The sequence below is a fragment of the Hippocampus zosterae genome, chromosome 2 (assembly GCF_025434085.1).
Source record: "Hippocampus zosterae strain Florida chromosome 2, ASM2543408v3, whole genome shotgun sequence".
Lineage (NCBI taxonomy): Eukaryota > Metazoa > Chordata > Actinopteri > Syngnathiformes > Syngnathidae > Hippocampus > Hippocampus zosterae.
In genome coordinates, this window is record NC_067452.1 from 25,039,459 (window position 1) to 25,097,932 (window position 58,474).

General features: G+C 41.6%; 4 protein-coding genes and 1 long non-coding RNA gene across 6 annotated transcripts in view; 3 read left to right on the forward strand and 2 right to left on the reverse strand.

Moving 5' to 3' along the window:
* Positions 1-21,888, forward strand: part of LOC127595520 (cadherin-4-like) — a 244,865-nt gene extending 222,977 nt beyond the window's left edge. For both annotated transcript variants that reach the window (XM_052057102.1, XM_052057103.1), the window contains 5 exons: positions 412-651; positions 1,515-1,751; positions 2,399-2,538; positions 2,630-2,794; positions 18,355-21,888. In XM_052057102.1, coding sequence (XP_051913062.1) covers positions 412-651; positions 1,515-1,751; positions 2,399-2,538; positions 2,630-2,794; positions 18,355-18,561 — 989 coding nt within the window. In that variant the 3' untranslated portion in view covers positions 18,562-21,888. The remainder of the gene's footprint in view (positions 1-411; positions 652-1,514; positions 1,752-2,398; positions 2,539-2,629; positions 2,795-18,354) is intronic.
* LOC127595573 (uncharacterized) lies at positions 9,817-16,553 on the reverse strand. Its single transcript, XR_007961287.1, has 5 exons — positions 16,364-16,553; positions 16,008-16,085; positions 15,566-15,637; positions 15,082-15,187; positions 9,817-10,132 (listed from the first exon to the last, which is right to left on the reverse strand). It is a non-coding gene; the product is annotated as an uncharacterized LOC127595573 (long non-coding RNA).
* Positions 21,889-32,589: 10,701 nt separating the features above from the next.
* On the reverse strand, positions 32,590-35,365 carry LOC127596329 (transcription initiation factor TFIID subunit 4-like). Its single transcript, XM_052058654.1, is given in 7 exon segments — positions 32,590-32,724; positions 32,808-32,825; positions 32,827-32,865; positions 33,662-33,787; positions 33,868-34,026; positions 34,080-34,168; positions 35,320-35,365. Coding segments are annotated over 7 exon segments (612 nt in total).
* A 12,072-nt stretch (positions 35,366-47,437) lies between these two features.
* On the forward strand, positions 47,438-50,725 carry LOC127595549 (protein LSM14 homolog B-like). Its single transcript, XM_052057153.1, has 8 exons — positions 47,438-47,658; positions 47,742-47,902; positions 48,090-48,201; positions 48,270-48,458; positions 49,531-49,614; positions 49,681-49,842; positions 49,932-50,067; positions 50,150-50,725. The coding sequence occupies exons 1-8, from the start codon at positions 47,538-47,540 to the stop codon at positions 50,295-50,297; spliced, it is 1,113 nt and encodes a 370-aa protein (XP_051913113.1). The 5' UTR covers positions 47,438-47,537; the 3' UTR covers positions 50,298-50,725.
* A 1,573-nt stretch (positions 50,726-52,298) lies between these two features.
* On the forward strand, positions 52,299-56,786 carry mtg2 (mitochondrial ribosome-associated GTPase 2). Its single transcript, XM_052057149.1, has 6 exons — positions 52,299-52,636; positions 54,065-54,212; positions 54,299-54,414; positions 54,484-54,702; positions 54,802-54,940; positions 55,953-56,786. The coding sequence occupies exons 1-6, from the start codon at positions 52,409-52,411 to the stop codon at positions 56,348-56,350; spliced, it is 1,248 nt and encodes a 415-aa protein (XP_051913109.1). The 5' UTR covers positions 52,299-52,408; the 3' UTR covers positions 56,351-56,786.
* Positions 56,787-58,474: the final 1,688 nt, after the last annotated feature.

A 58,474-nucleotide genomic window follows, 5' to 3' on the forward strand; every position in this document is an offset into this window, starting at 1 on the left:
GCTATCCAGCCGCTATAAATATATATATATATATATATATATAGAGAGAGAGAGAGAGAGAGAGAGAGAGAGAGAGAGAGAGAGAGAGAGAGAGAGAGAGAGAGAGAGAGAGAGAGAGAGAGAGAGAGAGAGAGAGAGAGAGAGAGAGAGAGAGAGAGAGAGAGAGAGAGAGAGAGAGAGAGGGGGGGAGAGAGGGAGAGGGAGAGAGAGAGAGAGAATTAATTATATTATATATATAATTTTTTTGTTTGTTTTGCTATTTGGCTCCAATCCGTCATCTTTAAACTGCTGGGCTAAATAACACCTCCCACCCCTTCCCCTTTCACAGCACATGTTTTCTACTGGTATATTTTCCTTCTGATTTAATCGGATTTTCTACATACTCACTCCTCCCTCCTTTCTTGCTCTCAGGCTCTCCTGCAGCCAGTGGCACCGGCACACTGCAGATCTATCTGATAGACATTAACGACAACCCTCCAGTGCTCATACCCAGAGAATCACAGATCTGTGAGCAGATGAACAAGAACATCAACGGCGTCAACATCACCGCCGCTGATGCTGACACCGACTCCAACGCTGGGCCTTTTGTCTTTGAGCTGCCGACTTATCCTTCAAGCATCAGACGCAACTGGACAATTACACGTATCAGTGGTGAGAGGAAAACCAAACGTATCCAAATAGATGCCAAAAAATATGACATTCATGCCTCACGATGACCCGAGATGATGAACACTCACTGGCCTCTTAATGAGGTTGTCTTATTATCACTAATTCAAGAGCTGAAGCAAAATCTTGTTGCTTTGCAAATACTTCAATGCTCAGTTTTGACTGACACTGTCAGAGCAGGAATATTGTAACATCATAGATATAATTGTGAGAATAACTAGAACCTTCGTCGGAAGCTGGAGTTCATTCCATCTGACTTGAGGCGAAAGATAGACTGCATTGTGGATTGTTGCCAGTCAATCACAAGGCGCACGCAACCTTTCCCACTCACAATCACACCGCACCTGTGTAAGAATTGAACTTGCACTACATGTACAGAAGTCAGGTGAACAAAAATTATCACTGACTTCTACTAAAAAGATATATTCAGTTAAAATATAGAGATTCATTAACTGTAAAGGCAGAATTTCTAATTAATGAGGCAGCACATTGACCAAGTGATGAGCACATCTGCCTCATAGTCAAGCGGTTCGGAGTCTGCTCTCTCTTCAGGTATTAAGGTGCTCGCTCCCCACTCCAAGAAACATGTTTATTGTATTAATTGGTCGAGAAGATTGTCTCTAAGTGTAAATGTAACCGTTAGTGTGAACGGTTGTGTGGCGATATGTGCTCAGGAGTACAGTATACCGCCTTCTGCCCAAAGTCAGCTGATTTAATTTCCAGCTTGACCCAAATGAAGACGAGCAATATATCAAACGGACGGTTGTACCTAACGAAGTTTGTGGTGTTGGTCGCTATGTTATGAAAATGTTTGACGTCTTTGGTCTTGTTCTCCTTCCTCTGCGCAGGCAATTATGCCCGCCTTGGTCTGCGATACCAGGTCTATTTGGAGCCAGGCATGTATGAGGTCCCGATAACCGTGTCCGACTCGGGAAACCCTACGTTGTCCAACAGGTCTGTCATCAAAGTAAAAGTGTGTCCCTGCGATCCGAACGGAGACTGCACTACCGTGGGCGCTGTGGCAGCCGCCGGCCTGGGAACCGGCGCAATCATCTCCATCCTGATATGCATCATCATTCTGCTCAGTGAGTATCACCTGTGCATATCACACAACACCTTGCGGCTCTCTGACATGTCGTACACACCGTCACACATGTTTAATGTGAAAGAGTGTGATTGGTTCATCTTTGTCCTCTCCAGCTCTTGCAGCCTTGCCAGAAACGACTGACTCTGGATAGACTTAAATCACTGTATTTAATTTGATCGTGTTGCCAACAACAGCTACCTTCCATCCTACTTCAGGAAAGAAAACGATGCATATTGTCACAGTCCATTGACAATCGTGCATGTGTTTTACTGTAGCATCTTTTTTTACTATAATACCAGAGCCAAACTCCTTGGCCACGCTCATGAAAAAAACAGCAAAGTACTTTATGAAAATGAAACTCAAAGAACTTTTATTGGATGGCTTTAATAACCATCCTTTCCGAAATGCGCTATGAATCAGTGATTCAATGTTTTTTTACAACCCCAAAGTACTGCCAAGGAACTGGCAAACATTGAAATAATGTGAAAAAAATTGAGTGTTATTCAGAGGATTTTGCTGAAGCAGTCCAGGATTTTGTGTATTCCCATGGTGGCTGGCATTCTCGATACTAATACTAATCTCTAGTTGATTGTTTTATACACATTTGACATTGTATCCAATGTGTGCGTTTGTGTGTCTTTGCAGGCATGGTCTTGCTGTTTGTGGTGTGGATCAAACGCAGAGAGAAGGAGAGGCACACCAAACAGCTGCTCATTGACCCTGAGGATGATGTCAGGGACAACATACTGAAATACGATGAAGAGGGAGGGGGAGAAGAGGACCAGGTGAGATCCCATGAGAAGACATTCTCACCTCCGCACTCTCAACTAACCTCCTGTACCCTGATTACCTCTGTGTCATTCCGCGGTTGTGTAGGACTATGACCTCAGCCAGTTGCAGCAGCCAGACTCTCTGGAGCACATCATCAACAAACCACCCGGTGTGCGCAGGGTGGACGAACGACCCGTTATCGCAGAGTCCCAGTACCCGATCAGGCCTGTTGTGCCTCACCCCGGCGACATCGGGGACTTTATCCATGAGGTGAACACACACGCACGCACATACATGCAACCTGAATGAGAGTGACCTGTATGCACAAGAGCTCTGCTGAGTGTTCGATTGTTTCCCCTCGGCAGAGTGGTCTTTCATTAACCATCGATCTCAACCCGACTTGCTCATATTCATTCATTCATTCATTCATTCATTCATTCATTCATTCATTCATTCATTCATTCATTCATTCATTCAATATGTTGTTTTTAATATGGCCACAGCAAGGACAAATTTTGCTCGTTTACAACTTTCTGCATCATGCCAGCTTTGCATTTTAACCCACACAAACACAAATACGCATGTGCAAACGCAACGTGAACGTCAGCATTCTGATGTGAGAAAATGCTGATTGACAGACTTGTGACAGCATGTTCACACTTGAGAAGTGTTGGCAGCTGTTCAGCTTTGATCCATCCAACCTTGTCTCTCATACGCACACGCACAAACACGAAACGTACACACGCCTGATCTTGCTCCAGCCTCCTGGTAAAACACAAACGCAACAAACGCGCAGCTTTTCTGCCACCCACTGGGTCCCAAGGGATAGAAGCAGTTTTCGATTTCTATCCACTGCCTCTCTGTGAAGGGGATGGAGTCTGCGTCACCTGCCCAGCCTTCCCTTTGCTGGCCCTCATTTGTCATTCTTCGAAGCAGGTGCCGTTTAAGCACTGCCTGAAAGCACACACTTCTATAGATAATTCATGAAACCGCTGGGACATCGAAAACAACGTCAACTTAATCAAGATTTATGTTATTTGTGCTATTCACGAACAGCTCCCTTTCTGAATCCAAAACTGTTGGTTTAAGAACATCAATAAATACAACAACTGGTTCATGAATCATCTTGAAGCTTCACTTTCCCACCATTACTGTTAACACACAACTCAAAAGTGAATTCTGAAGCAAACATAAAAAAGGTAACTGCGGACAAAAGGAAAAACAAGCAAAACAATGAAAAGAACTAGATTTTAAGAACACCGCAGCTGCTTTCAAACACGTACAGTTATATGTTTAAAACTTTACACGTTTGTCGGAAACTTTGCAGAATTATTTTTATGACGCCATTATCTTGTGAATTTCTGAGCCCTGGTAAATTCTGTGTGACTTACGAGTTGTGTGAGAGACTGGACTGTTCAGGAATTCTTGTGGTCATATTATTTAAAATGCACACACACACACACACACCCACACACACACACACACACACACACACACATACGTGTTTTGGTGCATTTTCAGGACGTCCGTTTGTTCACCCGACATATGGGTACATGCCTTTCCCGTGGTCCTACAGGCTCCAAAAAAATATGGTAACCATGAAAAAAAATCAGGAAGACAGCCATCTACTCAGATTTTGGCTAGGACGTAATTTTTTTTTGATTTATGACAAAACTACTACATATGAGGACATTGACAGGTTTTTGTGTATTATGGAGACAGTCACCTCAAACACACTACCATTTCATGTTTTTGTGAATTTTGAGCCCCCTAGATACACATCATTTTCAAGTATATATGACTTATGAAGACCAGCTAAGAGTAAAGTGTGTATTTTTAAATTGACTCATGTTACATACCAGTAACATATACAAACAGTATACAAACAGTATATGTTAGGCACATGTGTCCAATTGTCATGCTCGGGCATGGGAAGAACTCTACAAAGGAAGGAAGCCCAGATTCAAACATTCAAATACCAATTGCTGAACTGTGAGGCGAATGTGCCAAACAGTCGTTACACCCGTCATCCCTCAAATATTCACATTAATAATACAAGATAGTAAAATAAGCTGTGAAGAAGAAGAGACGGTTAAATATGTGGTCAGTCCACTTTCTTATTTTTTAATTGCTGACAAATATGAAATTATGAACACAGAAAACATGCCACCTCCTCTCCATGACACAAAGCACTGCAATAGATGAGGGTTGTTTGAACTGAAGAAGATTATGTCAAAATGTGAATACTGCGATGAAGAATTTTTAATGAATCTGGCGATATATTGTGCCATGTGTGTAGCAACTTCTTTAGTTACCGTTAGACAAAAGCAACTTTTCAAAAAGTATTGAAATTCTTGAAATAGGATGCATTCAAATGTTTTAGGGTTTTTCCGAAATATCACCTCAAACCTAATAAGCCTATCTTTTGTGAGAAGTTTGTATATCGTACGTACGTTTATATACAGCAGGGGTGTCCAAGGTCGGTCCTCAAGGGCCGCTGTCTTTTTGTTTTCCAGCTCTCCCAGGATGTTCTAGTGCTGCATCAGAGCTGACTGATGAACTGATCATCTGAAACAGGTGTGATGCAGCCGGGAGAGCTGGAAAACAGGCACGACAGTGGCCCTCCAGGCCCAGATCGGGACATGCCTGATATACAGTATAATTTACATGTTCATACATCTTCAAGGATTTTCCAAATTGCTCTTGAAGATCATGAAACAACAAACGTGAAACACAGTATTAAACAACAAATATGAAATCCATAATTGACCATCCCACCCTAAATGCACCATTGCTATTGCTTTAGTTAACTTGAACTGAAATGTACCCAGACGTGCTCGCATTTAAATGGACTAGCCATTCATTTCCCTTTTTAATGCAGTTATATAGCCTCTGTCTTTCAGAGCTGCTGGCTCTGCGTGGAGACAGGACTCCCAGCTCGTTTTACCTGAAACTTTATGGCTTGTTATGAAATCAAACATATGTCGCTCAACAGCCTTCACTTCATCATCTGTCCACGTGCGTCTCTTATTCCCACCTGTAAAAGAAGGCATTATTTATTAAAAATGGAAAAATAAAATAATCAAAATAAGATATTCCAGGAAATGAGAATTTTGAAAATTTGAGAATTTTGAGAATTTATCTCTCATTCCATTCATGGTCTCCAGAGGGTTCAGTCAGGTCACTTGGTGTCTGGAACATAACATTACGGTGTCAAAATATTCAGCATTCTTCATTCTGACCAGTTAAGAAATGAATAAACATTAATTATCATTGAACATTGCTCACGGGAGAGTTTGGGATGAATATACCACACTATAGAAAGTTAACACTGTTCAGTTCTGTGGAACAGCAATATGAGGACATTCGAACACAGACTCTCCAGAGTTAGGTTAAGACAAAAGTCATGTCACCTGAAACACACTCAGGTTTTTCAGGTCTAAAGAAATATGAGGACATGACGACTGAAATCATGGAGAGTCCATGTTTCTGATTTATAACTTCTCCTGTGTTTGTCAAAGAAAGCTGAAAACTCAAACCTAGTATATCATGATAAGAAGTAGTAACCTGTTGTAAGGATGAAGTGGATCTCTCACTCCATTCATGGTCTCCAGAGGGTTCAGTCAGGTCACTTGGTGTCTGCAACATAACATTACGGTGTCAAAATATTCAGCATTCTTCATTCTGACCAGTTAAGAAATGAATAAACATTAATTATCATTGAACATTGCTCACGGGATAGTTTGGGATGAATATACCACACTATAGAAAGTTAACACTGTTCAGTTCTGTGGAACAGCAATATGGGGACATTCGAACACAGGCTCTCCAGAGTTAGGTTAAGGCAAAAGTCATGTCACCTGAAACACACTCAGGTTTTTCAGGTCTAAAGAAATATGAGGACATGACGACTGAAATCATGGAGAGTCTATGTTTGTGATTTATAACTTCTCCTGTGTTTGTCAAAGAACATTGAAAATTCAAACCTAGTATATCATGATAAGAAGTAGTAACCTGTTGTAAGGATGAAGTGGATCTCTCACTCCATTCTTGGTTTCCAGAGGGTTCAGTCAGGTACCTGTCACTTGATGTCTGCAACATAACAACATTAGGGTGTCAAAAGTTTCAGCATTCTTCATTCTGACCAGTTAAGAAATGAATAAACATTATTTCTCATTGAACATTGCTCACAGGAGAGTTTGGGAGTAATGTACCACACTATAGAAAGTTAACACTGTTCTGCTCTGTGGAACAGCAATATGGGGACATTCGAACACAGGCTCTCCAGAGTTAGGTTAAGACAAAAGTCATGTCACCTGAAACACACTCAGGTTTTTCAGGTCTAAAGAAATATGAGGACATGACGACTGAAATCATGGAGAGTCCATGTTTCTGATTTATAACTTCTCCTGTGTTTGTCAAAGAAAGCTGAAAACTCAAACCTAGTATATCATGATAAGAAGTAGTAACCTGTTGTAAGAATGAAGTGGATCTCTCACTCCATTCATGGTCTCCAGAGGGTTCAGTCAGGTCACTTGGTGTCTGCAACATAACATTACGGTGTCAAAATATTCAGCATTCTTCATTCTGACCAGTTGAGAAATGAATAAACATTAATTATCATTGAACATTGCTCACGGGAGAGTTTGGGATGAATATACCACACTATAGAAAGTTAACACTGTTCAGTTCTGTGGAACAGCAATATGGGGACATTCGAACACAGGCTCTCCAGAGTTAGGTTAAGGCAAAAGTCATGTCACCTGAAACACACTCAGGTTTTTCAGGTCTAAAGAAATATGAGGACATGACGACTGAAATCATGGAGAGTCCATGTTTCTGATTTATAACTTCTTCTGTGTTTGTCAAAGAACATTGAAAATTCAAACCTAGTATATCATGATAAGAAGTAGTAACCTGTTGTAAGGATGAAGTGGATCTCTCACTCCATTCTTGGTTTCCAGAGGGTTCAGTCAGGTACCTGTCACTTGATGTCTGCAACATAACAACATTAGGGTGTCAAAAGTTTCAGCATTCTTCATTCTGACCAGTTAAGAAATGAATAAACATTATTTCTCATTGAACATTGCAAACAGGAGAGTTTGGGAGTAATGTACCACACTATAGAAAGTTAACACTGTTCTGCTCTGTGGAACAGCAATATGGGGACATTCGAACACAGGCTCTCCAGAGTTAGGTTAAGACAAAAGTCATGTCACCTGAAACACACTCAGGTTTTTCAGGTCTAAAGAAATATGAGGACATGACGACTGAAATCATGGAGAGTCCATGTTTCTGATTTATAACTTCTCCTGTGTTTGTCAAAGAAAGCTGAAAACTCAAACCTAGTATATCATGATAAGAAGTAGTAACCTGTTGTAAGAATGAAGTGGATCTCTCACTCCATTCATGGTCTCCAGAGGGTTCAGTCAGGTCACTTGGTGTCTGCAACATAACATTACGGTGTCAAAATATTCAGCATTCTTCATTCTGACCAGTTAAGAAATGAATAAACATTAATTATCATTGAACATTGCTCACGGGAGAGTTTGGGATGAATATACCACACTATAGAAAGTTAACACTGTTCAGTTCTGTGGAACAGCAATATGGGGACATTCGAACACAGGCTCTCCAGAGTTAGGTTAAGGCAAAAGTCATGTCACCTGAAACACACTCAGGTTTTTCAGGTCTAAAGAAATATGAGGACATGACGGCTGAAATCATGGAGAGTCCATGTTTCTGATTTATAACTTCTCCTGTGTTTGTCAAAGAACACTGAAAATTCAAACCTAGTATATCATGATAATAAGTAGTAACCTGTTGTAAGGATGAAGTGGATCTCTCACTCCATTCTTGGTTTCCAGAGGGTTCAGTCAGGTACCTGTCACTTGATGTCTGCAACATAACAACATTACGGTGTCAAAAGTTTCAGCATTCTTCATTCAGACCAGTTAAGAAATGAATAAACATTATTTCTCATTGAACATTGCTCACCGGAGAGTTTGGGAGTAATGTACCACACTATAGAAAGTTAACACTGTTCTGCTCTGTGGAACAGCAATATGGGGACATTCGAACACAGGCTCTCCAGAGTTAGGTTAAGGCAAAAGTCATGTCACCTGAAACACACTCAGGTTTTTCAGGTCTAAAGAAATATGAGGACATGACGACTGAAATCATGGAGAGTCCATGTTTCTGATTTATAACTTCTTCTGTGTTTGTCAAAGAACATTGAAAATTCAAACCTAGTATATCATGATAAGAAGTAGTAACCTGTTGTAAGGATGAAGTGGATCTCTCACTCCATTCTTGGTTTCCAGAGGGTTCAGTCAGGTACCTGTCACTTGATGTCTGCAACATAACAACATTACGGTGTCAAAAGTTTCAGCATTCTTCATTCTGACCAGTTAAGAAATGAATAAATATTAATTATTATTGAACATTGCTCACGGGAGGGTTTGGGATGAATATACCACACAATAGAAAGTTAACACTGTTCAGTTCTGTGGAACAGCAATATGGGGACATTCGAACACAGGCTCTCCAGAGTTAGGTTAAGACAAAAGTCATGTCACCTGAAACACACTCAGGTTTTTCAGGTCTAAAGAAATATGAGGACATGACGACTGAAATCATGGAGAGTCCATGTTTCTGATTTAGAACTTCTCATGTGTTTGTCAAAGAAAGCTGAAAACTCAAACCTAGTATATCATGATAAGAAGTAGTAACCTGTTGTAAGAATGAAGTGGATCTCTCACTCCATTCATGGTCTCCAGAGGGTTCAGTCAGGTCACTTGGTGTCTGCAACATAACATTACGGTGTCAAAATATTCAGCATTCTTCATTCTGACCAGTTAAGAAATGAATAAACATTAATTATCATTGAACATTGCTCACGGGAGAGTTTGGGATGAATATACCACACTATAGAAAGTTAACACTGTTCAGTTCTGTGGAACAGCAATATGGGGACATTCGAACACAGGCTCTCCAGAGTTAGGTTAAGGCAAAAGTCATGTCACCTGAAACACACTCAGGTTTTTCAGGTCTAAAGAAATATGAGGACATGACGACTGAAATCATGGAGAGTCCATGTTTCTGATTTATAACTTCTCCTGTGTTTGTCAAAGAACATTGAAAATTCAAACCTAGTATATCATGATAAGAAGTAGTAAACTGTTGTAAGGATGAAGTGGATCTCTCACTCCATTCTTGGTCTCCAGAGGGTTCAGTCAGGTACCTTTCACTTGGTGTCTGCAACATAACAACATTATGGTGTCAAAATATTCAGCATTCTTCATTCTGACCAGTTAAGAAATGAAAAAAACATTATTTCTCATTGAACATTGCTCACAGGAGAATTTGGGAATAATGTACCACACTATAGAAAGTTAACACTGTTCAGCTCTGAGTAACAGCAATATGGGGACATTCGAACACAGGCTCTCCAGAGTTAAGTTAAGACAAAAGTCATGTCACCTGAAACACACTCAGGTTTTTCAGGTCTAAAGAAATATGAGGACATGACGACTGAAATCATGGAGAGTCCATGTTTCTGATTTATAACTTCTCCTTGGTTTGTCAAAGAAAGCTGAAAACTCAAACCTAGTATATCATGATAAGAAGTAGTAACCTGTTGTAAGGATGAAGTGGATCTCTCACTCCTTTCTTGGTTTCCAGAGGGTTCAGTCAGGTACCTGTCACTTGATGTCTGCAACATAACAACATTACGGTGTCAAAAGTTTCAGCATTCTTCATTCTGACCAGTTAAGAAATGAATAAATATTAATTATTATTGAACATTGCTCACGGGAGGGTTTGGGATGAATATACCACACAATAGAAAGTTAACACTGTTCAGTTCTGTGGAACAGCAATATGGGGACATTCGAACACAGGCTCTCCAGAGTTAGGTTAAGACAAAAGTCATGTCACCTGAAACACACTCAGGTTTTTCAGGTCTAAAGAAATATGAGGACATGACGACTGAAATCATGGAGAGTCTATGTTTCTGATTTAGAACTTCTCCTGTGTTTGTCAAAGAAAGCTGAAAACTCAAACCTAGTATATCATGATAAGAAGTAGTAACCTGTTGTAAGAATGAAGTGGATCTCTCACTCCATTCATGGTCTCCAGAGGGTTCAGTCAGGTCACTTGGTGTCTGCAACATAACATTACGGTGTCAAAATATTCAGCATTCTTCATTCTGACCAGTTAAGAAATGAATAAACATTATTTCTCATTGAACATTGCTCACAGGAGAATTTGGGAATAATGTACCACACTATAGAAAGTTAACACTGTTCAGCTCTGAGTAACAGCAATATGGGGACATTCGAACACAGGCTCTCCAGAGTTAAGACAAAAGTCATGTCACCTGAAACACACTCAGGTTTTTCAGGTCTAAAGAAATATGAGGACATGACGACTGAAATCATGGAGAGTCCATGTTTCTGATTTATAACTTCTCCTGTGTTTGTCAAAGAAAGCTGAAAACTCAAACCTAGTATATCATGATAAGAAGTAGTAACCTGTTGTAAGAATGAAGTGGATCTCTCACTCCATTCATGGTCTCCAGAGGGTTCAGTCAGGTCACTTGGTGTCTGCAACATAACATTACGGTGTCAAAATATTCAGCATTCTTCATTCTGACCAGTTAAGAAATGAATAAACATTAATTATCATTGAACATTGCTCACGGGAGAGTTTGGGATGAATATACCACACTATAGAAAGTTAACACTGTTCAGTTCTGTGGAACAGCAATATGGGGACATTCGAACACAGGCTCTCCAGAGTTAGGTTAAGGCAAAAGTCATGTCACCTGAAACACACTCAGGTTTTTCAGGTCTAAAGAAATATGAGGACATGACGACTGAAATCATGGAGAGTCCATGTTTCTGATTTATAACTTCTCCTGTGTTTGTCAAAGAACATTGAAAATTCAAACCTAGTATATCATGATAAGAAGTAGTAAACTGTTGTAAGGATGAAGTGGATCTCTCACTCCATTCTTGGTCTCCAGAGGGTTCAGTCAGGTACCTTTCACTTGGTGTCTGCAACATAACAACATTATGGTGTCAAAATATTCAGCATTCTTCATTCTGACCAGTTAAGAAATGAAAAAAACATTATTTCTCATTGAACATTGCTCACAGGAGAATTTGGGAATAATGTACCACACTATAGAAAGTTAACACTGTTCAGCTCTGAGTAACAGCAATATGGGGACATTCGAACACAGGCTCTCCAGAGTTAAGTTAAGACAAAAGTCATGTCACCTGAAACACACTCAGGTTTTTCAGGTCTAAAGAAATATGAGGACATGACGACTGAAATCATGGAGAGTCCATGTTTCTGATTTATAACTTCTCCTTGGTTTGTCAAAGAAAGCTGAAAACTCAAACCTAGTATATCATGATAAGAAGTAGTAACCTGTTGTAAGGATGAAGTGGATCTCTCACTCCTTTCTTGGTTTCCAGAGGGTTCAGTCAGGTACCTGTCACTTGATGTCTGCAACATAACAACATTACGGTGTCAAAAGTTTCAGCATTCTTCATTCTGACCAGTTAAGAAATGAATAAATATTAATTATTATTGAACATTGCTCACGGGAGGGTTTGGGATGAATATACCACACAATAGAAAGTTAACACTGTTCAGTTCTGTGGAACAGCAATATGGGGACATTCGAACACAGGCTCTCCAGAGTTAGGTTAAGACAAAAGTCATGTCACCTGAAACACACTCAGGTTTTTCAGGTCTAAAGAAATATGAGGACATGACGACTGAAATCATGGAGAGTCTATGTTTCTGATTTAGAACTTCTCCTGTGTTTGTCAAAGAAAGCTGAAAACTCAAACCTAGTATATCATGATAAGAAGTAGTAACCTGTTGTAAGAATGAAGTGGATCTCTCACTCCATTCATGGTCTCCAGAGGGTTCAGTCAGGTCACTTGGTGTCTGCAACATAACATTACGGTGTCAAAATATTCAGCATTCTTCATTCTGACCAGTTAAGAAATGAATAAACATTATTTCTCATTGAACATTGCTCACAGGAGAATTTGGGAATAATGTACCACACTATAGAAAGTTAACACTGTTCAGCTCTGAGTAACAGCAATATGGGGACATTCGAACACAGGCTCTCCAGAGTTAAGACAAAAGTCATGTCACCTGAAACACACTCAGGTTTTTCAGGTCTAAAGAAATATGAGGACATGACGACTGAAATCATGGAGAGTCCATGTTTCTGATTTATAACTTCTCCTGTGTTTGTCAAAGAAAGCTGAAAACTCAAACCTAGTATATCATGATAAGAAGTAGTAACCTGTTGTAAGGATGAAGTGGATCTCTCACTCCATTCATGGTCTCCAGAGGGTTCAGTCAGGTCACTTGGTGTCTGCAACATAACATTACGGTGTCAAAATATTCAGCATTCTTCATTCTGACCAGTTAAGAAATGAATAAACATTAATTATCATTGAACATTGCTCACGGGAGAGTTTGGGATGAATATACCACACTATAGAAAGTTAACACTGTTCAGTTCTGTGGAACAGCAATATGGGGACATTCGAACACAGGCTCTCCAGAGTTAGGTTAAGGCAAAAGTCATGTCACCTGAAACACACTCAGGTTTTTCAGGTCTAAAGAAATATGAGGACATGACGACTGAAATCATGGAGAGTCCATGTTTCTGATTTATAACTTCTCCTGTGTTTGTCAAAGAACATTGAAAATTCAAACCTAGTATATCATGATAAGAAGTAGTAAACTGTTGTAAGGATGAAGTGGATCTCTCACTCCATTCTTGGTCTCCAGAGGGTTCAGTCAGGTACCTTTCACTTGGTGTCTGCAACATAACAACATTATGGTGTCAAAATATTCAGCATTCTTCATTCTGACCAGTTAAGAAATGAAAAAAACATTATTTCTCATTGAACATTGCTCACAGGAGAATTTGGGAATAATGTACCACACTATAGAAAGTTAACACTGTTCAGCTCTGAGTAACAGCAATATGGGGACATTCGAACACAGGCTCTCCAGAGTTAAGTTAAGACAAAAGTCATGTCACCTGAAACACACTCAGGTTTTTCAGGTCTAAAGAAATATGAGGACATGACGACTGAAATCATGGAGAGTCCATGTTTCTGATTTATAACTTCTCCTTGGTTTGTCAAAGAAAGCTGAAAACTCAAACCTAGTATATCATGATAAGAAGTAGTAACCTGTTGTAAGGATGAAGTGGATCTCTCACTCCTTTCTTGGTTTCCAGAGGGTTCAGTCAGGTACCTGTCACTTGATGTCTGCAACATAACAACATTACGGTGTCAAAAGTTTCAGCATTCTTCATTCTGACCAGTTAAGAAATGAATAAATATTAATTATTATTGAACATTGCTCACGGGAGGGTTTGGGATGAATATACCACACAATAGAAAGTTAACACTGTTCAGTTCTGTGGAACAGCAATATGGGGACATTCGAACACAGGCTCTCCAGAGTTAGGTTAAGACAAAAGTCATGTCACCTGAAACACACTCAGGTTTTTCAGGTCTAAAGAAATATGAGGACATGACGACTGAAATCATGGAGAGTCTATGTTTCTGATTTAGAACTTCTCCTGTGTTTGTCAAAGAAAGCTGAAAACTCAAACCTAGTATATCATGATAAGAAGTAGTAACCTGTTGTAAGAATGAAGTGGATCTCTCACTCCATTCATGGTCTCCAGAGGGTTCAGTCAGGTCACTTGGTGTCTGCAACATAACATTACGGTGTCAAAATATTCAGCATTCTTCATTCTGACCAGTTAAGAAATGAATAAACATTATTTCTCATTGAACATTGCTCACAGGAGAATTTGGGAATAATGTACCACACTATAGAAAGTTAACACTGTTCAGCTCTGAGTAACAGCAATATGGGGACATTCGAACACAGGCTCTCCAGAGTTAAGACAAAAGTCATGTCACCTGAAACACACTCAGGTTTTTCAGGTCTAAAGAAATATGAGGACATGACGACTGAAATCATGGAGAGTCCATGTTTCTGATTTATAACTTCTCCTGTGTTTGTCAAAGAAAGCTGAAAACTCAAACCTAGTATATCATGATAAGAAGTAGTAACCTGTTGTAAGAATGAAGTGGATCTCTCACTCCATTCATGGTCTCCAGAGGGTTCAGTCAGGTCACTTGGTGTCTGCAACATAACATTACGGTGTCAAAATATTCAGCATTCTTCATTCTGACCAGTTAAGAAATGAATAAACATTAATTATCATTGAACATTGCTCACGGGAGAGTTTGGGATGAATATACCACACTATAGAAAGTTAACACTGTTCAGTTCTGTGGAACAGCAATATGGGGACATTCGAACACAGGCTCTCCAGAGTTAGGTTAAGGCAAAAGTCATGTCACCTGAAACACACTCAGGTTTTTCAGGTCTAAAGAAATATGAGGACATGACGACTGAAATCATGGAGAGTCCATGTTTCTGATTTATAACTTCTCCTGTGTTTGTCAAAGAACATTGAAAATTCAAACCTAGTATATCATGATAAGAAGTAGTAACCTGTTGTAAGGATGAAGTGGATCTCTCACTCCATTCTTGGTTTCCAGAGGGTTCAGTCAGGTACCTGTCACTTGATGTCTGCAACATAACAACATTACGGTGTCAAAAGTTTCAGCATTCTTCATTCTGACCAGTTAAGAAATGAATAAATATTAATTATTATTGAACATTGCTCACGGGAGGGTTTGGGATGAATATACCACACAATAGAAAGTTAACACTGTTCAGTTCTGTGGAACAGCAATATGGGGACATTCGAACACAGGCTCTCCAGAGTTAGGTTAAGACAAAAGTCATGTCACCTGAAACACACTCAGGTTTTTCAGGTCTAAAGAAATATGAGGACATGACGACTGAAATCATGGAGAGTCTATGTTTCTGATTTAGAACTTCTCCTGTGTTTGTCAAAGAAAGCTGAAAACTCAAACCTAGTATATCATGATAAGAAGTAGTAACCTGTTGTAAGAATGAAGTGGATCTATCACTCCATTCATGGTCTCCAGAGGGTTCAGTCAGGTCACTTGGTGTCTGCAACATAACATTACGGTGTCAAAATATTCAGCATTCTTCATTCTGACCAGTTAAGAAATGAATAAACATTATTTCTCATTGAACATTGCTCACAGGAGAATTTGGGAATAATGTACCACACTATAGAAAGTTAACACTGTTCAGCTCTGAGTAACAGCAATATGGGGACATTCGAACACAGGCTCTCCAGAGTTAAGACAAAAGTCATGTCACCTGAAACACACTCAGGTTTTTCAGGTGTAAAGAAATATGAGGACATGACGACTGAAATCATGGAGAGTCTATGTTTGTGATTTATAACTTCTCCTGTGTTTGTCAAAGAAAGCTGAAAACTCAAACCTAGTATATCATGATAAGAAGTAGTAACCTGTTGTAAGGATGAAGTGGATCTCTCACTCCATTCTTGGTCTCCAGAGGGTTCAATCAGGTACCTTTCACTTGGTGTCTGCAACATGAATAAGATATTCCTAGTTCTACATGGCAATACAATATTCTCAATAATTGAATGATAATGGCTGCTAAACATTTTCTTCAAAAGTACTTCAATTATTTTTGCTCCAATATGATCAATGGCATAAAAAAAACATGCTGTTTATTGTGACATTTTTGGGGTAAATACAATGTACGAATAAAATCTGTCACTGTGACAGGCTTTGGTTGCAGCTCTTGTCATGTGCTTGCGGTAGCCATAAGAATTAGATAGCAGGTAGATTGATAGCATACCTTTATAATCATTGATCCACTGGGCTTTCAAACAAGGCTTATTGACTCCAGATAAAAGGAGCAGCCTCAGATTCAGGGCTCAGTCTGGTTCTTCTTTGTGAGATTATCACCACCAGTAAACATCTACAATGGAAAGTGAGAAGAAGTCAGCCAGACAAGCAAGCACAATATTATGGCAGCACTTATTTTGGCTCAGAAAGTACTGAGTAAAGGAATATTATCTTCTTCCTCAAAAATACAAAAATTCAATTCATCAAACATTTGCTGGTCAGACTAATAGATTCGGGCAAACCATTTGTCAGGCAGATAACAATGTAAAATTAAAATAGAGTAACACAATATTGTCTTGACCAAATGTACCAACAAAGCTGAATTCTGCTATAATTTTATTGCAAACATTTGTTCGTTTTTTCATTGAAACGGTGTACAATTGAATCAGCACAAGAATAAACAGTGTAAATACACCGGGCTTAGCGTAAATGCTAGAAGTGCCTGGCCCACTTTCATTAGGCTACCTGTACTAACTAATTTAAATTAACTGCAATCGAATAAAATACTGCACTGAAATAAACATATGGCACCAAAACCAAGTTCCACAGACTGTGTTGTTAAATATTTAGAAAAGTTTTCCAGAACCTTGCCTGCAGGACATGTCCACATTACTTTTACTGGAAGCTTATTAGCATGCTAACGATCGAGCTAGCTAGCTAGCTAGCTAGCTGTCTTATTGAATGATATTACCTTTGGTGGGCACTGTTAAACGCGGTTATATTAAACAACTTCTATGTTACGGTAAGATAAACGAAAAGGAATTGCTTACCCGATGGTCATCCATGCGTGGTCGTGTTTGAGAGTAGGATTGTCTGGCTGCTTCACATGTTGGATTTTGTGTCACTGCTAATTGATGTGACTTATCAGGACGAGGGCGGGGAAAATGTGTGAGTCAGTCCGAAAAAGATGACATTTGAGGTCCTGCACAATGACGTCACTGAAAGTGTGTTAAAAGTGTGTTAAGTACCGAAGTTGGCCACTAGTTTTCCAAATGAAAAGTGAGTCGAAAGTTAAACACACTTAAACACACAATTTCTGAAAATTGTGCTCTTTCAGGACATCACTTATTTTTGGTGTGGGAGTATCCTCGTGAGCTCTAGAGTAGTGTAGACTGCGTGGAAATATGAGGACGCGAAAAATGTCCTCATTTTTCCACAGGTCCTCATTGTGAAGGTGTGTTATCATAAAATTGTCCTGAGATGTCATGAATACAAACGCACACACACACACACACGCACACACACACACACACACACACACACACACACACACACACACACACACACACACACATACTGCATTTTTACTTTTTCTTTTTTGTTTTTACTAGTTTTGTTCTATTGTCTTACATTAATGTTTCTGAACTGGAAGTAAAGTCATCATAAATGCGCTGTTTTCTTGTGCGTGGGTCTTACTTCACTGAGGTCAAACTATCGCGGACAAAGCATGGTGAAAAAAGAGCCATTAAGCCATACATAAATGTTTTGGCTTTAAAAAAGAAAGCTGTCATAAGAAGAAAAAGCATTTCTGCCTGCAACAGTTAAGTTGCGTATGTCGTGTAAAAAAATCAACCCATCAAGTGACATGCTTTTGTTAAAGTACAGAATGGCAGACAGTTTACACTTATTTTTTTGTCCTGTTGAAATTGCCCTGACTTTGCAAGTGAGTGTCGCACCCTCATACTGTTATGGCAACAGCAATTATGAATTTGATTTCCATGACCACTCAGGCTGCCGGAAGTTGTGACTGCAAAGCAGCATTGATTAGTTTTCCTTGTGGGTGCAATACTTTATCACCAAGCCATGAACACAAATAGTGAGGAGGCAGGCGCTCCAGAATCTGAACTTTTTGTATACAAGCTATTAAAAGGTTGGGTTTCTTTCCATAAAATGCGCCATGAAATATGAAAATTGTCCATTTTTAATCTTGCTTGTGTTCAGGGGCTACGAGCAGCTGACAATGACCCCACTGCGCCCCCTTATGACTCTCTGCTTGTGTTCGACTATGAGGGCAGCGGCTCCACCACAGGATCGGTCAGTTCTCTCAACTCCTCCAGTACGGGGGAGCAGGACTACGACTACCTCAACGAATGGGGGCCCCGCTTCAAGAAGCTGGCCGACATGTATGGAGGGGCGGAAGAGGATTAAATCTCACAGGAACACACACACACACTCACAACACCCTCGTCCTGTCCGCTGGCCTGCCGTTTTCTGTCCCGTCAACACCGATCAATCAAATCAGACTCGAAACTCCAGAAGTCTGGCGCTGTTCCACGTTTGGCTGACTCAGAAGCTTTGAATTGATGGGTTATCGTCATTTTTCATGTGAACACTCAAGCCCAATTTTGGCTTCAGTCGTTTCTGTTCGAGTTTTTTGTGTGTGCCTTTTTTCCCTGTGGCTTTTTTAGTTTTACTTTGTTTTTTTTTCACTCCACAACAAGAGTCATTCCTTGTTCCTGACGGTTTTCACTTTCCACTCACTGTCAGCCCCTGCCTGCCTCCCTGCAGAAGCTGTAAGTTTGAGCATCTTTGTCTTGGGGGTAGCAGACAAAAAAGAACAAGAACCCTGATATGACAGTCCCTCCTGTGTGGTGGTGGCGGGGTGCTGGTTTATTCTCTCTTGAACTTGAATTACTTAGAATAGAAGCACTGTCGTTTCCAAAAAAAAAGTGCCTTCATTGGTGCATATTTTAACAGACTCCCTCTAACTCAGGATTAGTTTCCATTTTCCTGACCCTTTAACTCCGACCTTCCCATTGTCTTATGGGCTGTGGTAGCTGCGCAAGGTGTGGGTGTTGCTTTCAGCTGAGCTTTCCGACCGGCAAACGAAGGTGCGTTATGTCGGCACGCAGTACTCTGGCCAGAATGGACCAATTCCGCTAATGTTTCCATCATATAGGTGTGTCCCTGAAATGGCAGCCGACTTGAATGTGATTACAGAAATCACAGCAATCCAAGGCGGCACTGTCGTGGAGAAGTGTCTTTGTTTCTTCGTGGCTTCGCTAGCAGCTGTGTTTGTTTTGAGCTCGCTTTGTTCGCACTGAACACGTGACTCGGCCTGTGCCAGAGTCACACGTCCAGTTTTATGAGGGTCAATGAAAAATACTTGGCCTTTTAAGATTGCAAGGTTTGCAAGTTTATCAACACACCAAAAATGATTACATTCCGTTTCCTTCTGGTAAATAATAAGTATAATATCTATCTATATAGGAATTCAATTGCAATGCCTTTTCAATACCTTGATCATTTCCTTGCTATTATTGTTCGTATTTTGATTGCGTCGCTGTTGCTTCTTAACAATGTCTGAATATAAAAATGCTGCTGCTCTCTGAGTTTGAGGGATTTGAGCCTCAGCCAGGGATTTTTCAGCTCCTCAATCTGTCTCTCTTCAGACGCACTTCAACATTCATCTGAAATGTTCCCCTGATTTTTTTTAGCTGTGAGTTCAAGAGTTTTCATCAAGAAGTTAGAATCAGCAAAAGTTTGTTACGAAGCTATGAAAGACTATATCCAAGTTGACTCATTAAAACGGGCTCTTTCAACAAACATTTTCAAACAGAACACGTTTCCGTGAGACGAAATGAAAAAGCAGCTCCACTTATGGGCTTATGTCATCATATTTTACACGACTCCAAGGGTAAACTGAAATAAAGAGCTCTAATTGTTGTGCTTAAATTATTCAAACATACAACAGGATCTAGAAGTGAGTGGGTGGAAAACTCTCCTCCGCTTGTGGCTACCTTGGAGCGAGTTCACTGGATTTACTGTGAATTGATGAATTCCTGGAGGAAAACTTTAATGATCCTTCTCCTCCAACAATTCTCCTTTTGCAAGAAAAGAGAAACTAAATGGAGCCAGTTTTATCCACTTGTGATGAGCGCCATAACGGAAACAATCGACCTGCCAATACAAATGTCTATTCAAAGGCAAAAGAAGGTCATGACATAATCACCGAGGTGAACAGGGTCCGAATCTCCTGTTTCGGAGGCAAACAGGTACAGATTGCACTTTGCTGTGCAGAACTTGTCAGCGATGATTTTCCCGACCGCTGTCGGCTTAAAGTGCAATCAGACTAGAGGCAAGGAGAGGGACACGTGCTATCGGATTAGCTCATATCTTTCCGGTTGCTCCTCCACCTCCCCAATATCCTCACAAAATAAACACAGCTGTTACTCTCCACTATCTGTGATTTGTGTCTGACACATAAATATTGTATATACAGAAGATTTGGGTTTTTTTTAATATACATTTGTCAACATGAATCACGTGTGACCTCATGGTGTTCTCTCTCTCTCTTCTCTCTCTCTCTCTCTCTCTCTCTCTCTCTCTCTCTCTCTCTCTCTCTCTCTCTCTCTCGCTCTCCCTCTCCTCGGTGAGGTAGATTTCACCGCCAAAAAGCCATGGTGAAGAGAACCTGATCGGTTTTGCGAGCGCTCACACAGCCATACTTGTCGCCGCTCCACCAAGAGTGAAGCCACCCATTGTTCTGAACTGACTTGTACAGTCCAAAAGACACACACACACGCGCGCGCACACACACACAAACACACACTCCTCTAGGCCTTAGTGTATTTATGAGAGTGCTGTTCCACTGCAAAGCGCGACCAGTCCTGTTGCTGGTTGTGTCGGTCTCAGAGGACAAAGGGACATTCTTTGACATGTTTATTCTCCCTTTGCTGACATCCAGATCTAATTAAGTGACTAACCCAACAGCAAGACATGTCACGTACACATATGTTGACCTTTCAGGTCAAGGCGCTGTTTATGTTGCATGTTGAAAAACTGCAATTATTCATGAGTGCCGTCAGGAAATATTCCGTTTAAAGGCTTGAATTGAGTGGAAAACTGGCAAAAGATGGAATAACTCCTCTGTGGACAATTTGTGACGATAGACACATCTGATTCGAGAGCAAGGTTTTGGTTGCCACCACAACCAAGGTGGTTGTTTCCTTGCTCAAGCCCAAATGTAAATAATATAGTATTTGCTCGCCAAACAGACCAAGTTTAGCGTAGGACTGGAGCTTTTTGCATGTATTTTTTCTGATGGCCAGATATGAGTTCTATAACAGTAACAACCCAACGTGAACACGTGTCGCAACCCGCATGACCGAGGGTGCACCTAAATGGAGTTCTGGCGTACCATATCCACATAGTTTGAGATGAAACGTTACCATGAAAATTGCAAACCTGTCTAATGTCTAAAAAAAGGAAGAAAAAAAATGTTTTTGTAAATTGTCAACAGCACAAGCATTTTGTATTGGTGTTTGTACCCATTTTGTAAAAAAAAAAAAAGAGAGAGGAAAAAGAAAAAAAAACTTTATGTTGTTTCAAGCGTGTGTTTGTAGTGGCACTGCAATCTTGGTTTCCAAATAGAGTACAGTATACATGTGCTGCCTTGCAGATCAACATTGTAAAATAGATGCTGAGCAGCACCTTGTGTTGTAAATAAACAAATTCCCCTCCTTATAAGAACAACTGCTATGTCTCTGGTCTTTGCACCTCAATTTCCACATTCCGCCAGAAAATGTTTTGTTTTGTTTTTTTCAAATGTTTGTGGCTGTAACCATCCATCCATCCATTTTCCGATCCGCTTATCCTCACAAGGATCGCCAATTGCAGGACACACACAGACGAACAACCATCCACACACACACTCACACCTAGGGACAATTTAGAGCAGGGGTCTCCAACGTGGTGCCCGCGAGCACCAGGTAGCCCGTGAGGACCACACCAGTAGCCCGCCAGTGCTAGGATTGTGATTTGCTCGTAGAAATTATGATTTAAAAATGCAAACATGGGCAGTATTATAGATTCTATAGCTACCCATTTAGCTATCTAACTAGCTAGCTACAGTATACATCTAGCTAGCTAATGTTCTAATATTATTAAATGTCATTTGTACAAATGTTATTTCAGACGTGTATCAATTTGGTAGCCCTTCACACAATCAGGACACATGAAGTAGCTCTCACTCTCAAAAAGTTTGGTGACCCCTGATTTAGAGTGTTAAATCTGCCTGCCATGCATGTTTGTGAAATGTGGGAGGAACCCGTAGTACCCAGAGAAAACCCACGCAGGCCCGGGGAGAACATGCAAACTCCACACAGGGAGGCCGGAGCTGGAATTGAACCCGGTCCCTCAGCACTGCAAGGCTGACGTGCTAACCACTGGATCACCGGGAAGCCCTGGCTGTAACCATTCAGCTGAAAATGTTTGTCTTTGTTATGGGTGATGTTGTGGGTCAGCTATGACAAATATCTGGCTTCATGATAAACTAACCATTCCCATTGTACTTAAAGTCATAACCAGTTCAATTCAAAGAAACATATGTACATATACAAAGAGAAATAACTGTTAAGTGTACCTTCGGCAGGCCATTTCAGGATAATTTTGAGTCATCAAACTAACATTCAAGTTTTGGGGATGTGACTGAAAGCCAAAGTACCCAGGGAAAACCCACACAACATAGCGAGACTTCTTAACTGCACAAAGGAAGCCCTGCATTTTTCTGCATCGCTGTTGAATTTGTTGCTGTTCCGCACAATATTCTGAGCAGCCCTTACTGCCTTTTGAAGAGCCTTCTTTGTGCTGCTGTGCCACACCTTGATGCTGATGCTGAAGATGCTCTCCACCACACACCTGAAGAAGCTACCCAAGACACTGCTCCCAATCCTGCACGTTGGCGAAAGTATAAAAGTTGGTGAGCCTTCTTGAACTGACAGCAAGCGTTCCCGTTCTCGGTGAAATCTCCTGAGAGGTGGACCGCAAGGTACTTGTCGCTGAAGACCACTTCTCCTGCTGCAGCTCAAATATAAAGGAGGGTGAGGGGGCATCTGTCCTTCCTGAAGTCCACCACTATTGGTCTCCTTCACACACAGTCGATGCCACACTCCATCTCACATCTGGACTCAGACTCATTGTTTGTGAGCCGTCCCAATACTGGTGTGTCAGCTGAAAACTTCACTCTATGACAGCTTGGTGAATTTTTCAGAGCAGTTACAGATCAGTCGTGTAAACGGGAGGGGGCTCAGCACACATCCCTGGAGCTAGCCAGTGCTGACGGCAAAGAGACGATGTTGTGGATCCTGACAGTCTCTGGTCTGTTGGTCAGGAAGACCATTTTTTTTATCTGTACCTTGATTAGCTTCTGAAAGCACTTCAGGACGATTGGAGTGGTGGCTGCTGTCTGACTCATTCAGACTTGTCACTGTGGAGGTCTCCGGCAGGCTGTCTTCAGGCACGTTGGGACGGATGCTAGTTGAAGCGAGATATCGAAAACATCTGTTAGCACCTCGATCAGCTGGTGGGCACAGTCCCATGTTACACACCATGAAACATTCACAAGCCCTGCAGCTTTGTGGGGGATAATACTTTACAGGGGTCTCCCATTTCTGCCGGGAATAAACTAAGGGTCGTGTCTGCCATTCCGCTCTTCAAGGTTACGAGAGGCGTGCAGTGGACTCCTTTGCACAGTTGTGAGAGATTCAAGCTCCACTGCAGGATGACAAGCTCAGATACCGCTGTATGGTTGTTCATTTGGTCTTTAACCAAATATAAGGTTGTGTCATATTTCAAAATCAATAGGCAATACTGGATCCAGCAAAATCAAATGAGCAAATGTTTTTTCTTTGCAATTTCATTAAACACAAAATGTACATCATCAGTCATCTGTAAACGTATATGGTATGCTCCATAATTTTACATGCTCCAAATTACTGTATATTCTTGGAAACAACATGTTTTTTTTGGGGCGACAAGTTTAGCCTGAATCAGAAATGCTGGCACGCTTCTGTTATCACTCTTTTCGTGTGCAGATGTTACCAGTGTTGCCAAATTAGTTTTTGTGAACAAACATCATCCAGTATGATGAACACAATCAAGTCAGTTCATTTGTCAATTGGGTCTGATGGTGCGGCCGTCCCGCAGGGATTCTGGATTCTTTGTGAGCTGCCGCACATCAAATGTCCTGACTAACCCATTCAGTGTCAAGCCATTCAAAACATTTCATTTTCATTCCCTCCCCCCCCCCCCCCCCCCACACACATGCCAAAACATAGTTTTCAATTCAAGGGTCACACAGGCAAATCTAAAATAAGCTTCCTCCTGGAAATACATTTTGATATTCACTCTGGACTTGTTTCAAAATGAGATACTTATTTTTCTTCATATTAGTTTCAAGTGTGTTTCATAGGTCTTGCAAACCTTAATTTGACGTGTGTTGCTTGGAAACTGCAAACAGAAACGATATTGAAAAAGAGTCCTTGATTTTCATTTGCACATGATATATAAATAATCCTTATCTCAACCCCCGGGTGGTGTCCATTTCTCATTCAGCTCAGGTCCTCTACCAGAGGCCAGGAAGCTTGAGGGTTCTGCGCAGTATCTTTGCTGTTCCCAGCACTGCACATTTCTGGACTGAAATGTCCGATGTTGTTCCCGGGATCTGTTGCAACTACTCATCAAGTTTGGGGGCCACTGCCCCGAGTGCTGCGACCACCACAGGCACGACTGTCACCTTTACCTTCCAGGCTCTCTCCAGCTCCTCTCTGAGCCCTTGGTATTTCTCGAGTTTCTCGTGTTCCTTCTCTCTGATGTTTCCATCACTTGGGAACGCTACATCCACTACAACGGCTTTCCTTTCCCCTTTATCTATGATCACAATATCTGGTTGGTTCGCCATTACCATCTTGTCAGTCTGGATCTGGAAGTCCCACAGGATCTTCGCTCTGTCATTCTCCACCACCTTCGGAGGTCTTTCCCATTTTGACCTTGGGCTTTCCAGTCCATACTCCGCACAGATGTTTTGGTAGACTATGCCATATATACACATATCATTTGTTAATTTTTGAGGAAAACACACTGTTTCCCATACTTTAATCATGTGCAACCAACGTACATTTTCAAATGCAAATCGAAAGGATTTTTTTTTTTTTACTGGTCCATTATGGATGATGCTCTTTTTGACCTTTCTACTATAGGTTACAAGAAAAGTGAGATGTAAGGAAAACACCCTTTTGCCCTCGAACCAGCAAAACACCAGGACGGACCAAACAGGTCAAATCAAATTAATCCAGTTAACCGTCACATTGTCATGCGTGTTACATCATACTGTTTTTTTTTTTGTTTTTTTTACTTTGAATGAATCGATACATGCTACTGTCATACTGATTGAATCATATCACACATGACTGACCGAATTGACTCTGTTCATGGATAAATAAAGATGGGTCAGAATACAAAGTTATGTTTAAAAGTTCTGTTGAACTTACAGATTGTCAACAAAAGACTAAGTGATCCTACAAATGTGGAGCTATTCATCTTCTATGCTGCTTATTTCCACTCGGAACGCTGGAGCTCATCCCAACTGACTCTAAACAAGAGGCAGGTTATACCTTGGACTCACAGTAACATTCACAACTTCACAATCTTCACAAAACCTGCCATGTACAGTATATTTTGATAAGGTGGGAGGAATTGGATTATCAAGGGACGGTTAGTGCATGCAAACTCCAAACATGATCCCACAACCCCAGAACTGTCAGGTGGATGTGCGAACCACACATCCACCATGCCCCCTGTTTAAGCTATTGACAGTAAAAAAAAAAATACATCAAACTAAGTTTTCCACATTTTAAAGATAGAAATGCATTTGAAAAATAATGGCACTTAAACTTTTGGAGAAACTGAGCTAACTGATCTAGCTAAAATGGAGCATACATCAGACATACACCAGCAAAAACGGTGTGACGGATCTACTGTGATGAATAACCTGGTAATGTCAGTGCAGGGCAATGTGCAAAGTTCGCAGAGTCTGAGGATGAAGTTGTCACTTCTTTAAGCAGTTGACGTCACACGCAATCTCTACAATGTTGCTGCACAAATTTGAGGATGTGTACAGTACCGTACACAAATCAGTTACAGTCATATATTAGACATTTGCATGAAAAGAAGCACCATATGCAAAGTAGAGACGTATGCAGTGAATATGTGGCCATGTTAACATTTTTGTGTCCACATATTCTTTCCTGTGACTCTCATCTCCTCTCCTATGGCCTGAGGATATCAGAAAAAAAGGGAATGGCCCAACTCTGATTGAATCTTCATCTAATGGAGGTTGAAGTCGACGGCTGCACGGCCCCAGGACCCAAACATGACCAACATGAGATATCATGGATGGAAAACATCTCGAGTGCTCCAAGTGTAATGACTTTATTCCAAAGAAAACAACCACATGGGCAGATTGCATCAGTTTTATTGTCTTACATCAATGTTGATTTGTTTTTTCCTCCCACTGTGGGGTGCTGTTATGCAGATTGCCCAGTGGCCCCGCATTGAACTCCTCGTCTAATCCTCCGAGGGAGCAAAGGCACCATCATGGGGGAGTGAATTCTCATGAGGAATGAAAGTGGGTTCAAACAGTCAAGAGTAACATGAAACTACCCAGGGAGACGGACAAACTTCAAACTTTCCAGGAGATTCTATACTGTATTGACTGAGCTTTGCAAGGAAGCACAGTTTGGTTGACGACAGTAGGTGGGATGAGTGCTCTAGTGTTCCAAAAAGAAAGGTGGGAGGGGTGGGGGGCGGGTAAAAAAGCTACGTGGGGAGGTGATAATGCTCCCTTGCGGGTCAGTGAGACCACTGAAAAAACAGCTGCAGCCAACCACATTCTAGCAGGCAAGGGACGGAGATAAAGGAGTGCAGCTCTGGGCCCGTCGAACGGTCTACAATCTAATTTAGATTCCATTCGTACATCCAAATCATATTAGACTGCGCAGTTATTCACAGGGTAGCTATCTATCACACGCGTGCACGCAACGACAACATGACCCCGCCATCTGTCAGTACTCGCCTCCGCTGGGCTGTAAGATGTTGTCCTGACGGAGCTGCTTTGACATCTCCCGTTGCTCTGCGCCTCGTTTTGGCACAGATGAATTGCGTTCGGAAATGCTGACAGACGTAGAAGTTCCGTTCTTTGCATTTCAATTGCACCAAGAATCAAAGATCACATATTGTTGTAAACTCAGAAGACCTGATGATCCATTGGAAGTGGCTTATAAAGCCTCGCTTGTTGTCATTCTTTTTTCTTCTTTCAGGATATATTAACCAAGCAAAAAATTCAATTGAATATGAGATGAAAGGTGGTTGGAGAAAACAGCCAAATTAGATAAATCTCCAGGTCAACATGCACAAGGCCAAGCTCATAAATGATGTCACAAATTATGTCACACGAGACCTCCACTTTCCAGAGTCAAGGTAGAGCTGTCTGCTGCTTTTACCCTTGACTAATAACAGAAATGAACTACTTTTTGTGGAACAAGGCAGAACAAACAATATAAGCCACTCACTGTATTTATGAGCTGTACATTGATTTGTTTTACTGCATATGAGCATCAGGCCACCCAGAGTACTGTGATTAATGTGTCGAGAAGTTGTGGCCAAAAACACTTCTGCAACACCCAATTTTGTCCCGACCCTCACCAAAGATTACGTTGCAGCGGTTTATAATAACAAGCATCATGCAGTAGACATCTCTCCAATGGAACAAGGCACTCTTTCAGAAACCAGCAGAGGCTGGGCAGTGTAGCTCGCAAGTGCGGCGCCCCAGACATTGGCAAAATGCATTCTGTAGAGAATGCATTTCACATGCAAGTAGATACGTTGCTTTGGATTCTGGGTTATTGGGCAAAGTCGTGGGAGAGCCTTTGTGAGGAGAAGCCGATCAGATAATGGACGCATAGTCGGGCCTGTGGAGTGCTTGTCACCGTCAAATCTGAAACCGCAGCAGTAATTCAATCTTTTGTCACATTCCTGTTCCTGAAAATGTGTCATTAGGCAATCCGCTGCGAATTTGGCATTCACTCCATTTCTTTGATGCTGTTGCTCCCAAGGGGAGGATTGCATTTACATCATACCACCTCCACCTAAGAGTTTCTCCGCCTGTGATTTACAAGCAACACTACAAGGAAGTACTGTCATGTTCTGTCTGTTACAGCAAACCCTATGACACATTTAAGTGGTTTTCACTTTCGAGCCAGATGCACCCCTCTCCACCCGCCCTCCAATGGGCACCTATAACTTCAGTGATGGGCCATGATGAAAACAAGTTTGGCACCCTTGAACTATCCCCTGTGTTTTTAATGTATATTTTACAATGAGCAAATGGTCATCGGGATCAAGGGTACTTTGCCTTGTAAAGTTTTGCTGAGGTGAAGCAAGTCAACGGGGTGACGTTACACCTCATCATAAACTCAGACCTGACATGAAGTGAAACAACGTCTGTGATCATGCAGACGTGAGCCCACACAAGCCAACACACAAGCAAACTGTGAGGGATTGGGGCTTTTCAAGTTGTGTATGCCTTTGCAACTTGCAGGCTTCATAAAAGAGATGGGAGACTGTAATTAGGGCTGCCGTGATATTGCGGGTGCTGGAATTGGTGAGCTAATCAGGAAGGCCAACAGATGTAACGTGCAGATGCTGTCAGACCTCTTGTCCGTGGTGATAAAATTAAAACAGGTCATTGTAACAGGCAACAGCTGCTCATGGCTAATTTGTTCAATTATGCACAGAGGATACCGGCGGAGGATGATTCCCAGACCTCAAGGGGATTTTTGCCTCCAGAATCAGCTCAATAATGAAATCGATACCCAACATATGTATGCTCAAAATGAAGAACACCAACATGGTTTAGGAATTGTGTGGGGCGTTTGTCAGGGTACCTTCATTTTACAGAAGCTAATATGACCATGTCGCTGACAACAACATTATTTTTGAATGATTACTTGGAAAGGATGCTCGGAAATAATCCTGACATTAATATTACCATCACAGATGAAGGCACTCGTCATGACTCAGCATTTGCATTTTTTGGCAGCTTGCAGATGAGAAAACCTGCCCTTTTCTGGCTTCTACATCACAGCTGGAGTTCCTTAACCTGACCTTATTTTATTTTGAAAAAAATATGCATTCCAAGATGGTAATATTGTTATTATAATAATCATACATTTTATTTGAAAGCGCTTTTCATAGTCCTCAAAGATCATGTTGTACATGACATCACATGTGATGTCAGCACACCAATTGACTCAGCGCGCACCTAAAGCAGGGATGGGCAACTGGGGACCCGCATGCAGCCACACTCTGAGTGGCCCCTTGATTAATTAATACAATTCTGATAATAATCAGCGATTGACTGGCAACCATTTCAGAGTGTACCCCGCCTCTGCCCGGCTCCAGCACACCCGTGAAACCTTGCGAGGTTAAAGCGGTTCAGATAACTGATGGGTGGAAAATATTAACCTAAACACTTTAGAATTTTTTCTAACCACCCCAAAATTACTTAAAAAACGCTGATAAACATTTAATGTTAATTTGTAATACCACCAGTGACAAATAGCTGGAGGATACGTCTTGCACTTACACGACTTCTCTTACTGTCCTACACTACAATAAGGCCAAACTATTTTGTTCAGTACTGTAGCATTTCAGGCATGTACCACTATATTTTAACTCGGGCTGTCAACACGTGGATATTCTCAAGCCTAATTTACCTTATTGCCTTGTTAGGGCAAAAAATGGAGTGCACTTTAATTCCTTGACACGAACAATGGTTCACTTTTGTGTGAAGCAATTTTTGAAAATAAATTTACACATAAGGTAAAGGAAACGCGGGACTCTCTAAGACTCGCAGTGGCTTAACGTGGCCTGAATCACCCTATGTCAAAATTGACTAGACTTAACATGAGGCACTATTTGAATATGTAAAATGTATTCAAGGCTGTCACTCAATGGTGTTATCCTGCAAGCAGCCAGCAGGCTCTCATTATGAAAACTCAAACAAGACTGTGGAATTGAGTTTGCTGTCCCAGAGTAGCTTGAGCAAATATCCTGACAAGTCATATTGGAGGGGACTTAGAAGTTTGCTTAGGTCTCAACATCCACACAACGTGCACGTGCAAGAAATTTTGTCTGCCGAGAGAGCCGAGTAAACAAAATCCTGATCCTCAAACACAACAAATCGTAATCTACATGAAGCAGTGCTTTGGACTGTAACAAAAAGATGTCCATCTGTACATTTTGTGTGCAAATACCCTCCTTGAGTTGAAAACTACCCTGCTTTTAGTGACCTGTATGAGCTGAATTTATCGGGAAACAACAATCGCATTAATGAAAATATTATTTGAAGTCTTCCATCCCCAGTTTTTAAAATTAAAGGTGATGAAGAACGCGCATCATACAGTAGAGAGTCGCAGGTCAGATGCCTGACTCATATTATCAAAGATGGTGCAACAGCGCCCTCCCGTGGAGGTAGACATCTTTGATTTCTAACGGTCAAAAATGCCTGATTGGGCGGGGTGTGTATTCTCCACGATTGTAAAATATTTTACAAAAAGTCAACCTAGATTTGAATCTAAGCCTCTTTTTTGTTGCACTTGTACATTCTCTTCTTTGATTCTGGGTCACGAGAATACCCAGCAGAAGGCAGGCCTTGGAGGTACTGTACCGACAATTTGGCACAGCTTGGGCCACAGTGAATTGAGGAAAAAAAGTGAAGTGAAACCAAATGCTCTTGTATGTATGTTCAGTATATACAGTGCATCTTTAGGCATGTGTGGTTTGGCATTTTCAGAGTCACCAAATTGCAAATTTTGGGGGCAACCGACACCACTGTTACTCACAGAATAGCCGCTTATTTGCGGGATTTTGTGCTGATCCCCCACTTTTTTTTCTTTTGAATATCAGACTTCCTTTTAATCATTATAAAACCGGGTTTTGCTTTAAAATGTGGATATGAATATATAAACAATGGTCTTTGCTAAACATTACACACAAAAATGGAAAGGCACCATTTAAAATACAGTATGTAACAAAAGGCCATTATCATGAAAATCTGGTTACATCAACTTGTGAATTGACAAATAACAATTTGGTTTTTACAGTGATACATTGTATCACATTTCATTCAATGCAACAGACCATCATTTGTTTGTGCACTAAATCAGTTTTTTTGTCAGATTGAGTAATTTTATAAAACATATTTTTCAAAGTCATTTTATAAAAATAAAAATGGTTTAATGGAAAACTACAAATTGTTCCTAGGTGTGATTTTGAATGGGAATGGTTGTTTGTCTATGCTATTCGCTGGCAACCAGTTCAGGGGGTCACTCGCCCACTGCCCGAAGATAGGCAGCTGGGATAGGCTACGGCGCGCCCTCCAAGGTGAGGATAAATGGATCAGAAAATGGATGGATATTTTAATGGACTAAGTGTAAACTAAAATGCTTTTTAGATGACTAAGAATGTTTCCCTTCACCCTGCAGATTTGTCAGCACTTTGTTTGGCAAATTTGGCAAAATCAGCATAATTTCTAAATTTCGGCCGTATTGTTTGTCTGCAAATCTTTTGGCTTGGACACAAAAGAAAAAGAACATTCACATGAGAAAAATAGCTGGGTCGGACTGGATTATGCGGCAGCTCAACAGACAATAGGACAAATACTGTACAGCTCTGGTAGGTCAGCGGAAAAAAAAAATCATTAACATTTTTATCTAAAATAGGCTCCAATTATGATGGTAGATAAACGCTTTAACATTTACTTTCAGAAAATTAGCAGGGTTGCAGAAAAAAGGAGCTTTGCCGCTCTTAGGGCCTTTGGCATCTAAAGTGCTCGGTTCTACAGATTTCTTTTTTTTTTTTGCCTTTTTTTGCCATGCAGCTGAAGTGTGAGTGAGTGTGAGAGCTGAAGGGAATGCTGAAATCAGGGCAACACACTGATATTTGCTCCGTCTGTGAAAACACAAAAGGCCTGAGCTGGAGGAGGCTTTTTAAATGTGCCGTCTCTCCAGTGTTCCAGATAATTCTCTTCCTGCTGACGGCATTCTCATCATGGCAGTGAGGGATCAAAGACGAGTGGAGAAAGTCATCCCAGTCTGCTTCACAAAGCTGATATATGTGAGGTCATTTTGCTAAAAGTGCTACTTTAGGAAGCTTTTATCGAGCAGGCGCGAATGGCTATCACTTCTTTTGTTCTCCGGGCAAAAAAAGAGGTGCTGCAGGTTAACTGTGTTAATGCGGTGCCGCGTTAGCTGTCCCCGCACCTTGAAACAAAGCACAGACAAGTAAGTTTTTATGTCCCTCATTTCAAATAAGACACATCAAGCCTGCGGCAAAATGTTAAACATTGTCTACCGCCGCACTGGAACCCTTGAGAGGCGAGTCCATTTTGCGCTTTTTCCTGCGGCCAATTGCTGCCAGCGATAATAAGTTGTCTTTCCGCTGCTTGATCTGCACCAGCTCTTGTTGTTGCATCTGGATTACAAGCAAGACAAATTCATACTCATGCCAAAGAAAGAATCTTACATGGTTATGGTGACATACTGTTTCGGACAAACCTCTTTGGCCTTCTGTTTTCAGTCTGAGCTGCTCCGGGTCTTCTTGTCGCGACCGAGACTTCGGGAAATACGACAATTAAATTAAACTGTTCTGCTATTTCCACTTAGTGTATCATTTTTCTTTTTTGGTCATATAGCAATTGTTCCTGCTAACCATGGTAACTTCTTATCAACAATTTACAATATAGTTATTGCTCAAAACCAAGGATGGATAATTGGCAACCACACGCCAAACGGACCCTGCATTAAACATACAAGATAGATAGATAGATAGATAGATAGATAGATAGATAGATAGATAGATAGATAGATAGATAGATAGATAGATAGATAGATAGATAGATAGATAGATAGATAGATAGATAGATAGATAGATAGATAGATAGATAGATAGATAGATAGATAGATAGATAGATAGATAGATAGATAGATAGATAAATTATAAAACAATGCTCAACACTCATTATACCTTCTCCATGCCAAGCCTGGGGAAATTTATTGTGCGGCAATTTTGTGCCGACCTTGAATGGTATTTTTTTTTACACAGAGAGCCCTTAGCACTGGAAAAAAATCCACTATGTGGGTATTTTGTTGTTTACTTCTAACTCATTGCTGTTGGGTTAGGATAGTTGATTTTATTTTGATTCATGCGTTGAAAAATAGTTTATCAAACTATATTGGAGCACTTAAGCACATATGTTGCATATAGACATGAACAGTAGGCTGTCCATATTTAAAATAGAATGTTTTATTCATACATCTGGTTAGGTCTTGCATGGCCCTATGTGCCCCCCCCCCCCCCCCCCCCCACTGATGCTGCATTTAAGTTGCCCATCCCTGCTCTAAACTCTTACCTTGGCAGCTTTGAGGAGGATCTCCCTCTCCACCTCTTCCTTCTTTTGCTTCTCAACCTGATCCAACTGCTCAAAGAATTTGAGCTGGGCTCATACATCGCTGACACGCTCGTCACACTTGTCTTCCTGAGGGACAAATATGACGAATGAAAACCAAGGCGTGTTTTGATGTCTCTTGCCCAATGTCACACGTAATTGATGAACACCTTGGAGGATGGCTGTGCCACTCGTGAGGCCTTTTCCAGCAGATTCTGTAGTCTGAACTGAGCAGCACAGGATAGCTAGTTTACCACATTTGCGCCTAATTCGCAATCACCAACATTTTTACCTACAAATAAAGTGTGAAAGATTTCCATGAGGCACAACTATCTCCTCCTCTCATAAACAGAAGTGTCTGCCTTGTGTTTTTCAGATACACGTGGGCCTCACAAATGCCCTTACAGGATCGCCTCACAGCACCAACAAGCACAGAGTTGGTTGCAAGAATATGGGCACTCTCTTCCGAGACTTGAAGGTGTCTCCGCCTATTTCTATTCTATTCTATTCTATTATATCTGTTTGACTCAGGACACCTCTCTCCCCCAAAGTCAATGTATGCCTTCTTTCAGGATCTAAATAAATAATAATGGGGCGGGGGGGGGGGGATACCAATAATTTGTGGGTGAAAACTACAACTCAATACAGCCACATTTCACAAATGAATTTTGAAATGTATTTTCAAGCAATGCGGCCCGGTAGTCCAGTGGTTAGCACGTCGACTGTGCAGAGGTACCGGGTTCAATTCCATCTTCGGCCTCCCTGTGTGTAGTTTGCATGTTCTCCCCGGGCCTGTGTGGGTTTTCTCCGGGTGCTCCGGTTTCTTCCCACGTTCCAAAAACATGCATGGCAGGCTGATTGAACACACTAAATTGTCCATAGGTGTGTGTGTGTTCGCGCATGGTTGTTCTTCTCTGGGTGCCCTGCGATAGGCTGGCAGCCGGTTCAGGGTGTCCCCCGCCTACTGCCCAAAGATGGCTGGGATAGGCTCCAGCTCCCCCCACGACAATCGTGAGGATTAAGTGGTTCGGAAAATGGATGGATGGGATGGATTTTCAAGCACCGATAAGATGAAACAAATTAAACAAAGCATCCACAAGATTGCACCACATTATGAGACAACATCCCAGCAGGGTTTTACACTTTTTATTAGAAGTATAATGAAGGAATTCGCGTAATGGTCTGAAAACATTGAAAGGATGTCAACCACCATACCAATAAGTGGGGGGAAAATTTAACACCAGAATCGAGCTGTTCGACCACTGGCGGCCATCTATTATTTTATTGTTTACTTGATGTTAACTGTTGTGAAAGCGCTATATAAATAAGGATGGATTGTATTGTATCTCAAAGAGATGCAACTGTGAGGGTTGCGATTGGAACCTGCGCCAGCGTGATTTGCGGCCTCACCATCGTCCCTTGTTGCTGGGTTTCGATCTATACACATTTGGATCAATAGATGAAGCAAAAACACATTAGATGACTCACCTTAATTTACTGTTAATGATCAAATGAAAAATGCTGCAAAACTACCATTGCCCGTTTACTGTGTAGCATTTGAGGTGACTAATAATGGTAGCTGATGTGCTGGCAGCAGCAGGGGATAGAGGCGGATGTGGCACCACTGTGGTCAGCGCTGGGGAGGCCGATGCTGTAGGCTGCCTGCATTGCTGGGGTAGGAGGCTGTGCTGGATGAAGGTTTCTGCCTCTGGGGTCATCAGATGCAGAGCTGCGAGGCTTCGCAAAAGTCAGAAATGGAGACGAGGGAAAACATCTTAAATAAACTGTGATGAAGCACCAGTACTCCAATTCAAAGGGCTCCACTTCAACATTCTGAGAGCTGATTACCACCAGACGAAACTTAATGACTAAATACATATAGGAAACAAACAACACAAACATGGACTTTAAAATCTTTGATTACGCTGAACATAAGACATTCGATCCAGAGAACAACTTGGATCCAGACAATAATTTCTTCAATCATAATCACAGCATCACAAACTCAAAGTATTATACTGATGAACAATTCAACTCAAATGTAGAACTGAAAAATACATTTTCAGTGATACATACAAATAGTAGAAGTCTATACAAAAAATTCACCAAAATTGAAGAATATTTAACTACATTTAATAAATTTACAATTATTGCCATATCAGAAACTTGGCTCGACGATGAAAAAACAAGTGAAATGAAAATTGATGGATATGAAATGTATGCAACTCATAGGGAAGACAAAAAAGGAGGGGGAGTTGCAATATATGTAGATAAAACACTGAAATGCTGCAAAATTGAGAGCTTGACAAACACAACTGAGAATCTAATGGAATGTCTAACTTTGGAAATACACATGAAAAATGCATCAAATGTTATTTTAAGTTGCGTTTATAGGACACCAGGATCTTGTCTAGACACATTTAATAAAAAACTGACAGATATGCTGAGTTGTTCTAATGACAAGAAAACACGAATAATATGTGGCGATTTTAACATCAACTTATTAAACCCAAATGGACACAAAAAAACAACAGATTTCATAAATACAATGTATAGCAACGGTCTATTCCCAGTCATTCTGAGACCCAGCAGAATAACAGTGGATACAGCCACATTGATAGATAACATATTTATTAATAAGATTGATCACAAAAAGGAAAGTGACCACCTGATATAAGTGACCATCTACCAGTCTTTTTAGTCCTACACAATTACTTTGCTAGAAAAACAAAACCAATAAGCCATACATAAAAAATAAGACTCAGAACCCAACATTCCATTGCAGCTTTCAAGCTCGAGCTAGACAAGCAAAATTGGTCTGAGGTCTACACAAATGATGATCCAAACACTGCGTTTGAAGCATTTCAGTCAACCATAACCTCCTTAGACGATAAACATTTCCCAGTAATTAAAGTCACCAGAAAGTTCAAAGGACAAAGTAAGCCATGGATAACAAAAGGCATAGAAAATGTATGTAAAAAGAAAAACAATCTATACAAATCGTTTCTAAAATCCAGAACTAATGAAGCTGAAACAAAATATAAGACTTATAAAAACAAATTAGTAAATATTATAAGAGCTAGTAAGAGAGACCATTTTCATGCATTATTAGAGCTAAAAGCAACACTCAAGAAATCTGGAAAATCTTAAATCATGTAATTAGAAATAACTCTAATAAAGTAGATTATCCGGAGTATTTTATGAAAGACAAAAATACCATTATTGAGGAAAGGGCAGAAATAGCAAATGAATTTAATGAATATTTTGTTAATATCGTCAGTAACGTAGCAAAACAAATTCCTGATCCAATAAACTCTTTAGAAATACATAAACACATAAATACATAAACACAAAAAATCCTTCCACAATGTTTCTTACTGCTGTGAATCAAAATGAAATGTTAAATATTGTAAAAGCATATCAAAGTAAAAAGTCAACCGACTGTTTTGATATTGATATGTCAATGGTAAAACATATAGAACTTGTAGTGCGACCCTTTACATATATATGCAACCTGTCATTTAAAGTCGGTATTTTTCCATCAAAAATGAAAACAGCTAAAGTTATTCCAATTTTTAAAAATGGTGAAAGACAATTCATAACAAATTATAGACCTATATCACTGTAACCACAATTTTCAAAAATATTAGAAAAATTATTTTCTCGCAGACTCGATAACTTCATTGATAAACACATGCTATTAAGTGAAAATCAATATGGCTTCAGAGAAAAACGGACCACCTTATTGGCAGCAATGGAGTTTGTGATAGCAATAGCCACTAATATAGAAATAAAGAATACACGGTCGGGATTTTTCTAGATCTAAAAAAAGCTTTTAATACTATAGACCATGCTATATTATTGAAAAAAATAGAGAGATATGGTATCAGAGGCACAGCACATAAATGGATTGAAAGTTATTTAGAAAACAGATATCAGTATGTGCAGTTCAAAAACAAAAAATCCAACTTACTGAAGATTATCCATGGAGTGCCTCAGGGGTCAGTGATTGGACCAAAACTGTTCATTTTAGATATTAATGATATCTGTAGTGCGTCAAAACAATTCAAATGTGTCCTTTTCGCTGATGATACAACCTTTTACTGCTCTGGAAAAAAATATGAAACAACTCCTGAAAATTGTAGAAAACGAATTGACAAAATTAAAAAACTGGTTCGACAAAAAAAACTTATCTTTAAATTTAACAAAAACTAAGCTAGTTGTTTTTGGCACAAGACCAATTAAAGACCAAATTAAAATAAAGATAAATTCAATTGAAATAGAACGAGTCTATGAATATAAGTTTCTTGGACTAGTAATAGATACCAAACTATCCTGGAAGCCACACATAGATAACATAAAAACAAAAGTATCCAAAACTATCGGGATACTCCACAAAACAAAGGATGTGTTGAATAAGAGCTCCTTGTATACATTATATTACTCATTATTACTACCATATCTGACCTACCGTGTAGAAATATGGGGAAAAGCCTGTAAAACGAACACACTCCCCGTTTTAAAATTACAAAAAAAAAGCAATCAGAATAATCAACAGGTCGAAATATATAGAACCCACAAATCCAATATTCATCAAATTAAACACAATGAAATTCTACGACCTGGTTGACTACAAAATTACTCAATTAATGTATAAATCACATAACAACCTCCTTTGCCAAAATATCCAGCAGCTTTTTGAAATTAGATAGAGCTGGTATCATCTAAGGGGCACTAATCAATACAAAAAATCCAGAACAAGAACAAACATTAAGCAAAGGTGTGTATCAGTAATTGGTGTCAATCTATGGAATAAGCTTGAAACAGATCTGAAAATGAGCAAATCGTTGGAGGAGTTCAAAAACAAATTCAAAAGATTAGTGGAAAATAACGACATGAATCTGAATTAAAATAGATACATTTGATATACTTATAAAATATAGTAATATAACTGTTTGTTCTTGTTTTTGATTTTGATCAACTTAACAATTGTATTCAAGGAATGCTAATTATAATGAATATCAGAAAATTGAAATACAAAAGAAGAAAGAATAACTATATATGTATAAACCAAAAGGTGTAGAAATAGATTAGCATAGTATACACAAGGGTAAAAATATTTAATGATATGTAGTTTTTCATTTCTTTGTTTTGAAAAATGAACAATTCAGTTACATAATAAGGGGTAGGACTAGATAAGTTATTTACTTCTTCCTACTCCTTTGAGCATATAACTGTGATGTGTTTTTTTTCTCTTTTAACTATTTCTAATTTTCCTTTTATAATTTTGTTTGATCCTTTGTCAACCTGTTATTGTGTGTACTATATATGCTCAATAAAACAAACAAAAAAACAACAACAAAAAACAAACAAAAAATGATGCAGAAAATGTTTTGTGAAACACACCAAAATCATTAATTGTCACAATGGACACATTTTTGTACGGAAGAGGATTAGGGCCAATGAAGAAAGAAAAAATAAGGTTGGCAAGATTCTGACTTTATTCTGACTTTAAAGTCAGAATTCTGAGAATAAAGTCAGAATCTTGCCAACCTTATTTTTTCTTTCTTCATTGGCCCTAATCCTCTTCCGTATTTTTGCCCATTAAGTTGAATACAACCTGTTCTGTGGCATTGATTGACTGCCAAATTAAAATAATCCATCCATCCATCCATCCATCATCTACCGCTTATCCGGGGCCGGGTCTCGGGGGCAACAGCTTTAGCAGGGAAGCCCAGACTTCCCTCTCCCTAGCTACTTCTTCCAGCTCTCCCCGGGGGATCCCGAGTCGTTCCCAGGCAAGCTGGGTGACATAGTCTCTCCAGCGTGTCCTGGGTCTTCCTCGGGGTCTCCTCCCGGTGGGACATGACTGGAACACCTCACCGGGGAGGCGCTCAGGAGGCATCCGAATCAGATGCCCAAGCCACCTCATCTGGCTCCTCTCGATGTGGAGGAGAAGCGGCTCGACTCTGAGCCCCTCCCGGATGACTAAGCTTCTCACCTTATCTCTAAGGGAGAGCCCGGACACCCTGCGGAGAAAACTCTTTTCAGCCGCTTGTATCCGGGATCTCGTTCTTTCGGTCACGACCCATAGCTCGTGACCATAGGTGAGGGTTGGGACGTAGATCGACCGGTAAATTGAGAGCTCCGCCCTTTGGCTCAGCTCCTTCTTCACCACGACAGACCGATACAACGTCCGCATCACAGCAGACGCTGCACCGATCCGCCTGCCGATCTCCCGCTCCCTCCTACCCCCACTCGTGAACAAGACCCCAAGATACTTGAACTCCTCCACTTGGGGTAAGATCTCCTCCCCGACCCGGAGGGGGCACTCCACGCTTTTCTGACTGAGGACCATGGTTTCAGATTTGGAGGTGCTGATTTTCATCCCAACCGCTTCACACTCGGCTGCGAAACGCTCCAGTGAGAGTTGGAGTGCCCCGTTTGAAGGAGCCAACAGCACCACATCATCTGCAAAAAGCAGGGATGCAATACTGAGGCCCCCAAAACGGACCCCCTCAATGCTTCGGCTGCGCCTAGATTCTGTCCATAAAGGTTATGAACAGAATCGGCGACAAAGGGCACCCTTGGCGGAGTCCTACCCCCACTGGAAACGATTCCGACTTACTGCCGGCAATGCGAACCAAACTCTGACATTGGTGGTATAGTGACCGAACAGCCCGTATCAGGGGGTTCGGTACCCCATACCCACGAAGCACCCCCCACAGAACTCCCTGAGGTACACGGTCAAACGCCTTCTCCAAGTCCACAAAACACATGTAGACTGGTTGGGCAAATTCCCACATACCCTCAAGGACCCTGCTAAGGGTGTAGAGCTGGTCCACTGTTCCACGGCCGGGACGAAAACCACACTGCTCCTCCTCAATCTGAGGCCCGACTTCCTGACGGACCCTCCTCTCCAGCACCCCTGAATAGACCTTACCAGGGAGGCTGAGGAGTGTGATCCCTCTGTAGTTGGAACACACCCTCCGGTCCCCCTTTTTAAAAAGAGGGACGACCACCCCGGTCTGCCAATCCAGAGGCACTCTCCCTGTTGACCACACGATGTTGCAGAGGCGTGTGAAACAGGACAGCCCCACAACATTCAGAGCCTTGAGGAACTCCGGGCGGATCTCATCCACCCCTGGGGCCCTGCCACGAGGAGCTTTTTAACCACATCGGTGACTTCAACCACCCAGATAGGAGAGGCCACCTCAGAGTCCCCAGGCTCTGCTTCCTCCAAGGAAGGCGTGTTGGTGGAGTTGAGGAGGTCTTCGAAGTACTCTGCCCACCGGTTCACAACGTCCCGAGTCGAAGTCAGCAGCGCCCCATCCCCACTGTACACAGTGTTAGTGGTGCACTGCTTCCCCCTCCTGAGACGTCGGATGGTGGACCAGAATTTTCTCGAAGCCGTCCGGAAGTCGGCTTCCATGGCCTCACCGAACTCTTCCCACGCTCGGGTTTTTGCCTCGGCGACCACCGAAGCCGCAGTCCGCTTGGCCAGTCGATACCCGTCAGCTGCCTCTGGGGTCCCACAGGCCATAAAGGCTCGATAGGACTCCTTCTTCAGCTTGACGGCATCCCTTACTGCTGGTGTCCACCAGCGAGTACGGGGGTTGCCGCCACGACAGGCACCGACCACCTTACGGCCACAACTCAGATTGGCCGCCTCAACAATAGAGGCACGGAACATGGTCCACTTGGGCTCAATGTCCCCCACGTCCCCCGGAACATGGGAAAAGCTCTGTCGAAGGTGGGAGTTGAAACTCCTTCTGACAGGGGATTCCGCCAGACGCTCCCAACAAACCCTCACAATACGTTTGGGTCTGCCAGGACGGACTAGCATCTTCCCCCACCATCGGAGCCTACTCATCACCAGGTGGTGATCAGTTGACAGCTCCGCCCCTCTCGTCACCCGAGTGTCCAGAACATGCGGCCGCAAATCCGATGATACAACTACAAAGTCGATCATCGAACTGCGGCCTAGGGTGTCCTGGTGCCAAGTGCACATATGGACACCCTTATGTTTGAACAAGGTGTTCGTTATGGACAATCCGTGGCGAGCACAGAAGTCCAATAACAAAACACCACTCGAGTTCTGATTGGGGGGGCCGTTCCTCCCAATCACGCCCCTCCAGGTCTCACTGTCATTGCCCACGTGAGCATTGAAGTCCCCGAGCAGAACAAGGGAGTCCCCAGCAGGAGTACTCTCCAGCACACCCTCCAAGGACTCCAAAAAGTGTGGGTATGCTGAGCTGCTGTTTGGTGCATATGCACAAACAACAGTCAGGACCCGTCCACCCACATGAAGGCGGAGGGAGGCAACCCTCTCGTCTACCGGTGTGAACCCCAATGTACAGGCACTGAGCCGGGGGGCAATGAGTATGCCCACACCTGCTCTGCGCCTCTCACCGTGAGCAACTCCAGAGTGGAAGAGAGTCCAACCCCTCTCGAGAGAACTGGTACCAGAACCCAGGCTGTGTGTGGAGGCAAGTCCGACTATATCCAGTCGGAAATTCTCTGCCTCACACACCAGCTCGGGCTCCTTCCCTGCCAGAGAGGTGACATTCCATGTCCCAAGAGCTAGCTTCTGCAGCCGAGGATCGGACCGCCAGGGTCCCCGCCTTCGGCTGCCGCCCAGCTCACATTGCACCCGACCCCTTTGGCCCCTCTCATGGGTGGTGAGCCCATGGGAAGGGGGACCCACGTTGCCTCTTCGGGCTGTGCCCGGCCGGGCACCAAGTTAAAATAATTTGGAGGAAAATCATTCAGTCATTTGTTTTATGCTCACACTTTGGCACATGAAACCTTTATTAACTGTGCAAATGATCCTTCAAATAACATTTCAGCATTCTTTTGTGTCTCACCACTTGGAGATGCCTGATGAATTTGCAACGTAAAGAGTGATGCGATGAAATGAAAAAAATCATGTACGCTTACATATAATGCTTCATGTAAAACACTGAACCCTTGACGACAAAACCAGATGTGATGTATGTTCAGTACTTGCATACAATCAACCATACACAATCACTTTTCCTACACATACTTAATTGTTCTTTTCATTTAAAAAAATATGACGCAACTCAGCTATTCTAAAGAACAGTGGGCTCAATAATTCATCACTTAGAGAGTTAAAAAGTAATTTGAAAAATAGACAACAAAATGTTACAATTAATAGTACTGTGTCAGAGATTCGAAAGGTTCCCTGTGGAGTACAACAAGGGTCAGTTATTGGTACTAAATTATTTAGTTATACATAAGTTGAATTTGCAGAGTTAGAGATTCTTTTAAATATGTCAGTTTTGCATATATAAAGGAAAAAAAGAAAAAAAACTTTCTTGACACCAATTACTACTTGCCTATTACCCAGGGCTCCTGTGCCATCTTCTAGCAAGACAGAAAGCAAATAGCTGCAGCTCGGTTCCAGAGGAGGGGGGGGGGGGGGGGGCGCGAATAGGTTGATTCATGAATAGCAAAGCGTCCAAAAGCGGGTGTTCATTGTATCAACAAAAACTGGGACCAACCAGCAGATCTCTGATAAACTCTTTGACTTTGGTGAGAGTTCCAGAAGACTGCTTTTGAGTCGAGGCCATTTTTATCAGCAAAGAGAACGTTTCTGCACTTTTCCCCATTCTCTGGTGTCTCTTGGAAGGAAGAAATACATAATTTGAGCTCTTAGACATCTGGATAGCATAATTTATATCCACAACAAAAATTCTCTCTCACAACTATTATTGCAGATGGAGTGGCAAGACTACTAGTAACCCCAGGGACCCCTCCCCTTAGCATTACTCCCGGAACTGTAGAAGTAGGCTGAACCGTTGCGGGGGTTCCTTGAAGCTGTCCCATGGTGGTGGCATTTCCTGCCAACATGACAGCATTCTACATGGGTCCTTTGGCGGTAGAGGGACAAGGAAATGGTCCATGTCAGCACAGGCTGAGCAAATGCTGTACTGTATTAATACTTGGGTAGGTTGCTGGTAAATGATCTTAAGCCAGGAACTGCAGCAACCGGCTTGTATCTTTACCAAGAAGCGGACATACCTTTAGTCCCTCAACAAGCTTTATGAAAAGAAATGCAAGCATACGTAAGGAAACAAGTGATGCCGAATGCCACCGTTGTGGTTTGTGGCTCTCACTCGAAGCACACACAGAACTAGGTACACCACAGGTTTCACACTTGGCCTGCTGACATTTGGATGCATGTCAAAATTAACTGTAGCACCGGGGGTCTCTGCGGTGTGGCAGCTGAGGATCGTTTGATAATTGTGGTAGAGGTGACAGCACGAGCGAGGGGTGATGCTTCTGTCAAAAGTGCTACAGTCAAAGTAAAAGAAATGATTTTGACCATTGGCTTTAAAAACATGTTTTTCAACTTTGAACATTCTTGTTCAGTTAGAATTATAGCTGGGGGAAGAAGTCGACCAAGTCAATCACAGAAATAGGTTGACACAAATTGATTCGGTTTTTGGCATCATTTTCATGCCAAATGTTCTTCCGAGTGCATCCCAATCATCCCCTCCCCACACCACCCCCAGGGTGTTTGTTGACTGCATATCATGTTAAAATGTGTGAAAGTTAGTTGATTTGATAGAAGAGACGTTTGGATCATCGATTCTAAAATGAATCGATAGTGACTACCCAAGTTAAAGCAACAAACTATTTGCAGCATTTCAAAGAGCACCATTGGGGCTTGAAATTTAATATGGGATTTAACAAAGTACCTCTAACATGTGACTGGTCAATCTCTCCAAACTGTATTTATTGATAGCCTCTTCAGAGGCAAAGAACGGTGAACAACATTGCTTTTTGCTAAGTAATATTTGTCTGACTTGAAGGTAAGTCTTTGAAATGCATTCCGTGCTGCTCTATCAGTCAATGAAGTGGTGACAGAATTCAGATTGCTGATCAGCTCCCTCCCAATAGCTGTCTGACACGCCTTGCAGACAGGCTTTGCCGTCCGTGGCTGTCAGCCATGTGGAGAAAACAATCCCAGAGATGACCCTCTCTGCAGCTGGAAGGTCAGCAGGAATGCATTAATTTGGAGACTTGTTTTTTTTTTGGGGGGGGGGGGGGACACAAGGTACTGCATAGTATTGTTTTAGTGCTATGCTCTGCTGAATGATTCAGGGCATTTCAAAGATGCTTTTTGTTCAGCTGAACATTGGCCCAACATACATGATGCAGTGTAAACGGCAACATTTTGTGTGCTTTCATCTATTCAGGATTCCAGTATCTGCAGACAGGTGATCTGGCTGCTGTTTGGAAATGCAGGTCGGGGTGTCATGGCACTTTGGGACTGTGCCTGAGCTTGTATCTGAGCCAAGGTTTGTTGATGAACAATCAGAAGCTGTCCACTTTCAGTGCGAACCTAAATCATACCTGAAAGAGGCAAAATCATATGATCCACTTCATTATCTGTACTGGTCAGCTCCTTTCGTTCTGTGGTTGCATGGATCTCAGGTTCAGAAGGGGAGCCTTTTTTCCCCACCAGCTAACGTCTAGCGGGCAGGCCAAGATGATCCACAAATGCACGGCTTTGAGGCAGCAGCCAAACATTTTGCTCACAAGGAAGATATTTTTTGCTGGAGCAAATCTGCCTTAGCTCCATCAAACAAAAATCACACAGTTAAATTAACCCTCCAAATGCTAAAATGTTTGGGACTGGCTATGCGTTTGTTTCAAAAACTTTTGTTAGGATATGTTGCTCATTCCTTGAATTGAAACATTTGAGATTTAAGCTATTACACCATATAGAGCGACTCCACCAAAAGACTGAAGACATGATCTGCATCATCAGCTGGAAACAAGGGATATCATGTGTCAAATAAGATCCTTTATTTAATGATTTAACTGCATAATTATAGTACAGTTGCAACAACAAATCAAGAGTTGATAATGATCAATGTCATTATCGATCTGTTGAGTGCTGCATTACTTAGCCGCTGAGTTGCCTGATTATTACTTCACCACAGCATGGGACCCAGAACCTGCTCCCATGACAATGTCATGGGAGCAGGTTCTGGGTCAAATATATGTCAGGATGACAAATTTATTTTCAAAGTACAATACCTGTGCCACCCAATGGACATAAAAGGAAATGCAGTATAATGCAACACATTGTTCATTATCAGCTCATAGGATGATAGATAGATGGAAAGATAGATAGACAGACAAACAAACCTTTTTCACGGGTAAAAGATGATGAAAACGTACAAGAATCTAAACTTGGCTCCATTAATTTAAAACTATGAGAAGCATGATGAAGTATGCGGTGTGCTGTGAAAAAAAATGTTTTTACTTCTTCGCATGCGGGTTTCGTCAATTAAATGTCTTATCTAAGATCTAAAATGAATTCATGAGAGGTGAGACTATTTTATTATTTTATTTTATTTTATTTTATCTCTACATTCACAGAGAGACGCTAAGATTTCAGGCAAGCCTGAGAATCTTGTTGTGGCAGTGGGTTGGTACTGAATAGACAGTATGGAGCCAGTGAATGACAAAAACATCTTTTTAGCAGGTATAGTATAAAATATATTTGTACCTGTATTTGTGTATATATATATTTTTTTGGGTTGTGTCGGTCCATGGCCTATTGTCAAGCTGTTTGAGCTCAATTTTTAGTTGTCGTTTTTAAATCATAATTAATTACTTCAAGAGCTCTGATATGTTGTTCTTTTCTGTACCATCAATTTAATATAATGCCAAAATTTTCAATTAAGAAATGAAAAAAAAAGCTTATTATAATAACAATGAAAAATTTACTTTTGGAAATCCTAGCCATCAGCATGGTGGACAGGTACCAAGAGACAAACAACATAGCCAGCTTTCTTACCAGCTGTATTGAACGTTAGTAAAATGGGTGTCCAGAAGTAGTGTGTTGTGTTCTCTGACTGTACACTAGTTGGCAGTGTTGCAATAAAATACTGTTGAGATGAAATATCCTGTTAAGAAAATACATTGTTTGGCTACACTCTGGCTTTGTTATTTTGCCTCCCAACACCACATACTTAACCTGGGTAGAGAGGATTAAAGGGATGGACAAAAGCCCACTTCTGTCCTTGCTTTATCCGTCCTTTTTTTAAAAAGAAAACTTTTTGTCCTCCATCTTTCGTCCCGAAAATGGGTATTAGTCCGTGGCCGGACGGACTGTTCCATCCCAGGGGTGGAATGCCCATCTCTGTTTAACTGTATAGCACTTCAAAAGTTTGAGAAACTGAAACATTACAGCTGGGATAGGCTCCATCACTCCCTGCGACCCTTGTTAGGATAAAGCAGATCAGAAAATGGACAACATTCATACCTCTTAGTTATAATGGAGTCTTCGATAAATGTGTAATCAGTTGTTGGAAGTAATGTACAATTACTTACTTCCTGGTCAGTTTCCTGGATGTTGCTCTGCACCCCATACACCCATACACCCATACAACCATTAACCATTAAGTTCTCCATTATCAGTTTGAGTGTCTCCACCATTGCTCATTATGCCAGTAGCACTTGTGACTGCAATGACATTTGGCCATCAAATTCTTTAAAATATCAGTCAGATTGTGTGTTAGGCAATTCAAATCTAGTAGCATTCATTTCACATATTAAATGAATGCCAATAAATTTCAAGTTAAGTTCATGTTACAAATGGTCATGGAATGATTCATATACAGCTAATCAAATGTGTGGCTGAAAAGTTCAGTTATTGCCTCATCATGGCCAGGTGTGAAACGGCGTTGGGCGTGGCTTATGGTTGGCTCAGAGCAGACCTTTCAAATTTCAAATTGCTGACTGTATTGTGTGGGTTAAGCTTGTGAACCACTGATGGGGTTTGTGAAAAGTAGCCATGAGTTCTGCAAAGCCATACATCGGGTGCAAAATAGGACTACTTTCAAGAGCCCAAAATCGCTATGAGGGCATTTTGTATACAATCGACAAAGTAAACTCCACAGTTGTGCTGGCGAAAGGTAAGTGGAAATGCCAGAAATCCACACAGGAACTTTTGAATTCCAGAAAAATAAATTCTAGTTCATTTCTGTCTTCTCATTAGTCAAATGTTTTGGAACGGAAGGACGACCTACTGACAGACCGACAACTCCCAGAGATTCTATTTATGAGTATATCACCTTCCGGGGAAGTGATATCAAAGATATCACATTGTGTGAAGCCCCAAAGCAACATGGCCTACCTCAAGATCCAGCAATAGTACAGGTAGGGAATGGTTTTCCAGTGACATCACACACTGCTCCATTTAGTATTGGAATAGAGAATCCTACGCATCTCAACGCAGCAGACAAACCAGCACCAATTATGTGATAAAAAACTTGCTGCGCAATGGCATTTGTCTGATACTCTGATGGTAAGGTTCTGATGTGTGCTCTTCGTATCTTTTTACCAGTCATCAAGTGTAGGGCCTCTTGGACCATTTAGCCCATTTCAGATGCCTGCCTACAGCCAGCTTGCTGCCAGTTCACTTCTTGGTCATCAGCATGCTGCAGCTCTTGGGCTTGGTAAGTTGATGAACAATTCCAGGTTTTTCATAAGCTTGACACTTGGTGGCAAATGTTTTCCAATTCAGGGCCCATCTTTCCGGGTTTGCATGTTCGAAAAGGCCCCATGGTGGAAAAGGCGGTACAGACTCTTCGTGTGGAAGAGTTTAGTAACAGCAGAGTTTTGACCGCTCCTCAGGTGCCAGATCAGCACTGGGAGAAAAGCAAGCCCCTAAGGGTGAGAGGAGAAACCAATAGAAGAGGAATTGGACCCAGCAGTAAGTGTGATGTGTATTCCTTCCCCAATCTGGTAAATTGAGCATTAACATTTTGTTTGTTTTAAATGAGTATCAGTGATGCAACTTGGACTTTTTTTCCTTGGGGGGGGGGGGGGTGACAGGTGATGGCCAAGGCCATATCGGGGGCGGGGGGGGGGGGCGCAAAACAAACACGTTAACAGTCAACAGTGTTTTTATATTAAAATAAAATTTGCATGCACACACCTAAAACCTTGGCAATGCGAGTTACAAATACAGACACATTTTTAAAGAGTAACTCTCAAATGGAAATTTAAAATAAGGTAATAGTCTGATAGAAACCAATCATTGTGTCCCCTCAATTTTTTGTTTTCAATTTCCCCTTTGAAAAAGACAATCGCCTATTACTTGCAGGCTCGCATCACTTGCAGTCAGTGTTTTAAAATCGGCACTTTCATCTTAAAATGTCAGGGAAAACGGACCAATGTAGATGGCGAATTTAATATTAAACTTTTCAACTACAGGTAGTTTACACACTATGGGAGTAGATAGACGAGGAATAGACAACTGATTGTCTACCACTTTTAGTGGCCTTCTGATTAATTCCCACTATATATGTTATATTTTTTTTCTTTCTCCTTTCTTCTTTCTACATACATTCTTGCTGCTGGAGGCTGTAAATTTCCCCAGTGTGGGACGAATAAAGGATATCTTATCTTAATAATAATGATAATATATTTATATTGTGTTATTATGTTTATATTGCACTTAATTGAACCGTGTTTTTTGTTTGTTTTTCTTCTTTCTACCCACATTCTTGCTGCTGGAGGCTGTAAATTTCCCCAGTGTGGGACAAATAAAGGATATCTTATAAACAAACCCCAAAGTTAAAAAAATGCTGAAAAATATTAGTTTTGGTCCCCTTGCACAAAGTAGAATGGGGGGGGGGGTAAGAAAAGAATGACTGGAGAAGTCAGAAAATAGGCCTGTGCCCCTTCTCTAGCTCTGCCAGTATTGGGTACGAATGAAGAGAACCAAAATGTGCATCATTCATGCAATGAATGATGTCACTAACATTCATATTGTTTGAAAGGGAGGTCAGGCCCAATTGTCCCCAATTCGCTTCAAGAATCATCTGAGCAGCAGAATGGAAACGGGCCTCCTGCCAGACGACAAGGTAAATATTCTTGAAAAAGCAGACAAGCAAGTCTGACATGAATAATTTGACTGATTTGAGTTATAGGTGCCCGAAGGCGCAGGAAGCGTAGTAGGGGCCCGCTGATGGTGGCCAAGGTCCCTTCAGCCACCCTCAAATTTGACACAGATTTTGATTTCGATTACTCAAATGCACAGTTCCACAAGGAGGCGTTGGCGCAAGAGGTGCCGGATCGTTTGAAAATGAAAGGTTCGTCCATTCAGCACCAGTTGCAGCTCGGATCACGCACCTTTATACAAGTTTAGCTTTGACTTGTCATGCTATACATTTGTCTGCAGATGCAAATGATAATACAGGAGAAATGCATAGCACTGAAGCACACCTGAACACACAGGATGATCATTCTGGACCAAAATGCTACTATGACAAAGCCAAGTCATTCTTTGATAATATCTCTTCTGACAATAAACTCAGGTATTGTAGCTTCTACAAAATCAATCCCACCTAGTATTCTTTAACATATTCATGCGTGTTTTGGGTGCAATGTTTGTTTCAGACTCACTTGGGCAGAGGAGCGGAAGCGCAATCTGGAAACTTTCGGGGTCCCTGGATGGTTCCGCAGGGGCCAAGGCTTCAGGGGTGCATATGGTGGAAGAAGGGGTCAAGGAACAACTCTTACTCGAAGCAGTAATGGGCAGCTCTGAAGGTCAGGGTTGATGTATGCCTCCAAACAGTTTTGTTTTTGTTTTTGTTTTTTGTTAAAGCCTGATTGTCTCACATGTATTATAGTTGCATGCAGGAACAAAATTTGATGGAATTTTTGCCCGTTTGGACCACTTGCGTTATGTTATTCCAATGCCACTGGGTTATTTTTTTGCCTCCGACTGAATGGCTCACAAGTCTGCTTTTGAAGAAATTTTTTTCCCCACTTAATTATTGGGGTGCCCCCCTAAATGTCTTTTTTTATGAATAGACTTTGATTTGAGTGCAAATTGTTTTGAACTTCATCATGAAAATATTTTTTTGCAAATGTGTAGTAGCTCCTCAGCAAATCTGACCTCGAGGTTCATGAAATTGTTTTTGCTTTGGTAATGCCATGTCATTTATGTAAATAAACAGGAATGCTGTCAAATATGTGCGCCCGTTGAGGGTGTGGCAAGAAATGCAAACGAGCTGCAGTTGGCGATCATTAACAAGGTCTGAATAACGGTACAAGAGACGCCTTTTATAGTAAAGGGTCACAGAGATTCTTCTTGGTACAAATGTGAAGGGCTACCAGTTTGATATACATGTCTGAAATGACCGTGAATTATGTGAAGACACCTGGTCATGATTAGCAATATTCAACAATGTGGTAGAAATAAATATCAAGTTTCTATTAATCTCTTTTAAAATGGATTTGTAATATTCCAAGGAAATGTCCCACTTGTGAGGTGTTAGAACAGGCAAATTACTACTCGTGGGCCTCCAGGCACTGTTTCTCATCTCTGGTATACATCACAGAAGAAGAAAAGTGGTCAGAAGAAACAAAACACTGATGTCCTGGCTGCAGTCTGCCATCCGTCCGTCCATCGTCTTATCCTCACAAGGGTCGCAGGCGTGCTGGAGCCTAGACCAGCTTTGGACAGTAGGAGAGGTCCTCCTTGAACTGGTTGCCAGCCATTCGCAGGGCACACAAACGAACAACCATTGGCGCTCACAATCGCAGATTGGGGCATTTTAGTGTTCCATTAACCTGCCATGCATGTTTTTGGAATGTGGGAGGGAAAAGGAGAACATGCGAACGCCACAGAGGAAGGCCTGGGCCGGCATTGAACCCTGCACCTCTGTGAGGTGGACATTCTAACCAGTCACCCACTGTGGTGTAATGTTGTCACTCTGTATCTTGTGACGGCAAGCTAATACAGTATATAGTTACCTTAAAATTATAGCTTATGTACTTTTTTTCCCTTCATAAATCACAAACCAACTACTGAATATACTGTCTACCGTTAATGCTAATTTGAGAATGCAGAGGTCGTCAGCATCTTGAGATGATTAGGACAAAAATGTCAAAATAATGACAGGCCATTATTCAGGTAATGATATCGACATAGTCATTGAAATGACGTCTTTCCTCTTATGTTCAGTAAAATTCCTGTGGCAAATTAACCAATAGCCTATTTGATTTTGCAGTGACCGTGGTTGAATTGCCATGCTTTTAACATTGTAGCACAGTTAAAGCTGTTTATGATACAATCTTCAGAAAGCCATACGAAAACGAACTGAATATACACCTGTGTCCAATACATATTGAGAGAAATAAATAGATTTAATGACAGCCGAAGCATAATGATGCCATTTTACATGTGGCATATCAATGGTGCATACATTGCCATCAAACAAGTTCCATGTTGGCAGTGACAAGGATGATTTGCAAAATGGTGTGAAGAGCATGGATGGATGGAGAGCACAAATGTTGAACCTTTTGGAAAATGGTACGTTGTCAATTTGTATCTTGGTTTAGTCTACATTTGGCAATCAGAATATAAGGACATATGGAATCAGGGTTTATTGCATGGTTTTAGCATGTTTTTAGCCCTTTTCTCTTTCCCCATTATTTGGGGGAAAATGGGTCAGTAGGCACACGGTTCGCTTTCCAAACCAATAGATGGCGGTAGTGAAAAACAACCGGCGTAGAAGAACGCCAAAGTTTGCCCCTCTGCGGTTCTCGTCGTTATTTTTCCTTCCGTTCATATCACGATTATTTCTTCACCGATAAAGCTGGAACAAATCTAATCGTGGCGGCGCAAACGGCTAAAACAAAAACGTGGAAATGCTAGCGACACTATCGAGGTTTCAGGCTCCTCTTCGTCGACCTCCAGACAGACCTTTGGGACTTTGGTGCTTTTTAGCGGAGAAGAAACTCAGTTTGACGGCTTGCTGTCTGCTTCGAGCGGCGCGGAGACTGCAAGTCCTCGGCAGATATGTCAGCACCGTTGCTCCACTGCAAGCCAAAGTCCGAGCTCAACAGAGGAAAAGGAATGTTTCCGAAAAGAAGCTGGTACGTCTTCGAGAATCTGACACTTGATTAAACCAGTGCAATTTAATGGCCGCGATTTCTACATGCTCATGAAATACTTGGGAATGGGGACCAATTATTTACTACAGTACCCTACAAACAAGTGCGTGCGTGCGTGGCTCGAATGCAACAGTGCAGCTCCTTCAGTCTTTGAGATAAACACTCGCTTATGTCTGTCTTCAGACAATTTACGGTGTTGCTCAATGCAATAAAAACGCAGAATTACGCAGTTTCACTTCGATTTATATTCATATATAGGGTCACCATTAGGAGTATTTATTATTTTTTTTAAACAATTTTGCTATATTTAAGTCTGCCATGTAAACATATGCGGCATGTCATGTTACATTCCTGAGCAATGAATTTTCTGAAAATAAACACTTGCACATAACTAATTTGTGCACATGGAGTGCAAAACTAATATGCATAAAAGTTGTGTATAACCGATAAAGTGCATCCATCCATTTTCTAAACCACTTACCCTCAGAAGGGCCACGGGCGTGCTCGAGTCTATCCCAGCTGTCTTCAGGCAGTAGGCAGGGTACACCCTACTGGTTGCCTGCCAATTGCAGGGCACACAAAAACGAACACCATTTGCACACCCAATCAACCTGCCATGCATGTTTTTGGAATGTGGGAGGAAATCACAGTACCCAGAGAGAAAACACGCAGGCATGGGGAGAACACGCAAACTCCACACAGGAAGGCTGGAGCTGGAATCGAACCCTGCAACTCTGTACTGTGAGGCCCACGTGCTAAGCAGTAACCCGTCACAAGTCATCCTGAACCGCTGGTTTTCATGACACTGTACAGCCAAAGGGCCTCACATATGATTGCGGCCGTTCGATTGAATCTATCTTGCAATTCTGAGCATTTTCTGAATCGAGAATCAATTTTGGAGGTAAGTTGCCATATTAGAGGTGCTGAATTGCCAGGGGAAAAGTTGCAATAATTTGTCTCCATTTTGCCACAACTTCATTTATTCCGTGTGGAATGTGTGTCTATTCAGTTCATTGTAAAGCCATTTGTGTTGTATGTATGGATACACTGGTCAATTGTACCTTTTACTGCTTACTGAAAGAGCATTTAACTGTCACTGGCAGATGTACACAGAACATGGTACTAAAGACGTGCATTCTCACCAAATGAAACCATTGTCAAATTTAGATCAAATGCAGTGGCAGTGGACTCCCATTGAAAAGTGGCAAAGATTTTGTGCGCATTCCATTTAGTGAGTGCTGTCTTCAACCGCTTCAAACGAAAGGAATAATTGTTACGATTGTATTATTGTTAATGTTTTGTGTTCTGCTGTATTATTGTATGTCAAATGTTCTATAAAGTGCTTTCTTATAGCTACAGCTGTTGTAAAAGTGCAATATAAAAAAGATGCATTCTGACGTCTGTCCACAGACTCGTTACTTTGTAGACCACCGATGTGTGCGATTGGTGGCCGGTTCGGGTGGAAAAGGGGCTTGCAGCTTTCACAGCGAGCCTCGAAAAGAGTGGGGCGGACCGGATGGCGGAAACGGGGGTGATGGAGGAAGCATCTCCTTCAAGGGTGAGAGAATACTGTGGACCAAATGTGTCTCAAAATCTTGCACGCTGGACACGTTTGAGCTAAATTTTGGATTGCTTTTATTTCAGCTGACCGGCTTGTCAAGTCTCTGGCTCAATTAGTTCCTGTATACATGGCAGAAGATGGAGAGTCAGGGGGCAACAAGAACTGCTATGGTCGCAATGGCCGCCCAACCTTTATTTGTGTGAGCCCAGACCGAATTTGTCAAGTTCAGAACCTGCTTAGTCACTGTAAACCTTACATTTTTTTAAAGGTTCCAGTTGGCACGGTGGTGAAGGAGGATGGCAGGACACTAGTGGATCTTTCGGAGCATGGCCAAGTTTATCTGGCTGTTTTTGGAGGGTCCGGAGGTAAAGGCAACAGGTTTTTTCTCTCCAATGAGAATCGCGCTCCAATGACATCAACCTCCGGAACTGAGGGCCAGGAGAGAGTCCTACATCTAGAGTTGCGTACTATGGCCCACGCCGGACTGGTAAGTGTCTTTTTTTTTTTAATGAAAATGCATGCTGTTCATATTTGCAAAAATATGTGCAAACGTTTGATTTTATTTTCAACACATTTATTCCATCAGGTTGGTTTTCCAAATGCCGGCAAATCCTCTCTCTTGAGAGCCATCTCCAATGCCAAGCCTGCTGTAGCGTCTTACCCTTTCACAACGCTCAACCCTCATGTAGGAATTGTCAAGTACAGAGATCATGAGCAGGTGGCAGGTAGACAAGCTAACAAGATCGTTATATGTATTTTAATATGGCATGATGATGCCTACAGTGCATCTGGAGAAGATTAATAACCGTTCACTCTTTCCACATTTTGAAGCAGCCGTTCTCCAAAGTAATTTTTTCTCACAATTTGACACACAACACCTCACAAGGACAATGCGACAAAAGGTTATTATGTTTTAGATTTTGACACTTTATCACAAAAGAAAAAGACATTGGGGAACAAACATAAAGTACCGTCTTTTTCGGACTACAAGTCACCCTTTTTTTCATAGTTTGGCTGCTGCTGTGACTTATACTAGGGTGCAACTTGTATTTGTTAAAATTGGAGCCAGGACTGGCACCCAAAATCATGTTTCCTAATTCGGTTGACTTTCTGTGCATTACTGCCACCTTCTTTCAACTAGTGATGGTGCATCAGAAGTATTTGGAAACTGCCAAAAAGCAGTCGAAGAAATGGAAGCAGAAGAAGAACTAGAAGATGAAGAATTGTAATGGAATCAAAAGTGTGACATAATGGCTGTCGCTAGCAGTCAGTGTCTGCCACAGCAAGGATTTATTATATACAGCAGCAAAAGATGCAATAACCTATCTACTTCAATCTACTTTTGGCCACAATGTGATGCAGTCTTCTAGTTGAGCTTTTTTTTAAACAAAACACCCCCCCCACCCCCCGCCTTGGTTAGAAGTGGAAGTTTTGTCCACCTGGAACTTGATTGCTGCAGTCAATTTGCAATGCGTTTGGGAATTCTCTTTGAGAGCCCTGTGTATCTTTGTGGAGGCAGAGTCCACTGCTCTCATTAATTTCTGAATAGTGTATACAATTTGAGTTAGTTCATCAATAATGTTAAAAAAAACTAAATTAATTACATTTGTCAATGAATTCATTCAATTTTGGATGAAGGCTGAAACATAATGTCTAAATAGTGAATGCTGTGACTTTTTTCCGGATGTATTTATGTATTTGGCAGGCTTTTCAAAATGCCTGTGCTCCCTGTTACAGTGGCTGACATTCCAGGAATCATTCAAGGAGCACATCTAAATCGAGGCCTGGGCATCTCTTTCCTGCGGCACATTGAGCGTTGCCGATTCCTGCTCTTTGTTCTGGATGCGTCCTCTCCCGAGCCCTGGAATCAGCTCCAGCATTTGCGCTATGAACTGGACCAGTATGAGCCTGGTCTGTCTCAGCGGCCTCATGTAATCGTGGCCAACAAAATAGACCTACACGCAGCTCGGGAGAACTTGGAGACTTTGAAGAGTCATGTTACACAAAGAGTCATTCCCGTGTCAGCTCTAACCGGGCACAACACTGAAGAACTCATCCTTCATCTTAGAGAGCTATATGACGGCTATCTCCATGGAGACGGCAGCACAGAGGGAGGAAAACCCACAAGATGGTAATAGGTATGATGCGAGCTATTTCAGAAGAGTTCCAAGACTTGTATCACCAAAGAGAGTCCAAATCCAAACTATGTTTTCCTCTTTCCACCTTGAACTGAATACACCTTCATCGCCTTCTCTGCCACCCGTTCACCCGGGACTCTTTGCAGCTCTGTCGTCATGGTCACCATGATGTTCTCCACCACCTTTAAAATGGGTCCCCTCCATGACATCTTTGGACCAGACCAAATGGGTAGTGAGCTTACTCTTGCGTGGCGATGTTCTTTTCGGGCAGAAACTGTCAGACGTGGATTGTCAACAGGTGACATGGTTAACCAGCCCTGAGTTGTCCTACCACAACTCTCAAGGTTTTAGTTTGAACTATATCTTTTATGTTTGCCAACGACCCCGGTCATCGAGTTTTCAGCTGTTGAATAAACATGTTCAAATAGTTGAAGATGTTTGTTTTATTTATTAATGCAATTTGGAATCCATACTATCACTGGTTTTATGTTAGAATTTCTGAACAGATTGTAAGTTTACCAATTAATAGTTGCCTGCAAATAAACCACAGCAAATTAAAAAGTCAAGGCTGCACATCATATATTACAAATACAATGGATGAGTATTGATGCGCGGCCCGGTGTTCCAGTGATGAGCGCATCAAACTCACGGTACAGAGGTACTGGGTTCGATTCCAGCTCTGACCTTCCTGTGTGGAGTTTGCGTGGGTTTTCTCCAGGTACTCCGGTTTCCTCCCTCATTCCAAAAACATGCTTGGCAGGCTGGTTGAACACTAAATTGTCCCAAGGTGTGAGAGTGAGCACGGATGATTGTTCGTCTCTGGGCGCCCTGCGATTGACTGCCAACCGGTTCGGGGTCTCCCCCACCTTCTGCCCGAAGACAGCTGGGATAGGCTCCAACGCCCCTTGTGATGATAAGCGGTTAAGAAAATGGATGGAGTATTGATGCATTATTTGATTATATTGAGTTGCTACTCCCACAAGTATCGCGTTGTTAAACGCCCGGTCGCTGACGAACAAGACCCATATTCTGAGGGAGTACTGGTATCTCCTTTCCAATGACTTGGATTTTCTGTGTCTGACGGAGACTTGGGCAGGTACTGGTGAGTACAACGCTTTGCTTGAATTGTTGCCACCTGACTGTGGTTTCCTCGATACTCCGAGGACATCAGGCCGTGGTGGAGGTACGGTGAGCATCTTTCAGAACAATTTCAAATGTAAACGATGCACATTCACCACATCGGCCACCAGCTTTGAAGCAACCTTCTTTGAAGTTGGTCGTGTTTACCCGGTGCTTTGTGCTGTCATTTACCGTCCTCCTAAATACAACATAGACTTTTTAAGCAACTTTTAAACCTTTCTTGGAGAAATCAGGCTGAGATATGATCATATCCTCCTAATGGGGGATTTTAATATCTATGTGTGCTGTCCGGAAAAACCGCTAGCAAAAGACTTTTTAAGACTTATCGACTCTTTTAATTTCGTGCAGTATGTGACCAGCCCGACACATGAACAAGGACATATTTTAGACTTTGTCCTTGCTCATGGTCTACCGGTGTCAAATCTGGAAGTCCTTGAAAATGGGATTTCTGATCACATGGCAGTTTTATTTGACGTAGTCTTATCGCATGCTGCTGTGAAATCTGCCGCTCCTAGTTGTAAAGGCCAAATTTTTAACCCTCGCACTGCTAGTCGTTTCTCTGATGCCTTTAATAACCTTTGCATACCCTCGTCTAACACAGAGTAACTCACCTCTTGGTTCAACTCGTCATGCCGTGCCATCCTGGATTTGGTGGCTCCTTCAAAAACTACTCCCAAAACCTAAACCCGAGCGATGGTTTAACGACATTACCAGCTGCTAGGCAGGCGTGTCGCAAAGCTGAACGCAAGTGGAAGAAAGACTAATTGGATGTCTCTTATCAAATTTGGAAAGAAGAGGCCAAAAGAGAATATCTGTCGGACCTTATTTAAGGTAACCGTCATAACCCACACACACTATTTAAAACTAGATAAGTAAATAGATTCTGTACTCAAACCCCCTCTGCCTACTTTCTCGGATTCTTCACCCGAGATGTGCTTCAGTTTTTCATTGATAAGGTCTCTACAGCTAGGACTCCCGTCT

What these genes read in the sequence shown, in the direction of transcription:
- mtg2 (XM_052057149.1), top strand. Translation starts at nt 52,409, where the DNA reads ATGCTAGCGACACTATCGAGGTTTCAGGCTCCTCTTCGTCGACCTCCA. An exon ending in GCCGCCCAACCTTTATTTGT is followed by an intron (nt 54,415 to 54,483) that starts GTGAGCCCAGAC and finishes ATTTTTTTAAAG; the next exon opens with GTTCCAGTTGGCACGGTGGT. An exon ending in AGATCATGAGCAGGTGGCAG is followed by an intron (nt 54,941 to 55,952) that starts GTAGACAAGCTA and finishes TCCCTGTTACAG; the next exon opens with TGGCTGACATTCCAGGAATC.
- LOC127595549 (XM_052057153.1), top strand. Translation starts at nt 47,538, where the DNA reads ATGAGTTCTGCAAAGCCATACATCGGGTGCAAAATAGGACTACTTTCA. An exon ending in AAGAGGAATTGGACCCAGCA is followed by an intron (nt 48,459 to 49,530) that starts GTAAGTGTGATG and finishes ATTGTTTGAAAG; the next exon opens with GGAGGTCAGGCCCAATTGTC. An exon ending in GCCTCCTGCCAGACGACAAG is followed by an intron (nt 49,615 to 49,680) that starts GTAAATATTCTT and finishes TTTGAGTTATAG; the next exon opens with GTGCCCGAAGGCGCAGGAAG.